This window comes from Amborella trichopoda, chromosome 6 (assembly GCF_054954075.1).
Source record: "Amborella trichopoda isolate Santa Cruz 75 chromosome 6, AtrichopodaSantaCruz75HAP2 v2.0, whole genome shotgun sequence".
Lineage (NCBI taxonomy): Eukaryota > Viridiplantae > Streptophyta > Magnoliopsida > Amborellales > Amborellaceae > Amborella > Amborella trichopoda.
In genome coordinates, this window is record NC_142341.1 from 39361124 (window position 1) to 39422071 (window position 60948).

Consider the following 60948-nt stretch of genomic DNA (forward strand, 5'->3'; position numbering starts at 1 on the left):
GTCATATGCATTTCAATTATTTGGATTATACTTAATTATGCATTTTTTAAAGTGAAACTGTTAGTACATTTATTTTAATAGATCTCCTTTTTGAAAATATTGATATCTTTCAACAATGATTATTTTTAAGATTATGATGATCACTTACTGAGTAGCCAAACTCATCAAATTATGGTAAACATTTTTTTTTTTCAGGATAACTGCGGTTTCATTTTAAGTGCTCATCAGGATCAACTTTGGAAGATATTGTAGTTGTGCTTAAACTTTCTTTTATTACTTTGTAAGAATTCGCGACTATAAATTTCTCCTATTAAGAGATATATATATGTTTTTACTGTCACATCTCAGGAATATCAGTATTGTAAATTCTTGGGGCATGACAATTATGGTATCAGAGCAATAGGTTTAAGATTCTTAGGAAATTTAAAAAGAATGTACTTAAAATCACATTTATTGTGTGTACAGACTGAGTCGAAGTCAAGATCCAGAATAGCTGAAGCTAATATGGAAAGAATTCACAAAGCCTTGGAAATTATGGTTGCTCTAATGCAACATCAAATGGAAAATAACAATCGACCCAGGCAGTCAGTTACGGGAAATGGTGGGAGTAATATCAAAAAATTTAAAAAATTGAACCTACCTTCTTTTAAGGGTGCTGTAAACCTACTGGAAGCCGAGGGATGGATTATGCAATTGGAGAAAATATTCGAGGTAATGGAATGTCCTGATAATAGGAAGGTGGCCTTGGTAGCTTTTATGTTAGAAGGTGAAACACAACATTGGTGGCGAACGATAAAAGGAGTATTGGTCAAAGAAAATAAACCCTTGACTTGGAAAGTATTTCTAGAGGCATTTAATGAAAAGTATGTCCCAGATTTTATTCGAGACAAAAAAGAAATGGAATTTCTGGAATTAATTTAAGAAAACCGGACAGTATCACAGTACGAGGCCAAGTTTACTGAATTGGCCAGGTTTGCACCACATATGATTAACAATGAGGCAAGAAAGGTGAAAAATTTTGAAAGGGGTCTCATACCAGCTATTTGAAGCAGAATATCAGTCTTAAAATTGAGAACTTATGCTGAAATAGTGGATCGAGCTCAAATTGTCGAAAAAGATTTCGAAGATTACCAAAATATGAAAAATCAGAAAAGTCAAGTTAGGCCCACACCATCTAATCGACAACAGTTTGAAAGGGCAAACAAGAAGCCAATGCCCTTACCATTTCAAAGCCCAATAGAACCACATAAAAAATGTGGGAAAAAACATGGATTGAGCCTTTGTTATTGGAATACTGGAGCCTGTTTTAAATGTGCAAAATTGGGGCATCAGATTAGAGAATATCTTAACCTACAGATGCAACAGCATCCAAGCAGGGCGAGATAGCTCAAAAGCTTCAAATGAAGGGAAGAGTATTTGCGATGCTCAGGCCTCAAAATCAGTAATTCAAGGTATTCTTACTATATTCTAAAAAGTAGCTAATGTTTTGATTGATCCTGGAGCTACTCATTCATTTGTGTCACCTCACTTTGCATGCCACTTAAAGATAGAACCAGAACAATTAGAATACATTCTAGAGGTAGCCACACCGATAGGAAATTCAAGTGACATCAACATAGTATACAAATCCCGTGTAATGAAGATAGAAGAAAAGGAACTATTGGTTGATTTAATACTCCTAGAAATTCAAGATTTTGATGTAATCTTAGGCATGGATTGGCTTTCTGCATACCATGCAAGTATTGATTGTTATAAGAAAATGGTTACCTTTAGTATTCCAGATCAACCAGTATTTTACTTCAATGGTATCAAAGAAGACTCCCCATCATATTTAATCTCCTGTATTCGAGCTAATCGCCTCCTTCGAAAAGGGTGTCAAGGCTTTCTTGCCTATATCAAAGAAGATAGGAAGGAATAGATAAATTTGGATACCACTCCGGTTATCCGAGAATTTCTCGACGTTTTCCCTGAAGAATTGCCAGGATTATCGCCTGACAGGGAAATTGAATTCGCTATTGAATTATTGCCAGGGGTAGCCTCAATTTTTAAGGCACCTTACAGAATGGCACCTGCAGAACTTAAGCAACTTAAACAACAATTGGAAGAATTATTAGATAAAGGTTTTATCAGGCCCAGTGTATCACCTTGGGGTGTTCCGGTATTGTTTGTTAAAAAGAAAGATGGGACCATGAGATTGTGTATTGATTATAGACAGCTGAACCAAGTGACAGTGAAAAATAAGTATCCATTACCTATAATTGATGATTTATTTGATCAATTACAAGAATCACAAGTGTTTTAAAAAATTGATCTTAGATCTGGATACCGTCAGCTTAAGATTAAAAGTGAAGATGTTCCCAAGACAGCTTTCAGAACAAGGTATGGCCATTATGAATTTTAGTCATGCCTTTTGGATTAACCAATGCACCGTCTGCACTTATGACTTTGATGAATCGAGTATTTAAGCCCTTTTTGGATAAAATTTATTGTGGTATTCATCGATGATATTTTAATTTATTCCAAGAATCAGAAGGAACACGAGCAGCATGTAAGAATGGTATTACAAATATTAAGAGAAAAGAAATTGTATTCCAAACTTAGTAAATGTGAGTTTTGGCTTGAACAAGTGACATTTTTCGGACTTGTCATATCAAAAGAAGGTCTATCAGTTGATCCTTCAAAGGTTGAAGCCGTTGTTAATTGTAAACAACCAAGTAATGTGACTGAAGTTTGAAGCTTTTTGGGATTGTAGGATATTACAAAAAATTTGTAGAAGGATTTTCTAGAATTGCAACCCCATTGACGCGATTAATACAGAAAAATGTCAAATTTGAGTGGACAAGTGAATGTGAGGAGGGTTTTCAAGAACTAAACGTTCGATTAACTTCAGCACCTATTTTAACAATTCCTGAGGGGAGTGGGGGATTTGTGATTTATAGTGATGCTTCACATAAAGGCTTGGGCTAAGTATTAATGCAATATGGGAAAGTAGTGGTATATGCATCCAGACAATTGAAAGAATATAAAAAAAAATATCCAATTCATGACTTGGAGCTGGCTGCAATAGTATTCGCTTTGAAAATATGGAGGCATTATCTATGTGGTGAACAATTCGAAATATACACTGAACATAGGAGCTTGAAATACCTCTTCTCTCAGAAGGATTTAAATATGCGGCAGATAAGATGGATGTATTTCTTAAAAGATTATGATTGTACAATCCATTATCATTCAGGAAAAGCTAACATTGTGGCCGACGCTCTAAGTAGAAAGTCTACGGGAGTCTTAGCTCATCTAATGATCCAAAAAATGAGATTATTAGAGGAAATAGTAGATTGGCATCCGACTCCGTCTATTAATGGTGTGATAAGTATGATTGCCAACATTAAGGCAGAACCCCAATTGATCCAACAGATTCGATCGGCACAAAGGAAAGACCCTCAGCTTATAACAATTGTGGAAGAGGTGAAGCTGGAAAAGAGAGAAGAATTCTCTATATGTAGTGAGGATTTGCTAAGATTCAAAGGTCGAGTTTGTGTTCCGAATGATGAGAGTGTGAAGAAAGCTATCTTGGAAGAAGTACATCACTCTCGTTATACGATACATCACAGAAGTATTAAAATGTATCAGGAACTGAAGAAAACCTTTTGATGAAATAATATAAAAAAAGAGGTAGCACTATTTGTGTCTAAGTGCCTAACATGCCAGCAAGTAAAAGCTGAGCATCAATGGCTCGTTGGGTTATTGCTGCCTTTACCCGTGCCAGAGTGGAAGTGGGAGCACATCTCTATGGATTTTGTCTCTGGCTTGCCTAAACAAAATTAAGGACATGATAGCATTTGGGTCATTGTGGACTGGCTGATCAAAGCTGCCCATTTTCTGCTGATCCGCAAGACGTACACTTTGAATCGACTGGCCTAGTTGTACATTAAGGAAATAGTACGGTTGCATGGAGTTTCGATTAGTATTGTATCGGACAGGGATACTCGATTTACTTCTAAATTTTGGACTAGGCTACAGTCAGCCATGGGGACGAGATTCACTTTTAGTACTGCCTTTCACCCCCAAACTGATGAACAATCGGAGTGGACCATCCAAACCTTGGAAGATATGTTGAGGGCCTGTGTCATTGACTTTACAAGAAGCTAGGTTGACCATTTACCCCTGATTAAGTTTGCTTATAATAATAGCTTCCAAGCCAGTATTCAGATCACCATATGAAGCTCTGTATGGAAGGAAATGCAGGTCACCCATCTGTTAGGACGAGGTTGGTGAAAGAAAGCTTTTGGGGCCAAAAATTATCCAAGTAACCACAGATAAGATAACATTAATTTGAGAAAGGCTCAGGACAGGTCAGAGTCGGCAAAAGAGTTATTCCGATAACCAAAGGAGAGATCTTGAATTTGAAGAAAGTGATCGAGTTTTCCGAAAAATCTCACCAATAAAAGGCATTATGAGATTCGACAAGAAAGGAAAGCTGAGCCCACGTTACATCGGACCATTTGAAATTCTGAAAGGTATCGGAGGTATCGCTTATAGACTTGCCTTACCACCCGAATTGGCAAACGTCCATAATGTCTTCCATGTATCATCACTACGAACCTTTATAAGAAGGACCTATCCTTCATTGAGCAGCCCATTTTGATACTGGATAGAAGGGTACAAGTGTTGCGCAACAAGGAGATTCCTTTGGTTCGTATATTATGGCAGTACCATTTAAGAGAGGAGTCGACTTGGGAACGAGAAGACGATATCAGAGAAAAATATCCCTTTCTTTTCCAATAATCAGGTACACAAATTTAGAAGACTAAATTTCTTTAAGGGGGGAAGAATGTAACAATCTTAAACTTTAAAATAAATAAATAAATAATTCTTTATAGTGTGATGGTCCATATAAGTATTATGGTCCTTAAGGACCATCACCACTTTTGTTAACTTTTCTTTTCCTTTACCACGTCCTTTAGTGGACGTGGACTTCAAACATTTCATGTGTAATATAATTGTCACACCTCATGTATGAGGTGTAACTTAATAAAATAATATAATAAGGTATCTTAAGAATTAATAGGAGAGGCGAGGACTCCCACCCTAGAAAATTTTCGAGATCTTTCTCTCCCACTTGCAAATACAGTGAGCTCCTCTCTCTAGCCGAATTTTTATCGGAAGCTCCTTCCCAAATATTTTAGGTAAGTGACTTCATTATCTTGAAAAATAATCTGTTCTTTTTAAAAATGAAATGAAATAATCACTTTTGCTTATTATTATGACTTTTAGGCGCGATAAATTTTATGTGCAAGCGACCTCATTATTTTGAAAAATAATCTTTTAATAAAAATGTGATATTTTATCTATGTTAAAAATTTAAATGCTGTAAATTCTTAGAAATAAATTTATTTATTTTTCTTGTCTATTGTTAGAAAATTTTAGATACTGTAAAATTATTAGAAATAAATGTGATATTTCTGCTTTTAGTAAAATTGTGAGATTTCTTTGTACTGTTTTTTAATATTTAGCTATTGTAAAATTCATGTGCAAATGACTGCCTTATTATTTGGAAACTGATATTTTTGCGTTTGATAATAGCATTGTCTGTGAACTGTTTATTTACAAATTGATATCCCATAAATTGTGATAATTTCGTATTCTTGGATTTCTATAAGAGTTTTCTATACATACTAGATTAGCAATTATGCTAGAATGTCCTTACAAACTACTAGCTTTCTAAATTTGAGCTCAAAATATTTGACTGGTTATGTTTGAAATGTTATTGAAAGTGACTGTTATTAATGGTTTCAGTGAAATTCATATTAATAATTTCAGTGATATGTTGAGTACATGATATTGCTGCTTTCGAATGTTTAAAGAGATTTAGAAATATTTTAAGTATGCAAGTGGACTCATCCGGTTCGCCGGTGAGGTATAAGTGGACCTATCCTGTACGTCGATAGGGATTAAGTGGACTCATCCGGTACGCCGGTGAGGTATAAGTGGACCTGCAGGGATTAAGTGGACCTATCTAGGACGCCGATAGGGATTAAGTGGACCCATCAGGACGCTGATGGGGTATATATGTGACCTACTTGGGATGCCAATAGGGTAATTTGTGAAATCCTTTGAATTATGCACTGCCGTTAAAATGTTATATGCATTTCAATTATTCGGATTATACTTAGTTATGTATTTTTGAAAGTGAAATTGTTAATACATTTCTATTAATAGATCTCTTTTTTGAAAATATTGATATCTTTCAACCATGATTATTTTTAGGATTATGATGATCACTTACTGAGTAGCCAAACTCATCAAATTATGGTAAACATTTTGTTTTTCAGAATAACTGCGGTTTCATTTTGAGTGCTCATCGGGATTAACTCTGAAAGATATCATAGTTGTGCTTAAACTTTCTTTTGTTACTTTGTAAGAATTCACCACTGTAAATTTGTCCTATCAAGAGATGTATATATGTTTTGACTGTCACATCTCAGGAATATCAGTATTGTAAATTCTTGGGGCGTGACAAAACTCGTCATTGAGTTTTGAAATGTGCTAAGATGAATTTACCATTAATTCGGAAACATTCTTCAGCTTGAACATTGTTTCTATGATCCTGAGACTCTTATGTTGCTTCACTAATCAAAACATAATGATTGTAATTAGAACTGAGAAACTGTCACACCCCAATAATTCTAACATTCCCGAGGTGCGACAAACTATTCTTATACCAGGAAAAAATTCAAATTCCTACTAATATATATTGTAAAAAAATAAATTTTTCTATTAATTAAAATTGGTACAAAGTTTGCTCCCAACTGGTATTAACATGAAGTCTAGGTATACATCTGTTGATAGAACAAAAACTTACAGTGGTCAAGTTAAACAAAAGTTACAAAGGAGAATTTAATTATGACATGACTGCATTTTCTTCCCAAGCTGGTCCTGATGTGCATTTAACTATGAGACTGCAATTACCCTGAAAAATATTTACCATAGTTTGGTGAGTTTGGCTACTCAGTAAGTGATCATTACGGTCCTAAAATTAATCATGATTGGAAGATATAAACATTTTCTGAAGAATATATGTTAAAAACCACCTAAGGAAGAATTGCGAGCAAAAGCATTTATAGATAACAATTGCATTTTCACAAATCCACAGTTAAACATAATCCAAATGATGGAAATGCATATAAACATTTTAACAGAAATGCATATTTCAAAGGATTTCACCAAATACCCTACTGGCGTCCCAAGTAGGTCACCTATATACCCCACCAGCGTCCTGATGGGTCCAAACAACCCCTGCAGGTCCAAACATACCTCATCGGCGTACCAGATGAGTCCAAATAGCCCCTACCGGATAGGTCTAAACAATCCATACAGATCTAAACATACCTCACCGGCGTCTCGGATGAGTCCAAATAGTCCCTACCGGCGTAACCAGATATGTCCTAACAATCTTTACAGGTTTGATCATACCTCACTGGCGTCCCGGATGAGTCCAAATAGTCCCTACCGACATAACCGGATAGGTCCTAACGATCACTGTAGGTCCACTTATATTCAAATTTTCTCTGAAACTCTTTAAACATTAGAAAGCAACAATATCATATATGCGAAGTATCATTGGAAACATTAACATGAATTCACTTGAAGCAATTTAATAACAATCACTTCCATTGAAATATCTCTAAGTAGTCATTTAAACACTTTGTGTAATAATTTCTGAAAGGTAACAGTTCTAAAGGACATTCTTGAAATCTAACATGATAACCGTCTAGTATTAATAGACGAACTTTTATGAGAATCCAAAATTAAATACGGAATTATCACAATTTATGGAGTTGCCAATTCGTAAATAATCATTTCATAGGCAATACCACAATCAAGTGCAGAAATATCAGTTTCTCAAATAATGCGGCTATCATTTGGATATGAATTTTACAATGTCTAAATATTCAAAACAGTAGGAGGAAATCTCACAATTTTACTAAAAGCGGAAATATCACATTTATTTCTAATAATTTATAGTATAAAAAATTCTGAACAATAGATAGGAAAAATAAATTTATTTCTAAGAATTTACAGCATTTAAAATTCCTAATAATAGATACAATATCATAATTTTACTAAAAAGATTATTTTTCAAGAAAATGAAGTCCCTTATGCAGAAAATTGACCGTGTCTAAAATTCATGATAATAGACAGAAACAATCATTTCATTTTACAAAAAAAAATGGATTATTCTTCAAGACAATGAAGTCACTTACACAAAATGGTGCAATAGAACTAGATAACTATAAACACTTATAGCTAGGGAGGGAGAAATCACTCTTCAGAAAGCTTGAGGTTCCTTGTTCCTTAGTAAGAAAGTGAGAGAGAGCACCCTTAATTTATTTTTATCGAGAGAGAGAAAGCCTTCACTATTTTATTTAGTTAGCAGAAATCTCGTGGGCATTGAACCATAGAGAAATGTTTATAAGAGAGAGAGAACGTTCTTGTATGGAGAGAGAAAGAGTGTGTGAGAACGTATTGTTTTTGCAAGGAGAGAGAGAGTGTAACCCCTTTTTAAAACCCTACCTCTTATCTTTTTTTTTCTACATGATGTGTAAAAAGGACATTCGAAAGCCAACAACAAAAGCCCAAGTCAAATGAACGTGGCACATAATGAAAAGGTGAAGTGATAAAAGGAGTAAAAGTAGTGATGGTCACTAAGGACCATAATGCTTATATAGACCATTTCACTATAAAGAATTGTTTAAATTTTATTATTTATTTATTTGTTTATTTTGGATTGTTACATTCTTTCTCCCTTAAAGAAATTTAGTCTTCTAAATTTTGTACCTAGTTGTTGAAAAAGATAGGAATATTTTTCTCTGATTTCGTCTTCTCGTTCTCAAGTCGACTCCTCCCCTGAATGGTATTGCCATAATATACGGACCAAAGGAATCTCCTTGTTGCGCAACACTTGTATCTTCCTATCCAGTATCAAAATTGGCCGTTCAATGAAGGATAGGTCCTTCCTGATTGGTAAAGGTTCATATTTCAACACATGGGATGAGTCGGGCTGATATTTCATAATGAGGATACATGGAAGACATTATGGACGTTTGTCAATTCGGGTGGTAAGACAAGTCTATTAGCGACACATCCGACTCTTTTCAGGATTTCAAATGGTCCGATGTAACGTGGGCTCAGCTTTCCTCTCTTACCGAATATCATAATGCTTTTTATTGGTGAGATTTTTAGGAAAACTCGATCACCTTCTTCAAATTCAAGATCTCTCCTTCGGTTATCGGCATAACTCTTTTGCCGACTCTGAGCTGTCCTGAGCCTTTCTCGAATTAATGTTATCTTATCTGTGATTACTTGGATAATTTCTGGCCCCAAAAGCTTTCTTTCACCAACCTCGTCCCAACATATGGGTGACCTACATTTCCTTCCATACAGGGCTTCATATGGTGCCATCTGAATACTGGCTTGAAAGCTATTATTATAAGCAAACTCAATCAGAGGTAAATGGTCAACCCAACTTCCTGTAAAGTCAATGACACAGGCCCTCAACATATCTTCCAAGGTTTGGATGGTCCTCTCCTATTGTCCATCAGTTTGGGGGTGAAAGGCAGTGCTAAAGGTGAGTCTCGTCCCCATAGGTTCAAAATTTAGAAGTAAACCGACTATCCCTGTCCGATACAATACTGACCGGAACTCCATGCAACAACACTATTTCGTTAATGTACAACTGGGTTAGTCGATCCAAAGTGTAAGTCGTGCGGATCGGTAGAAAGTGGGCAGCTTTAGTTAGCCGGTCCACAATGACCCAAATGTTGTCATGCCCTGAATTTGTTCTAGGCAAGCCGGGGACAAAATCTATAGAGATGTGCTCCCACTTCCACTCTGACACGAGTAAAGGCTGCAACAACCAAGCGGGCCTTTGATGCTCAACTATTACTTGCTGGCATGTTAGGCACTTAGACACAAATAGTGCTACCTCTTTTTTCATATCATTATACCATAAGGTTTTCTTCAGGTCCTGATATATTTTAATACTTCCGGGATGTATAGTATAGCGGGAGTGATGTGCTTCTTCCAAGATTACTCTTTTTACACTATCATCATTTGGAACACAAATCCGACCTCTGAATATCAACAAATCATCACTGCTTATAGGGAATTCGTCTTTTTTTCCCAACATCCCCTCTTCTACAATTTTTATAAGCTTAGGGTTCTCCTTATGTGCCGACCAAAATGTTGAATTAATTGGGGTTCTGCCTTAATGTTGGCAATCATACTTACCACACCATTAAAGGACGGAGCTGGATGCCAATCCACTATTTCTTCTAACAAATTCATTTCTTGGATCATTAGATGAGCTAAAACTCTTGTAGATTTTCTACTTAGAGCGTCGGCCACAACGTTAGCCTTTCCTGAATGATAATTGATTGTACAATCATAATCTTTTAAGAAATCCATCCATCTTATCTGCCGCATATTTAAATCCTTATGGGAGAAGAGGTATTTCAGGCTCTTATGATCTATGTATATTTCGAATTGCTCACCATATAGATAATGCCTCCAAATTTTCAAAGCGAATACTATTGCAGCTAGCTCCAAGTCATGAATTTGATATTTCTTCTCATATTCGTCCAACTGTCGGGATGCATATGCCACTACTTTCCCATATTTCATTAATACACAGCCCAAACCTTTATGTGAAGCATCACTATAAATTACAAATCCCCCACTCCCCTCAGGAATAGTTAAAATAGGTGCTGAAGTCAATCGAGCTTTTAGTTCTTGAAAACTCTCATCACATTCTTTTGTCCATTCAAATTTAACATTTTTTTGTGTCAATCGAGTTGATGGGGTTGCAATTCGAGAGAATCCTTCTACAAATCTTCTATAATATCTTGCCATGGTTTCAACCTTTGAAGAATCAACTGATAACCCTTCCTTTGGTATCACATGTCCTAAAAATTTCACTTGTTCAAGCCAAAATTCACATTTACATATTTGGCATACAACTTCTTTTTTCTTAGTATTTGCAACGCCAATCTCACATGTTGTTCATGTTCCTCCCGATCTTTGGAATAAATTATAATATCATCGATGAATACCACAATAAACCTGTCCAGAAAAGGCTTAAAGATCCGATTCATCAAATCCATAAATGCAGCTTGTGCATTGGTTAATCCAAAAGGCATGACTAAAAATTCATAACGACCATACCTTGTTCTGAAAGCTGTCTTGAGAACATCATCACTTTTAATTTTGAGCTGATGGTATCCAGATCTAAGATCAATTTTTGAAAATACTTGTGACCCTTGTAATTGATCGAATAAATCATCAATTCTAAGTAGTAAATATTTATTTTTCATTATCATTTGGTTTAGCTGTCTATAATCGATACACAACCTCATGGTCCTATCTTTCTTTTTAACAAACAATACCGAAGCACCCCAAGGTGACACACTGGGTCGGATAAAACCTTTATCTAATAATTCTTCCAATTGTTGTTTGAGTTCTGCCAGTGCCATTGGGTAAGGGGCCTTAGAAATTGGGGATGTTTCGAGAAGTAACTCAATAGAGAATTCAATTTCCTATCAAGTGGTAACCCTGTCAATTCCTCAAGAAATACGTCAGGAAATTCTCGGACGACCAGAATGGTGTCCAAGTTTATCTTTTCCTTTCCATCTACTTTAATATAGGCAAGAAAGCCTTGACATCCTTTTCGAAGGAGTCGATTAGCTCGAATTGAGGAGATTAAAAATGGTGGAGAGGCTTCCTTGATACCTTCGAGGTAAAATATTGGTTGATTCGGAATACAAAAAGTAACCCTTTTCTTGTAACAATCAATAGTTGCATGGTATGTAGAGAGTCAATCCATGCCTAAGATCACATCAAAATCTTGAATTTCTATGAGTATTAAATCCACTAACATTTCCTTTTCTTCTATCTTTATCACACAAGACTTGTATACTAGATTGATATTAATTGAATTCCCCATAGGTGTGGCTACCTCTAGAATGTATTCCAATTGTTCTAGTTCTACCATTAAGTCGCATGCAAAGTGTGGTGACACAAATGAATGAGTAGATCCAGGATCAATCAAAACATGAACTACTTCTTGAAAGATAGTAAGAGTACCTTGGATCACTGATTTTGGGGCCTGATCATCTTGCTGAGTAATTGCAAATACTCTCCCCTTCGTTTGAGGTTTCTGGGCTGCCTTTTCAGGCTTCGAATGTTGCTGCATTTTCAAGGCAGGACAATATTTGATCTTGTGCCCCAACTTCCCACATTGGAAACAAGCTCCGATTTCCCATTAACAGGGTTTCATCTCATGTCACTTCCCACATTTTTTACAAGGCTCTAGTGGGCTTTGAAATGGCGCCGGCCTTGGCCTTTTGTTCGCTCCTTCAGCGTGTTATCCATTATGTGGTGTGGGCCTATACTGATTTCTCTGACTATTCCTCTTTTGGTAACCTTTGCAGTCTTTTTCAACAATTTGGGCTATGTCCACTATTTCGACATAAGTCCTTAGTTTTAAGACTGATATTCTGCTTCTAATGGCTAGTCTGAGGCCCCTTTCAAATTTTTGTACCTTTCTTGCTTCGTTGTTGACCATATGTGGAGCGAACCTCGCCAATTCAGTATACTTGGCCTCGTATCGTGCTACTGTCTTGTTTCCTTGAACTAATTCCAGAAATTCCATTTCTTTTTTGTCTCAAATAAAATCTGGGAAGTACTTTTCATTAAATGTCTCTAGAAGTACCTCTCAAGTCAAAGGTTTATTTTCTTGGACCAATATTCCTTTTGCCATTCGCCACCAATGTTGTGCTTCACCTTCTAACATAAAAACTGCCAAGGTCACCTTCTTATCATCAAGACATTCCATTACCTCAAATATTTCTCCAATTGCATAATCCATGCCCCGGCTTCTAGTGGGTTTACAACACCCTTAAAAGAAGGTGGGTTCAATTTCTTAAATTGTTCGATATTACACCCACCATTTCCCGTAGCTGACTGCCTGGGTGGAATTTTGTTCTCCATCTAATGTTGTATTAAGGAAACCATATTTTCCAAGGCTTTATGAATTCCTTCCATATTAGCTTCAGCCATTCTGGATCTTGATCTCGTACCGGTCTGTATATACAATAAATATGACTTAAAGAATATTCTTTTCAAATTTCCTAAGAATCTTAAACCTATTACTCTGATACCATAATTGTCACGACTATTCTTATATTAGGAAAAACTTCAAATTCCTATTAATATGTATTGTAATAAAACAAAATTTTCTATTAATTAAAATTGGTACAAAGTTTGCTATTAATATATATTGTAATAAAACAAATGAAGTCTAGGTATACATCTGTTGATAGAACAAAAACTTACAGTGGTGAAGTTAAACAAAAGTTACAAAGGAGAATTTATTTATGACATGACCGCATTTTCTTCACAAGCTGGTCCTGATGTGCATTTAACTATGACACTGCAATTACCCTGAAAAATATTTACCATAGTTTGGTGAGTTTGGCTACTCAGTAAGTGATCATCATGGTCCTAAAAATAATCATGGTTGGAAGATATAAACATTTTCTGAAGAATGTCTGTTAAAAAACACTTGAGGAAGAATTGCGAGCAAAAACATTTATAGATAACAATTGCACTTTCACAAATCCACAGTAAATATAATCCAAATGATGGAAATGCATAAGAACATTTTAACAGAAATGCATAATTCAAAAGATTTCACCAAATACCATACTGACGTCCCAAGTAGGTCACCTATATACCCCACCAGCGTCCTGATGGGTCCAAACAATCCTTGCCGGTCCAAACATACCTTACCGGCGTACCGGATGAGTCCAAATAGCCCCTATCGGATAGGTTTAAACAATCCCTGCATGTTCAAACATACCTCATCGACGTCCTGGATGAGTCGAAATAGTCCCTACTGATGTAACCGGATAGGTCCTAACAATCCCTGCAGGTTCGATTATACCCCATCGGCGTCTCGGATGAGTCCAAAAAGTCCCTACCGACATAATCAGATAGGTCCTAACGATCACTGCAGGTCCACTTATATTCAAATTATCTCTAAAACTCTTTAAACATCAGAAAGCAACAATATCATATATACGAAGTATCATTGAAAACATTAGCATGAATTCACTTGAAGTAATTTAATAACAATCACTTCCCTTGAAATATCTCTAAGTAGTCATTTAAACATTTTGTGCAATAATTTCTGAAAGGTAACAGTTCTAAAGGACATTCTTGAAATCTACATGATAACCGTCTAGTATTAATAGACGAACTTTTATGAGAATCCAAAATTAAATACGGAATTATCACAATTTATGGAGTTGCCAATTCGTAAATAATCATTTCATAGGCAATACTACAATCAAGTGCAGAAATATCAGTTTTTCAAATAATGCGGTTGTCATTTGCATATGAATTTTACGATGTCTAAGTATTCAAAACAGTGGGAGGAAATCTCACAATTTTACTAAAAGTGGACATATCACATTTATTTCTAATAATTTATAATATAAAAAATTCTGAACAATAGACACAGGAAAAATAAATTTATTTCTAAGAATTTACAGCATTTAAAATTCCTAAAATCATAATTTTCCTAAAAAGATTGTTTTTCAAGAAAATGAAGTCCCTTACGCATAAAATTTACCGTGCCTAAAATTCATGATAATAGACAGAAACAATCATTTCATTTTATAAAAAAAAAAAACGGATTATTTTTTAAGACAATAAAGTCACTTACACAAAATGGTGCAATAGAACTGGATAACTATAAACACTTATAGCTAGGGAGGGAGAAAGGCTCTGCAAAAAACTCGAGGTTCCCTGTTACTGAGTAAGAAAGTGAGAGAGAGCACCCTTAATTTATTTTTATCGAGAGAGAGACTTCACTGCATTATTTAGTTAGCAGGAATCTCATGGGCATTGAACCATAGAGAAATATTTATAAGAGAGAGAGAGAACGTTCTTGTATGGAGAGAGAAAGAGTGTGTGAGAACGTTTTGTTTTGCAAGGAGAGAGAGACTGCAACCCCTTTTTAAAACCCTACCTCTTACCTTTTTTTTTCTACATGATGTGTAAAAAGGACATTCGCAAGCCAACAACAAAAGCCCATGTCAAATAAACGTGGCACGCAATAAAAAGGCGAAGTGATAAAAGGAGTAAATGTAGTGATGGTTTCTAGGGACCATAATGCTTATATGGACCATTTTACTATAACGAATTATTTAAATTTTATTATTTATTTATTTATTTAGGATTGTTACAGAAACCCTCGAGGAAATGATTATTGTACGTCAATAGAATATTTTTAATCACATAAATTTGTTGAGTTGCATCACTTCAGTCATGTAACCTTGCTGAATTTGCCTAGACTCAGCTCTAAAACATACCACAAGTTCATCTTTGAGATTTGCGACTAAACTAACAACTTCACGTATCAATTCTCCTTTCAATACTTCATCTTTTTCTTCGTTAAATACTATTTCAACCACAAAATTCTTTATCCAAGTATGCATCGAAGATTGATGGAAGATCTCAATCTACATCTTGCTGATTTTCAATACGATCTGTATCAAAATCAAGAATCTCATCCTCTATATCAAAAACCCTAGACTGGTGTTCCTCACATCAAAGTCTTCTATCACTATCCTTATCACTTGACTCCTTACGCATAACACAAAAGTGAAAATGCTTGTACTCAAGATCCTCCAAGGCTAAAAGATCACCATTTTGCCCATTATTGAAGCTCGTGAATTGCTATATCAGCTGCTGAATTTGCCTTTCAACTTTTTCAATTCTATCATCTATGGGATCACAAATTGGATCTACAAAAATCCCCTTCTACGATCCCTTCTCGCTGCAATGGGATTGTCGGAATCACAAATCATAGGCATATGATCAACAAAAACCTGCTGAAATCAAAAAGATATAGGCTTTGCTCTTGATCTAGGGCACGAAAATCGGTGCAATAGTACGACGCTACGGTGTCGTGCTACAATAACTTGCTACAATATTATTACTATGGAATGTGGACTTAATACAAATTTGATGCAAGGAAAATTTTAAGAAACAATAACATCAACAAGAAACAAAGCTAAACACTAGCATAATTCAAAGCAACCTAGGATTTCTTCTCTATATCCCAAGTTAGAGTTCCAAATGACCATCTGTCTCTCAATTTCTAAAAATCATGTGGAATTGACCCTCTCAATTGACCCTCTCAAGGCCCCACACACCTCATATATATATATATATATATATATATATATATATATATATATATATATTGCTCTATATGAGCAATGATCCCCTGCAACCGTTGTATCATAGTATAATGCAACGACACTTTTAGAAAACTATGTTTGTGGTATTTGTATGACCTAAAATTTTGCACACACACTTTCTTCATCTCAATAATCAATCCTCCAAAAAAATAAAGTTCAATTTGAAGTCTAGATAAGGTCAAAATGAGTCCCCTCCAAAAACGAATCTAGACCATTCATTTTTTGAATTTTAAGATCTTAGCTTTTATGATTCAAAATCATTTTTTTCTTTTTTAACATTGTTCATCTAATGATAATAAAGTCATTCAAAAAACTTGGAAATGAAAAAATCCTTCTAAGGCCTAGATCTAAGCATCTCACCAAAATGAACGGCCTATATTAATTGGGCTAAAAAAATACTTTCTAGGTTGTGTTTTCAAATTTTAATTTTTTGTGATTGTTCATTAGAATGAAAAGAGTGTATATTTCAAAATTTTCTAGGTTGTGTTTGCAATTTTTTATTTTTTTGTGAATGTTCATTAGAATGAATTTTTTGTGATTGTTCATTAGAAATAAAAAGAATGTATATTTCAAAATTTGAATCAAACAAATGGCATGGTTTTTTCATTGCTCGATATATATATATATATATATATATATATATATATATATATATATATATATATATATATTCCGATCGGGATCGGATCTCAATAGTGACACCATCGGGATCGGATCTTAATGGTGACACCATTTTATTAATGATCCGGATGGTACAGACATTTATACTTTTTTTTATTTTTTTATTATTTATTAAAAAATTCTATTCTTAACCACCCATCTAGGGTTTTAAAAAGCGGCGAGTCGCAACGGACTCGCCCGAGTCAACACGGAAATCGGGCAGCCTCACCCGAGTCGACACAGGAATCGGGCACCCCATGTCGATTCTTCTACAAAACTGGAAATCGTCCGATCCTAGAGGAAAATCGGCAATTCCAACCGCTTAGTGACGTCAGAGTGGTTATCTGAGGATATTTTGGTAAGTTTTTTCAAAATATCATAACTGGTGTACCCTTTCTCTCTATCACGCTAGCGATGAGGCTTTTGTCAAGGTATTTATACCATCTACACTTTATCCAATTCTTCGATGTGGGACTTGCACAAAGCCATATTATATTGAAAATTCATCCAATATAAATAATTATTGTACAAAACTCTACAATAGCGCATGAGGGGCTGTTGTAGTTAGCAGCAGTGGTTTTTATACGTCGTCCGAAGTTCGAATCCCAGTATTGTGCAAAATTCACTTTTTTTGTCTTCAAATTTTTTTTTTAAAAAATAATATCATAAAAAAAAGAAGAAAATAGATTTTTACTTTTATCTCTAAAAAAAAACTTATCTTCATAAAAAAAAAAAGAAAAGAAAAAGATAATAATATCATAATTTTCTTTTTTAAAAAATAATATCATAAAAGAAGAAGAAGAAGATATGGTTTTACTTTTGTCTTAAAAAAAAAACTAAAATGAAGAAAATAATATGATAAAAGAAATAAAGAAAATAAAAAGTAATACAACAAGCAAAAAAAAAAAAAAGTAATATAACATCTTCTTTTTTTTCTTGTCCAAAAAAAAAAAGTAGTACAACAAATATCATATATTCGCGTAAAAAAAAATACAACAAGTATTTTTTGTCAAAAAAATAAAAGATATTTCTTAATACAAAATTTTTTTTTAATACAAACTAGGAATAACTGATCTAATTATAATTTTTATTTTTATAACATGGTAAGCTTTAACATAAATTTAGGAATATTAATTTTACGATATGATTCATACACATTTGAAATATTTTTGTCTCTAACAATCTCTCCATTAAATTTATTCTAGATTTATAAAAAATTATATTTTTTAAAATTTGAAGTGTTATTTCAAAAATTGATGCGCATTCGAATAATTTATATATTGATAATCAAATATTTTATTTATTTATTTTCATTATAAATCTTGTAATGTATTATTTTTCTTACAGTTGTCAATAATATATTTCAAATAAAATGATATTATAAAATATTTTAAATTTGCTATTATTTATATAATAAAATATAAACCAACAATTTTCGTTGCAATATATAATATTATAGTTAGATAGGTTGTAATAATTTTGGATTATAGTTAGTTAGGTTGTAATAATTTGGTTTTTTTTTTTTTTTTAGTGGATTAGCTTTTTCCGTCAATTCGAGATATTAGTGGTCATTTTTTGTCTATTTAATCCGTTATTTATTGTAGTCTATGTATGATTATATACTTTATCCATGGTAATTCTATGTTTTTTGTTTTTTTTATGTGAAGCAAATTTAATGGTTAACATAAGTTCATACAGGGAAAGAATATCTTAATTATTTACAATTGATTAAAAATGAAAGGTAATAATGTAATACCCGTATTTCTTATTGAATTCTTAAAAAATAAGATTTATAATGAATTTTCATAATTTTTTTAGATTTTTTTTAAGGCTTAATAGGACCGATTCCCAATCCGACCGATTCCCGATCTGGATCGCTGATTCACCGATCCAGATGGGTTTTTGAGGTGCCCGAATCGGGACACCAATCTGTTTCCGGATCGCTGATTCATCGATCCATATGGGTTTTTGAGGTGCCCGATCCGGGGACCGATTCCCGATCTGGATCGCTGATTCACCGATCCAGATGGGTTTTTGAGGTGCCCGATTCGAGACACCAATCTGTTTCCGGATCGCTGATTCATCGATCCATATGGGTTTTTGAGGTGCCCGATCCGGGGCACCAATTTTTAAACCACTGCGCCGATCTAATGAAACTGAATCGAAATGGGTTTTTGAGGTGCCCAATCCAGGGCACCAATCCGTTTTTTAAGGCCGTCACCAATCCGTTTTTTAAGGCCTGTCTTTTATGTCTGGGAAAAGACATGGCAGCGTTGTGCCCTGCCCTTCGCCCCAAGATACCACCGTTGTTATGTGAGAAGAGAACAACTTTTATATGGTAAGCTGCTCCCATATCTTTTCGATGTGGGACAAATTTTTTTTTGTTAGTTGTCTCTACGTCTGATGTTAATAAAGTTTTTTATTAAAATTAAAATTAAGCTATTTTGATATAAAAAATAAATCCTGTATTAGATATTAGGCATTAGGCTATTCGTTAATAAGAGATTAAAAAGAAAAAAATAGTACTAGCTTATAGGATATTAGAACAAAAAGTAATAATATTAATATTAGTTTATTGATCATTAAAAAAATTACTAGTTTATGGGATATTTTAAGAGAAAAAATAACACTAGCCCAAACCACTTTAAAATCTATTTTAAAGTTGCATTGTTAATTATCTCACATTGCAAGTATGATATTTATTTATTTGTCTGATTTTATTATAATGTAATTACAAATTTAAGTTTCTAAATTTTGTACTTTTGTATATTTATTTATTTGTAAGGGTTACACCTTTGTTTTTTGAATCATGTTTATTACAATATTATAATTAATAATTATACATTAATAACAAAATCTTGTATTTTATTTGTTTATTTATTTACATCATAAATTATATAATGTACTATTTTTATTATTGCTATAAATAATTTTTTAAAAAAATTAGATGATATTATATGAAAAATTTTAAATTTATTCTTATTTGTATGGTAAATTATTTTCAATAACATATTATATTAAATATCATACAGACATCTAGACAAAGAAACATTGTCTCAATATTCACATATTTTTGTAAATAATGAAACTACATATTTTTGCAAAAATTTGAAATGGGGGGTCTAAGGGTGATTAAAATTTAAACATAGGTGATTAAATTTTGAGTTAAATATAAGGGTGATTAAATAGTTTGGGTAGAAGAATAAATTTTGAGATAAATATTGAAATATTGTAAATTTGTAAAAATAAATTTTTTTTGAGGTAAAATACAATAATTCATACAAGCACAAATTTATTTATTGACTTTTTATTTCCATTAATATGATTACAACTTCATATTTTGAGCTATAGGAAAACTATCTTTACATTTATTAATTTATTTATATTCAATGCATATTATTATAGTTAATTAGGTTGTAATAGTCTCAAACAAGTAAAAAAAAATATAAATATTTCAAGTGATACTAATTCACTTTATATGGAAAATTATTTTTTAATCTTATAATATAGAATTGTTTTCTAATTATTTAACTTATTTTAATGCAGTGGTTAGCAATAGTTCATACAGGGAAAGAACATCTCAATATTCGCATATTAATGCAAAAAAATGAAAGATATTACTGTAGCACTCCCATTTCTTATTGGATTATTAAAAAGCAACATTTATAATGATCTTTAACAATTTTTTTCGATTTTTTTTAATGTCAAATCCGACCGATTCTGCCGATTTTCGATCCAAAATGTTGATTCACCGATCTGGATAGGTTTTTGGGATGCCCGATCCAGTGTACCGATCCGTTTTTTAAACCACTAATTAGCCACTAGCTCATATGAACATATGAGCTTAACGACCCATGTTGAATTTAGGCCGATCTGACGATCAAGAATGTCTAGTAGTATTGGAATTTTAATTTTTTTTTTCTACAAATCCAAATCACTTGAAATTTTAGGAGTATATTTATCAAAAATATTTTAATCTTCTAAAAATATCAAAAAAATATTTTACATGAAATAAATTGATCAAAATACCCCCTAAAAGCTTCAGGGGTATTTTGGTTATTTTTGTTTTTGCGAATATTTTTTTTTTAAATTTTTAGTAGGTGCGCCTTGATGAGAAGAACACATGCCTAAAATTTCAAGTGATTTGGATTTTAAAAAAAAAATTAAAATTCAAACACGAAATGAGGTTGTGACGGTCAGATCAGCCAAGATTTAATCTGAGCCGTTGGGCTCATATGTCCACATGAGTTAGTGGGCTAATCCCATATTTTTTCATATATATATATATATATATATATATATATATATATATATATATATATATGAAAATACTACGCAACGCTTGTAGGTGAAAATGAACAGTGATTTCGCCTACCCTCATCACTGTCCAAAGTTTATCGCACGGTAGTTGTCTGGTAGTGTTTTATTTTTTAATTTTTTTTTCTACGAATCAGAATGATCTCAAATTTAGAGAGTCTTTTCATCAAAAATAGGAAAATCTAATAAAAATATATAAAAAATAATTATTCGTAAAATATAAATTAATCAAAATACGCCTAAAAATTTATGGGGAAATTTTGATCAACTTATATTTTACGAATTATTTTTTTCATATTTTTATTAAGTGTGTCTCACTAAGATATACACACGCTCCACATTTCAGATCATTCTGATTTATAGAAAAAAATGAAAATTGAAACACTACCGGACAATCGTGATCGTGCAATGAGCATAAGTGAAATCACTGTTCATTTTTGCCTATAGGTGTTGGGAAGACTTATATATATATATATATATATATATATATATATATATATGAGTAATGATCCTATGAGACCCTCCCACACCCATGTGTGTAGAACCCCAAAGGATCACCATTAAATTTAATGATCTCTAGCAAAGTCAAGTCCAACCCCCATGTGATAACTTTTCTAGAGATATGTGTCAAATTTAATGGTGATCCTTTGGGATCCTATACACATGGGTGTGAGAGGGTCTCGTAAGATCATTATTATATATATATATATATATATATATATATATATATATATATATATATATATATTCAAAGACATTACATGTCCATACAATAGTTAAAATGGCCTATATATCCTAACTTAAACTTAAATTTTATAATGATAGTTTTATCTCTATGAGTTGTACCCATGAACAGTACTCATGAATCGCACTTGTGAATAGTACTCAATAATTAAAAATATATAAAACCCTAGAATTTCTTAAAAAAACCAAAAAACTCTAGAAATAAACTTTAAAACTAAAACTATACTGAAGTTGAATAAAAGTAAAAATAAGAATATTTTGCCCTCCATCACAACTACTCCGCCATATGTTGTGTATTAGCTAAGAATATTATTTAGGAAAAAGTTATATAAGGTTGCAATTAGGTTATATAAGTAAGGTGTACCTAAGAAATCTAATAAAAAAAGAGTGTCGACAATTTGGAAAACCTTCTAATTGATCAATCGACCTCAAGATGTATAAATATAAAGAAAAAAAAGAAAAGAATTTTAAGTCCTAAAAAGAGTGCATTTAGTAATATATTATCTAGACTGTCCATTTTCAAGATTCAAGTGTGTATAGATCTGCAACATTTTTGGAAATTTAAATTTCATAATTAGAGTGCCATCGTAGGATTCCCGATGCCAAAAATACATCTCCTGGTAAAATTTAGAGATGCGCATTACTTATAAAGTATAAGGTGGGCACCTTATCGAAACCTCACCGAACAAAAAATCTAGAAAATTTTGTCTACAATGTCTTTACATAATAAAATATCTTAACTATCTAGATTTTTTTTTTATTTTAAGAAGGGATTATGAAAGTTAAGCATGAATTAATTATTATCCAAATATTTTCTACTTTTTTAAAGTACTATATTGGATTGGGATTGTAATAATATGAGACCATTTATCATTGGTACAAAGACGTCACAGTTATTCCTTGTCCTTAGATGCCAAATTGGAATGCTTGAGATGTGTTACAAAGTTCGAGAATATTTTTTTTGAATTTTGAGTCTAACTAATGATACTCTTACAACCACCCAATTTGAATTTTGATGGATACAAGTATTTGTCTTTCTTGAAAGGTAAATGTTCTATTTATATACTTTTTCTATTGAATTGGAGGAGACTTTATTTATATACAAAAGTAAATGGTATGCTTTTGTTAGTTTATGTTGCAGTTATGAGATAGTGTGTTGAGACTCAATTAAGTGCACTCAGACTTGGCCGAGTCCACTTGGATTTAGCCGAGTAACTTAGCTCGCCCATAAGGCGAGTCAAGCTCCCTGAGGTCAAGTGTACCACTTGCCAAGCCCAAATAAATATTTCAAAATATATAAAATATGAAATAAAAAAAAAAAAAATACTAGTATAACAATTAGAAATACTTCTTTAAAATATTTGTTAGTTTCTGAAATCATTCAGGAACTTTCATATTTTTACCTTTAAAGGCCTTATGAGTGTTGTAAAATGAAATAATATAGTAGAACATGAACTCAGTGGGAATGTGGTCCCTTATGGACCGTACTAAGTAAACGATGTTTGCTGATACCGAATTGTGCTTGACGATCTAGGTTAGTCGGTTTGAAAAAACCCATATTGCCTGGGCATGGAGAACAACCGATAAGGGTTCTAATGGGTCATCCCTTGATGAGCTTGGAGCATATGCCAGGATGAGTGAGCCGAGGGACTATGTGACCTTTGTGTGTGATGATGGCCTACAAAGACGGGAGCCAAAGCCTCATCCATGTGCCATCACATGGCATGCATATTGATAGATCATTCGGGAAAGCAAGTAAGCCACATTTCAGGGTGAAACGTATGCATGTGTGAGAGATACCCTATACACTATAAGAGCTGTGGTCGCATTAGGTCTAGGTGATCTTGACTCATCTCTAGGGGAGGACTTGAAATCTACAGACTAGGATTGTGACCCCTTGGCTCATCGGTCAGACTTTGGTGACTCGCTAATGAGCCCCTGCTTGGACTGTGGGTCATGGAAAACACTGGGTCGGTCTGATAAGGTAAGTGTGAGCTGTAGTCTATAGTTGAAGGTGGAGTGCTCCATGATTGTTGATTTAATTCCTAAATCATATGAATCATTTTCTCATCAAATTAATTTAATTGTATTTGTTTTATGATGGAAATTATTTTAGAATTATTATTTGAAATTTTATGAACCCCTAGATATTTTATTTATAATTTTTGGATTTTATAAAATTAAAGATATTAATTTTATAATGGTTTGAATATTCAAATAATATTTTAAAACCCTTTTATTGATTTTAAATATATAAAAATATCATGAGTGCCCATTGTGCATATGGGCCTACTATATTTCTAGACAATGCTGCCCATTGTGCATATGGGCCTATTATATTTCTAGACGGTGCTGCCCATGAATGCCTCCCTTGGGTGGCACGCCTATAGTTAGTAAGTCGGGGACTTTCAATAAATCGGCTTACCTTAAAATCAAGAAAAAATCGTTTTTATTTTAAAAGTCAGATGAAAAAATCGGATAAGAAAGAATACTTCATGTAAAGATATAGCCAATATATCGGACTGGGCTAAAAAAATTGGAGTAAAAAAAATTAGATAAGTTAAAATGTTAGAAATTTTGAAATTCTGAAAAATAAAAATTACGTCAAAGCCACCAATAACTAATTCATTCATAAAAACTTTACTAGATTAATATAATTAAGTCAATTAATTTAGATGACTCATGATTCTCATCTAGTCATCCAATATTCAATACAGAATTAACTAGAAATATTCAAAATTAAGCATAAGGCAGGGTAGAGTCAAAAGAAAAGTTAGGAGTTTGGGAAGGTGTAATCCCAAGTCATGTAGCCATACATCATCATCATCATCTGGAGAGGTGTCCTCATGTTCCACCTCTTCGGAAGCCTCTTCCGGCAATGAACCAAGTTGTTCTAAATTAATTGCATTACAATCTCGAATTTCATTTTCACACGATACAGCCATCATCTTCGAATTCAATCGTATGTAAACCAAGTCGGTTAACATAGTTGGTGCCAATCTATTTCTTTTTTTCACTCCAATTTCTTTCGTACGCTGATGAGGTATATGGTTGGCTCAAAATCAGAATGGCAAACATTCGAACCAGTGGAATGCTTTCTCCGCATACTTCCCACCAAACTCCTGCATAATAGGAAATTTTTAGCCACATACTCAAGTTACAATTAAAAGTAAGATAAAATTTATTATCTTAAAATATAAGAAAATAAATAATACAAGAAGATACAAAAAATTGATAATCAAGAAGATGCTTACAAGGATGAGCTGTTGACAATAATCCCAATGCAGCACCATCAAATATATTTGAATCCCACGTATGGTACTTCAACAACTCTGAAAGAAATACAGTTTTCTGTTATGCCTGGATCATTAAATTTGAAATCAAGGTAAAACTAGCATTCACTTCAGGATTACCAAGTTCAACAAACTCGCTATACATTAAAGTTGGATTAAGAAATGAGCAGCGGCATGAATGGGGTGAATTATATTTTCCTTTCGTCTCTTTCGAATATCTTCACCAATGTAAGATACCTAGATTCATTGCCATTATAATTTATCTTTAGTACTGCCCTTGCCCTTTCCATTGCTTCATATAAATATCCCGTGGTGTACCCTCACTATCACCCAAACGAAATACATTGATAAGAGACGCTAATGTAGTGATTGCATCTGTTGCATCATTCTAAAATTTAGAGCTTTGAATTATTTATGTGATTTTTGTACCATTTTTATTCTTGCTATAATTTATAGCTCTCCACTCAGAGGATACAACCATCACTCTCAAACCCTCTTCTACTTGCAATATAGATTGAATCATCAAAACGTTAGTGGCAAATCTAGTTTTACCATACTTTTTCAATTCCCTTCCATTAATGTGTTTTCTCATTAAATCTAAAGCAATGGTATGCCGATACATAAAATCCGCTATTAGCTTAGCTTCCTTAGTGACATTTTGTACCCAAATAACTTTTTTATCACTGTCTTCTAGAAGAAAATTCAACCCATGGGTAGCACACTGTGCTTTATGAATATGAGATAATCTCGATTCTATTAGATTACCAGTAAATACATAATTTGATCCATTGTCAGTCACAAGATGAATAATATTTTGTGGTCCTAACTCCTCAATGACTTGAATAAGAATCTTTTCAAGAAATAATCCAGTTATGCTATGCTCAGATACCTTAAATGTATTTATAAAAACTGACCCCTTTGGACAAGATGCAACAACATTGAGGAATGACTGATTTTTCATATCCAACTAAAGATCTGACATCAAAGTACATCCTGATTGAACCCATGACTCTTTTATTGAAGATACATATGCATCGACATCCGTCTTAAGTTCTTGTACCAATTTAGTACGAACAGATGAGTAACTTGACAATGTGTAGCTAAGACCAAAATTGATATATGCATTTATCATATTGACAAATGATTGTGCATTAATAACATTAAATGTAATATTATTTATAATAAATACACGAGCAACTTCTTTGTCAACAAAATCTTTATTTCTCTTATTCAACAATGACGGTAAAGAACTTTGTTGCAAACAGGAACTGGTAGTAGAGGTACCTAAGTTTATCGAACATTGACCAACCTTTTGAACATATGATGTAATTTTGTTCTTATTCTTTGGATGCTTAGAAGAACCTCGTGTGTCGTAGAAACAGCTATAGCTTGTACATCATCTTGTACTTGAGGACAAGCTTTTATATCATTCCCTTGTTCTCTTGATAAGTGATATTTGAATCTTGTTATCCGGGCAGAAAATCCTTCATTGCAAAAATTGCAATATAATTTATGTCCTCTTTCTTCACAATAATCCCAAAATGGATCTTTTGACCTAACTATTGTATCTTCTTTCCTGTTTTTTAATTAAAAAAAAAAGAATATATAAGTATACACACATTAGGCGTTCATGGTCTTTATAAAACATAAAATAATAAGTTCATGATAAACACACCATATGAATATCTTCATTAAATGTTTTAACAAACATCATACCTACTTAGTACATACCTCCAAAAAAAAAAAAAAACATGATATAAATTTTCACATTAAATAATTGAACAAAGATCACACCTACATATAAAAAAAACCAAAAAAAGTACACCATATAAATTTTCACATTGAATACTTCAACAAATATCAAATCTACTTGAATATCAACATACTCAAAAAAATGAATTTTTTTTTTTTTACAAATATTAAATCTACTTAAATATCAACATACCCAACATACACCATATAAATTTTCACATTGAATACTTCAACAAATATCAAATCTACTGAAATATCAACATACCCAAAAAAAAAAAGGCGCAATCAAATATCAACAAATATCAAATCTACTTAAATATCAACATACCGAAATCTACTAAAATGCTTTAGCAAATATCAACATACCAAAAACAAGGCACACTTTTTTTTTCCATTAAATACTTTAACCATGGTTTAGTCACGTTATAACTATCGTTAATAATAAGGTTTTATACTTTATATTCTTTGTTTTCATTGAAAACAAGTATCCCTGAAAGCAGGAAGATGCTTGGAGAGTATGGGTAATCGCTGCTTCATTGAAAACAAGGAGAGGCCTGGAGCTGAAAGGGGAGGATGGGCTAGAGCTGAAAGGGGAAGAATGAAATGGCGATTTTATTTGAGAGAGAAAATGAAAGGGGATTTCTATATTAGAGAGAGAAAATAAAAAGGGGGTTTTCTCTATGAGAGAAATTGAAAGGGGTTTTTCTCTGTTAAAGAGAGAAAATGAAATGGAGTTCTTGGAGTTTTTCTTTATAATTGCAGGAGCAAGAAGATTGTGGTTGAATGGAGTTTTTTTCTGAAATTTACAGGAGCATGAAGATTATGATATTTACAGGAGCATGAAATTAGGTTTGCTGATTTTAAGTTTTTTTTTTTCTTTGAAGTTTTTGTATGCATTTAGGGATGCCCTAAATATTGAAGGTTTAATGTATATGTCTGAACAAAAACGTCTGATTATATATTTTTTTTAATGTATATTTCTGTAATTTGGAGGAGCAAAAGCTTTTTTTTGTCTTTTAATGTATATTGCTATTTTTAACACTTAGAAGGTTTAATGTATGCATTTAGGGATGCCCTAAAATTAATGTATCCATTGACATTCTTGAACAAAAGGGGTCCATAAATTTCTAAACAGTCTGATAGATTATTCATCACAGAAATACGGTTTTTCGATCTATATGGTTTTGTTTACTCTGCATCTATATTATTTCTATACACAATAATTTCCTCTGCACAATAATTTACAAGCAAACAATATTTCCTTTGCAAAAGAACTACTGAGAATTTACATGTTTAACTTTATAAGAAAAAAAAAAAAAATCATACCTTCAAACTGTAAATGCGGTTTTGAAGAAGAAGAATGTGATTTTAGCATAAACCCTAAGACAATAAACCCTAACAATACATAAATCAATTGGGGATAAAAATTTCCATTTTAGAATTTTTTTTTTGGATATAACATGTTTTTTCAAAAATTACACATATTAGAAAAAAAAAATTGTTTGTCTTTTAAAAAAAATACAAGTAAAAATACGGTTTTTTGGGGCTGTTTAATTTGTTCTAAAAAAAAACGTATTTTTAACGTTATTATGAAAAAAACGCTTTTTTTTTTACGAACTTTTCAAAAAAACGCCGTTTTTCATGTTTTAAAAAAAAACTCTGATTTTTTTTAAAAATCGACGATTAATCACCGATTTGCTAACTATAGGCATGCCCCACCCTTATTCTTTTTCCTATTTTTGTGGTGATATGGCATGTGGCCATATGGTTGGAAGATATTAACTAAATATTGACTTCGAGTAGACTTGTGCTATTCTATGGTATGCACAATATTTTGATTAGATTTAATTTATTTAATTTATTTAATTTATATTGATGGGAAAATGGTTTAGGAAATGAGAAAATAGTTCATGCACCTGCCATAATGTTGATGACCTATCTATGGAATCGATGGCTCAAATCTCTCACCCCACAAGTCAAATTCTTTCTCATGAAAGCCAAAAAGGGGGGCACCTCCTACTCTCTCATCTTTAATCTCTCTCTCCCATATTGTGAAAGAACTTAAGGGTTTAGATTATATAGTTCTTCTATCTCTTATCTCTCAACTATGGATTTATGGCTAAAGGTTTTAGGGTTTAGCAAAAAGAGAATCCATCTCTCTCAAACTAGGTTGTTAAGTGAATTCACCTAAGGTTTGAGTTTGTGATCAAAGGGGTTCTTGTTCTATTGGTGTGGTTTGTCCTAAACTTGTTTTCTCGGTTGAGATTGAAGGTTGATTATTGATCCCGTGCCATCGGAGGATGGTGGTGACTCGGTGTGGGGTGTAATAAGCCCGGTTGAGGTAATCTCTATACTCTCTTTTTGTTTCTTGTCATATTTAATTATATTGTTTTTATATTCCCAAGCATAAGAATTGTTGATATTTTCTTTGTTTAAATAAAATTGGTTTAATGACATCAAGGTTTTTAAGATTTTAGATTTATTAGTTTCATTTTCTTTGAAGCAAGAATTGTTTTAATAAAACTACTTGTAATTGATTTTTGCCAAAAGAAAAGAAAAAAAAATAAAAAAAAAAAGTAAAAAAAAAAAAATATGTATTCTCTCGTGAGCATTAGTCTTTCTTTCATATGATAGCAAGGAGCCAATAAAACCTATCTAAATAGTTCTTATTCAAGTTGTTTCCACCCAACCCGCCAATGTCACCTTTAGAGTGCCCGGTGATCTTATATAACAAATCAACAATAAATGTGCCCAATAAGGATCCCATACCAAGTGTGCACCAAAATATTGCAGTGGCCAATGACTTCATCCCTTTAGAGGCTTGGCTATTGAAGAGCTCTAACAATCCCACAAAGGTGAAAGCATCAGAGAACCCTACCACAAAGAATTGAAACCCTAAGCAAAACACAGACTTCCACCATGCCATCGTCAATTGCCACCCTCTCTCCTCTTCGTCTCAATCAAAGCAGCCATGCACATGGATAGTGTGATCAAGACATAGCCCGCCCCAACTCATCGCAAGTGGGTGATCCCGGACTCATGTTTCATGAGCCTTCTGGTAAAGGGTACAAAAAATCGGCTATAAACAACTCAGATTGTCATTTGAAAGATTATAGGGATCACAAATAAATTAGCTTGAGAGATGTGCAGTTTCCCCAGCTTTGTGTTCATGGTGTTGCCTTGCTTTGTGTTCATGGTGTTGCCTTGTTGCACTGTGAATGTTAGCAACAGGGGGATGGGGATGTAACCAATAATTGAGCTTATCACATTGGGAATCATTCTAAGGACAATCTTTGTCTCCTCAACTTGAGCTTTTGAACATAGGTTCCACCCACCCTCCTGGCCAGTGATGATTGAAGCTTTATCCAAGAATTTGATTGCATAAGATTAAAGAAAAAGAAGAAGAAAACAAATCAAAATAATAAAGTGAGCTGTGAAATTTATGAATTGACAGCAGTTTCTAAAGGGAATGTATCTGTTACAGGTTCACACAATATATGTAGACATTTCGACGATTGTTGATTGGGTTTGATTGGCAATGTAACACACAAAATCAAGTAATTAACATTGTTTGTGTCTCAAATGCTAATAATCTTGACCTGTATTATGCAGTAGACACGGTCCGTCAAAACCCCAAAGTGATAGGAACCACTATTCATGGATTTGATGCCTTAGTTTTTCTTTGAGATAGTGTAATAACAACCCATGTATAGAGTAAATGGGATGAGCATCCAATAATAGTAGGACAAAAAGGAGGAAGGCAAAGTGAACCATATAATGATGGCATCAACATGTTAAAAGGGATCACGTACAATCCCATCAATAGTGTTGGTCAGTGTTGTATTAGACCAATGTAGACCAATGATCAAACTTACGTATGGTCTAATACCAATAATTTTGTTAGGCGGTTCGAACTGGTTAAAACCAGTTAATCCAACTATCCAAAACTGATCGAATTTTAATTTTGTCGTTTTTTTTATTTATTTATTTCCACTAAACTAACCAAGGCACCAGTTGACGATCCAAGAGTCCGACCTCCTAGTCTAGTCCGGTCTTGATAACTATAATTTTGTTTGGGATGTAAAAGTGCATCACACTAGACATCTACTTGCTTCAATTGCACTCTTCCCCATTAGTTTTTTTTTTTTTAATATTACTCTCTGTCATCACCATCCAATGCGATGATTGGAATTTATTAACCTTCCAGCATTTTGTTACCATGACCCTATTAAAATCTATTGAGATGACCACCTTAGTAATAACCTGAGGTGGTTATGTCATTTTAGCAAAATTACCTTAGAAAAGTGTTAGCATTGGTTCTTTGTTAAAGCTCAAACAAACGGAAAAAAAGAGCCAGTCAAATAAATAATAGAGTGTATAACTTGTTTGACTCACTTGAAACCACCACACCCACCATATCCTCCATGGTGCAATTCCTCCATATTTTTTCTGGTAAATCAAGCTTCCGATTCTTCAATGATACAACTAGAACCTGTACGTACAATTCATAGTTTCAGTGCGAGAGAGAGAGAGAGAGAGGGGTGTGTTCCTTGCCTGCAAGATTCTTGCAAGAGGACTTCCACTTGGTCGCTGGTGACGATAAAAGGGGAACCCACTAGCCACCACGATCACAACATGAACGCTACTAAGGAACATGCCCCAAATCCATAGTCCCATCCCTTACTATTTTGTATCCAATCAATGAAAACTGCTCCAATCCCAGATCCCAAGGAGATGCTGCAGGTGAGCCAGTTGAAGAAGCTAGACCTTTGCTTCGATTCTTCTATATCATTCTCATCAAATTGATCACCTCCAAATGATGCTACATTAGCCCTTAAACAACCTTCCCCCAATGCGACCGTGTACAATCCTACATAGAGAATGGCTGCTTTCCCCGCATCAGCAGGACTACAATGGATCTGATCATTCCCAATGTCACATTGAGGAGGACGAAGCGATGCAATGTGTGCTTGAATCGCAAGCAACCCAAATCCCTACGTGAAGGAATGTGAATTTCATGCAAGTTTAGCTAGTATCATTCCAAAATTTGAATTAGGAAGCTTCAGCAAAGTCCATAGATTGAATAGGCATCCAAAAGGGAGATGAAGTTAAGCAAGATTCATCCTGATTTCCAAACTAAACACAATTCCCCGAATATTCATAAAAGGAAAAGCCAAGAAAATACAAACTAGACACTCCATGGGGCCGAATATGATTATCATCATGAATCATTCGAGATAGGCATCTGAGAGGAACCCTCCAAACAAAGCAAAGAGAGACGTTGCACCAATGAAGTTTGTAACAGTAGCGGATGACTTTGCTAAATCGAAATGCATGATTTCCTTAAGATAAGTGACTAAGTTTAGTACATTTGCCATGAGAGAATGCTCACTGTTGCCTGTAGGACTGTCCTAAACAAAATAAACATGAGCAACTTATTAATGTTGGCTCTTAGAACTATGCTATTTAATATAAAAGATGGAATATTATATAAGGCTTTTACTTCAATAGAGATACAAATTGAATTCAGTTTATGCTTACAGTGCACAAACCATGTACCCCTGGCTCCTTCATGTTTCTTCTTATCAATGTGGTTTCCCTTCCAATCTAAGAGTCCTGGAGAATTCATGGCTTCCTAAGAGATGCTCCAAAGGAGAGAAGCATCAGTTTAAGTAAATCTCGTGGCTATGAATGAAGCCTGAAGGATGAAACGGTTTCTTTTAGGAGAATCAATAACCCAAATTGGAAATGTCAAGATGAGAGAGTAAAGAGATGCAGAGGATAAGCCTCAAAGTAAATCTCATGGCTATGAACGAAGCCTGAAGAATGAAACGGTTTCTCTTAGGAAAATCAATAACTCAAATTGGAAATGTCAAGATGGGAGGGTAAAGAGATGCAGTGCCAGAGGATATGCCTCACATAAAAGATGCAAAAAAGGCCTGGGATGAGGGAAGGGAGAGAAGGAATGAAATGGCACAGTATGATGATGGCCTGTTGAAATGTGCCTAAATCATATCCCTTGGGCTTTCTTTACAGCTTTTTCTACGAGTTGATATTTTTTATGGGTGCAGTTTGGTACACATGAAATGTTTTCGTACGAGTATTTTCACGGGAAAGAACTCCTCCATAGTATTAAACGTGGGAGTTTTTTTTCACACCAATTGGTCTCAATGTATTTTTGGACCTTAATTGGCATAAGAACTCCCGCACCTATATTTTTTTACCCTAATTGGCATAAGAACTCCCGCACCTAATTAGATGGGGAATTCTTCATGTGAAAATACTTTCACAAAAATATTTTCACGTGTACCAAATGTGCAATAGTGTACATCATGGGTTGCTTTTATTTTGTTTTTAATTTTTGGAGTCGACGAACTTGAAATGTGCGTTTTGCTTAATTGACATATTATATTTTGATCTTTTTGTTGTGTTTTGCTTAATTGACACTTTATCTTGGGATCTTTTTGTTGGGTTGTCTGTTACATATTAGACATAAACACAGAAATGACTATGAACTAAGTCTTGGACGTTTAGGCCTAGTTTGGTTACTTGAAAATCTATTACAAGGAAATATGAGATTTATCATGTTTGAGTACATTTTAATTGTTAAAAAATAGAAATAATTTACACAAGATTTCTTTAAAATACGGTGAAATCTATTATGTACAAAATAGCTAAATCCATTACCCAAAAAAATCCTCTATCTCCAGCCATTCTCCTTCTCTCATATGAGCATCCATTCTTGCGCCATTTTCCCTCTCTCTCTCGTAGGCACATCTATTTCTACTTTCCCTCTAAAGTCCATCTATAAGTGTTTGCACACACATCCATCAATTGAAATAAGATACTTCTTTAGTCTCCTCTAATGACTCAAAATTTTCTACTGCAATTATCAAACCTTCTAGTTTACTAATCAAACTTCTTACCATTTTTTAACTACCATAAAGATTTTGAATTTGGTATCATAAATTTATTATTTATTTGAAATTATATAAAGAGACATTTGAAAGACTTCTATAAAAAATAAATAAAAATAAGGCATATAACAATAAAATCATGTTATTCCAATCATATTATTCCAATGGCTTATGATGTTGAAACCAAAGCCTAATCATGTTAGAAGACATGTGACTCCATGTAAGTGCTAAAAGGCATGCAAAATAAGTAGGAACTGATGTCATTATGACTTTAGAATGGTACAAGTTATTATTAGAAAATCGTTTTGGAATGGTGATGATGTTATTATTAGAAAATCTTTTTGGAATGGTGTGATGATGGCTTTAATTCCGTATTTCAGTAAAATTTTGTGACAAAAAAGAAAGAAATGATAATTTATAGACAAGTGCTGGTAAAATATTTAATACATTTCCCATATTTCTTCATGACATAGCCAAACATGTATTTCCCATATTGTATCTAAATACTATCCAAACAGTAATAATCCATTTACAGATAATGTATTTCGCCAGTAATATATTTCACAGACAATATATTTTTTAGGTATCTAGACGACCTCTTAGGGGGAATTTACGATAAGGGCACAAATAGTATGCTCCCGTGGGGGCATACTGTACACTTATTATGTCGGGTAAAAGAAATACTTGGGAGACTTTTTATCTGAAATTTTGGATCCAGCTAAAAATTATCTAATAATAATTTTTAAGAATTAAATTTGTAGTTCAATACTTGCATCTTATTATCTGAGCATCGAACCGTCCTTGTCCAATATTGGGATATTATATTTTCACGTACATATAAAATCCGATTTGATTTTCTTTCTTTCATATTTTTTTTTTTTTGTCATCACGTTCAAGAGGTTACATTTCAAAAAGAAAAAGAATTCTATAAGGAAAATTGTTTCATGCGAGCTGGACCGCATGATTACATATGCGGTCCAAAAAGTGTAATCCATCTTAAAGATGAATGCAAGTAGGTGTTCGATCTAAAACCAATAGAAACTAACGTTTAAAATGTTTTCTTACTAGAATTATTAGTTTTCGATTTTAAACTTTATTTATTTTTTCATATTCATGATCTCCATGTTAAAGATTACATGTCTTTAAAAATTAAGTCCAAAAATCCATCTCAAAAATAAATTTATTAATAGGCCCGCATTTCAACATATGCGGGCTTGGCCCCATGTTAGAAAAACTATACGATCTAACCAGTAAACACCAAGTTCGATCAGAACCGTCCACTGGCCGGGTCTGATTTAGGGTGGTTTTGATGATCGACCGGTATTTTAAAAACAAACTCAAAAAATGTATATAAAATCTCAAAAATAAGGAATATGATTTGTAATCTATTTTTTACATTATGGTAAAGATTATAAATTTTTTTGGTCATTAGTACTCACTTTTATATTTTTCCATCTTTTTTGAAAAATTTAAAAAGTACCCTTAGGCACGTTTAAAATCAATTTTTTTCATCAATTTTCAGCTTTATTTGAAAGTGTTTTATTTTAATCATTATTTATATGTTTTTCATATTTTAGTAGATTTTTTTGTATCTTTTTTTATTTTTACAACAATATTTTGACTGTACCGGGACTTGCCTGGCTAGAATAGTTGAATCAACTAGTTTACCGATTAGGTCGGTTAAATTGCTTCCAACCTCATATCTGGTTAACTGTTCCGATTCGATTTTGCGAACACTAGCTTGGTCTTATAGAAACCGGGTCCTTCATATAAATCTCTCTGATCTGGGTTTTACTTGAGGGAACGGATGGACAGGAGCTCGAACTGACTTTACATTCGAGAATGAGTATCATTGAGCTAGTTGAATTAGAGGGACTGTGCAATGTTGGACTCCTGTTTAATAGAAGTCCCCGTTTACACGTAATTATTGTTCGCATGCTTCCAAACAAGGTGGATTCCACTAAGGGAAAATGGAATTACTAGGCATGTGATTATGGAAAAATGTGCTTTGAGAAATTAATTGACGCAGTTGAAAATTTACGGATAGAGAGAAAAAATAAGAGAAGAAATCAGCAAGAAGACAGCAAAATGTTCAGATCCGAGTCCTCGACTACTCTCCCACAAGCACCAGATGGAAGAAAAAGATAACCCACAAAAGAGCACACTCTCTTTCTCTCTACACGATCTGCAAAAGATCAAACTTTCTTTCACCTCAAGCTTTACCCCTACATGTCTCCTTCATATTTTCAAACTTTTCTTCCTCCAAATGATTACTTTTTAAAAAACTTACCTTTTATTTTCAAACAATAAGCGACACTCTTATCATATAGGACTAAGCTTACACATCCTTATCATAAAAGACCAAACCCAGACTTTCCTAAAGTAAATCATGTAAAGAAAAAAAAAAGGACTTATCCCACCTAAAAAAAAGTACTTCCTAAAATATAGTATTTATCAAACTAAACAAAAAAGACCATACTAATTATATTTCTAAAAACTTAACCCAAATAAAAAAAAAAAAAAAAACAAACTCATAAAAAAAAAAAAATCCACAAAAATTTGTAAAGAATAAAAAATACTGAATCCATTCTGCATCAATAATAAAGAATATTTTCTGTTCCCATTTCTTATTTGTCTCGCATGAACATATGACTCGTCATCTCTCTTGAAGAGGTCTCTCTCACTATCTTTCACTATCAGCCAAGAGCTCTCTCTCTCACCATTATTGTTGTTATTGTAATGTATTGGTATTAATGTTCGACAACCCAGCCGAGTTGAATCGGAACCGGCCCGTTTACTTCAATCAGCCTGGTTACTCGGAACCAACCATTGGCTGTGGCCGGATAAGTTTTTTAAATGTTTCTATTGTTTTGGAAAAGATTGGGAAGTATTTTGATACAAATACTTATTTTTATATTATTATTATTATTTTATTATTTTTAAAATAACGGGCACAAATTGATTTTTCCAAATCCTTTTTTTTAATCTCATTTGGATGTATTTTGTTTAATTATACTTTAAATATATTTTTTATATTTTTTGAGATTTGTTTTATATTTTTCTTATCGCAGACCGATTATGGATAACTCCGACCAGGCCCATGCCTGGGTGACCCGTTTGTGCAATCGAAAACTGATTGGTATTAACAATTCGGTAAAACATAGCCATGCGACTTTTAGAAAGGGATTTTATACAATGAGACCATTTATTTTTCATACATGGAGGTCACAATTACTTACAACCATCTGATGTGAAATCTGATGGCTTGGATGTGTCACAAAGTTCAAGAAAAACTCATTGGACTTTGAGCTTGATCAATAAAATAGCTGCAGCCACCCAATATTATAGCCCGTGGTCAAGATCAATTGTCACCACCTTGTACCAATGGTAAATGGTCTCATTATATACTTTCCCTTTAGAAAAGTACTCCCATTATAATACACTTTTGATAATATATCATGTAAATTGAATTATTTTTAAAAAATTCCTAGCTATGACATTTAATTCAAAATTTTATTTTTAACTTTCAAAACTACATTGGAACGCTTACCTCGAATTGGGCAAAAAGTCAAAATATTTCCATTTTTCCTATCAAACAAAGAGCTTCGGAGCTCTGTTAATCCTAACTGTAATGAAATATAATGGCAATGCGTGGATCCGATAAAAGTGTATGTTGTTATAGTAGTATTTATAACACCAACGTTTTGCAATCTGGATGGGAATCAATCTGGACCGAATCCAATTTCGGGATGGTACTGGTCAAAGTCTCGTTCTCCTAACACCCCTTTTATATATTTTTTCTTAACTTTTCCTCCTTCATCACCCCTCTCTCCCCTATAGGTTGAAAATTCACTCAAACTTCGGTAGAAAAGAGTTATCTCATAGGAAAATTTTCAAACAAATGGTGATTTTTTTACTTACCTTTTACCTATAGTAACCACCTCAACCTTTTATTAAACACTTGGAATATCCCCTACTCAAGACCAAAACTCTGTTTTTTTTTAACCCAAGCCAAAATCTCCCAATGCCCTTCCCTCCCTTATTCAATCGGCTGGCAATTCCACTCAGTACTCAACAACCTGTGAAAGCTCTCTCATGAAAACTGCCTTTCCCACTCCAAACCCACTCACCATGACCATTGTTTTAGCATCAATGGATATTTCTCTTGAATCCCTGAAAAATGCTCAATCCATGTCCAAAACCATCTTGGATACTTCTTCAGGTAACACACACCAGTCTTCAGCTGCCAAAAATTGCCTTGAATTTCTAATGAAGCTTTAGGTGTTTAGTCTACTACATAATCAAGGTATCTCCATATGTTACCATAATTTACCTCTTTCTCCAAAATTCGGTTTTGAGTTCTTTATACAATGGAGTCATGACTCTACGAAGTGCTGCTATCATCTCCAAACCCTTAGGTGAATCCTTTTAGCAATCTAGTTTGAGAGAAATACTTCTCTTTTCTACCACGACCCTAGAGTCTAAAACCTCAATGAGATGAGAGATCATGAGAGGGTTGAGAGAACCACCATGAGAGAAATATCCAAGATGAGAGAGTAGGTGTGCCCCTTTGGGTCTCTTGAGGTGCCAAAATTATGTACAAGCCTTCTCATGCTTTTCAAAAATCCTTTAAAAGCTTTTTCAAGGCAAAATCTTTCTAAAACACTTCAAAGCTTTCTCTTCAAGCCAAAGCTTGAACTAACACAAGGAAAGTTTCATTAGGCTGGGATGTGTCACCCTAGGTGGTACTTCACGGGCCCCACCCACATGCAATGGTGCGTCTATTAACATATTGGGCCTCCCATGCAATATTAAAATTATTAAAATTAATTATATGATTTTTAAAAATCCCTAAAATCAAATTTGAATATTTAAATCAATCTAAAATCAATATATTTGCTTTTATAAATCCAAATTTGATAAATAAAATATCTAGAGATCTAGAAAACTTCAAATAATAATTCTAAAAATCATGTATCATTAAAACAAACATAATGAAATTCATTAGATGGGAAAATGACTCATATGGTTTAGGAATTAAATAAATAAACAATGGGGCACTCCACCGTCAACTTTGGACTACGATCCACACTTATTGTATCAAACCGACCTAGCGTTTCCCATTATCCATAGTCCATGCAGGGGTTCATTAGTGGGTCACCAAAGTCTAGCCATATGAGCTAAGAGGTCGTAATTCCAATTTGTGGATTTCAGGTTTTTCCCTAAAGACGTATCAAGGTCACATAGACTTGATGCAACTATAGATCATATGATGCGTAGGGGTATCTCTCACACATGCATAAGCTTCACCCTAAAAGGTGGTTCGCTTTCCCGAAACGGCTTTCATTATGTATGCCGTGTAATGGCTCGCGGATGAAGCTTTGGCCCCCGTTTATGAAGGCCACCATCACACACTAAGGTCACACTGTCCCTCGGCTCACTCATCCAGGCATACTCCGACCTCATCAAGGGATAACCTATTAGAACCCTTATCAGATAGTTTTCTATGCCCATATAATATAGGTTTATTCCAACCGACTGGTTAAGCTCAGTATGGTATCAACAAACATCGTTTGCTTAGCATGGTTCACGAGGGACCACACTCTCACTGAGTTCATGTTCCACTATATCACTTCATTTTACAAATACTCATAAAGCTTTTAATGGTCACACTCTCTGAACATCTCCTGCTTGGCCTTTGGAGCCCTTGCATTCTCTCTTCCTCACTTTCTCTCATCCCCATCGCTCTCTCCCAATTACAATCTATCTCTCAAGTATTTTTCATTTATTCACTCTCAATACATTAATCATGGCTTTCGTCATCAACCTTTTTACAAAATGACTTATAGAAGCAGCTCAAAGGAGTTCTTCAAACAAGCAGCTCTCATCTATAGCCATACAACCAACACCACACATCTGGTTCTATGGGTGAACAACATTATAGTCTGTTGCTCCATCTGGCCTGTCAAATATTAGCAGGTGCTTCCACTAGAATATTTAGTTTATCTTGATCTTTCTCAATCTCACATCATTCCTCAGATGACAAAAGCATGATTTTATATGTCTAGAGTTCTTATGGAATCGTGGCTCCATTGACATACATATCAACGTCGTGTTGTCATATAAAATCATTACTGTCTCACAACGTATAAGGTGAAAATCAAGTTGATTAAGAGATTTCTTAATCCATACAACCTCATTGGCAACCAAATAGTATGCCACATATTCTGCCTTCATGGTAGATAATTCTACTAAATCCTGTTTCTTTGATTTCCAAGAAATTATACCCTCTCCAAGTATAAACATATATCCAGATGTAGACTTCGCATCATTTGAATTCGTCAGATAGCTTGCATCTATATATCTTAATTTCCAAGCAGCTAAAAGAAATGTGGGATTGTAGCAGCTCCCACTCAATTATTACATGTATGACATATACATTCTCAATATTCTTATGTAATAAGTAATTCAATACTCGTTCATTTCACAATATGCAAAACTTTCATGAACTACAAAGGTTCAACCATACTAGTCATCTTAGTAGTAAATCCATACAAACCAAGTTATCTAATCAACACAACATGTGTCAAGGAAGCTTAGCAAAATGACCTTCCTACAACATTCCCTATGGTTCAAGGTCTCAGGTAATCGAGGATTTTAAATAACTAGAAACATGGGTCAATGCATATTGGTAATTAAAAACCAGTGCATGACAATTTTTCACCCATTTTTATAACTACCTTCAAGACACAATGCTTTTCTCTTTAATAAAAAAAAAAAACTATTGACTTGGTGTGTGTGTGTGTGTGTGTGTGTGTGTGTGTATATATATATATATATATATGCATTCACAAGCAATATTTAGATAATAGTATTGCGGTTTATAATAATTTTCATAAAGACCTAGTAGATCTTGCAAGACTATGTGGTTTTCTCAAAACCATATTCATCGAATTAAGTTTTTATCAAATCATCCAATTTAATTTTAAAATACATGCTTAGTTTTTATAAATCATTTTATCGCATTCACCTTTAATTTCCTACCAAATCAAGTTCATGGCCACAAAAACAAATCATATATATCATCTTATAATTTTATCTAAAATAAAGCATTACTAAAGGATGATTATTAAAGCCTTGATAATGTATTTCCTTTTTGAGAAATATGGAGAATTTATCAAGAAATCATCATCACAAATTATAGACATTATTGGGAGGATGGTCACTAAGATCGAGTTTCATCAGAACACTCAATTCATGCTTACATATTTGAATGAATCATATCTATCTCTCATATTTCATCCTTAGGGCTCAAAGCCCTTAATCAAATCACATCTCCATGTGTATTACTACCTTAAGTAGTTCATACTCTAGCATAATGAGACACTAAAATACTTGATATTCATAAATCGGCTCTTTCAAATTTGTTAGCACTCATCACTTAATGTCTATACACTCCATACATATTCATAAAATAATTAGCCAAAATATAATCAAAGCATATCAAACGTAAAATTAAAAAGTTATTGAATCATCTTTCCGTATATGACCTTACTATATAATGTGAGATAGATTTCATACCTCAAAACTATGTAATGTGGTACTTGGGCTTTCTTAATTCATTGCTTTTGCTTGTTTAACAAGCTTTTGTGATCTTGGAAGAGCACACAACTGATGGATAATATATTGGTCATTGGTTTCACATGTCACGAAGTGTCCATCTCTTCGGCACTTGGATTCTCCCTATCTCACATCGTGAAGAAATTCTCTTCTTCATTCAATCATTTCAAATATCACAAATTTGATTCTCCCACTGATCTTTAGCATTTTTTTGCTACCACCAAGTCTCTCTATGTATCCCTTCATCTTGAAGAAACCAAATATTTTTATAGGTATTGTGTTTATTCTGCTTTATAATGTTCGTAGATCGAAAACTCTTCATATAGAGTGTCATATATAGCTAACTTTGTATTACATCTCTCTAAAGTTTACTATAATAAACCATATTCATCGCACACTATAAATTTTTTTAAAATGGGCCCTAAAAAGGTTTCTATAATTAGGAATCCAAAGATGTGTCTTATCATGACAACTCTTTTAATTTACTGCATAATAGAACGTGAGAATCCCATGATAAAAATATGTTATCTCTCAACTCATAAAGAGTTTATCTCCGAATCCTTTAAAGTATTGAAATAGACTCAAAAACATCAAATAGTGATCAGTTCCATCCCTAAATCATACCATTTAGTGAGTCATCATTTTAGTAACATTTACATCATAATACAATTTTTTCAGTAGAAAATCAGGTTGAGCATCTCTCAATAAAAAATTTGTTTATCTCAATCCTCAAAGAATTTTTTCATAAAATATTTTGTGTTGAAAAGTAGAATCAAAATAAATCATAACTTCATAATGTGAATCCCTAATAATACATTTCTTTAGAGAAATAAATAAGTGATATTCATATTATAAAATAAATCATACTGCAGAATTCTAGGTTGAATACTATCTAATAAAATTATCTTTTGTCTCTACCCTCATGTAGTTTCCCTTTCAAACAAATTTTGTTTTAAAGTAGATACATAATAGTAACACAGATGTTTCCACAAGCATCATATCCCTCTGTTAAGTAGGCTTGATAAATATAGATATTCATGTCTCAATGAACACCATACCAAATTGCAGAAAATTTAAGATGACTTCCCTTCAATCCAAAATTTTTATTCCTCGCTTCCCGTAGATATTTCTCTCTCAAATAAATTTTATTAGAAAATATACTCAAATGCAAGTTTAAAAACTTAGCGTGGACCATAAAACATTTTGTTAAGAAAGGAAATAAAATCATGACTTCTAAGTTATGTAAATAGTTTTTGTTGCAGAAAATAGCACTTGCTCACCATTCAATAAATAAATCATATCTTTCAAACCACAAGGAATTCTTGATGAAACTATTTTTGTTTAAATTTAGACTCAATTTTATGATTTATAGTAAAAGTTTAGCTAGAAATAAAGTCATATGATATGTAAGAAAAATTACGAAACTCAAAGGACAGTTCTTAGATTTTGGAAGGTCAGAACTGACACCTTTCATTGATGAGGCCATAACTCTCAATTCCCTAAGGATCTCCTACTAAAGTTTTGTAGATAGATCCTACTCGCAAAGATACATAATATCAATGAAGTATGCAATAGAAAAATGCATCATTATCTTCTTTATATCACTCCTCCAAAATAGCCCAGAATACTCATTCTGCATAGTACTTTTTTTTCGTTGTTTAAATATTCCAATAATTCTTAACCATGGGTGTATTATGTGATCACAAAAGTCATTAACTTTCTTATATCTCATTTTTAAGTTTGATCTAGACTCAATAAAGAGAAAGACAACTAATGACATTAAGTATCAATAGCTCTAATACCAATGAAAGAAAGACTAATGCAACCCTCTTAAAACATCTTAGAAATGGATTTTTAATCTAAAATTTTAGGGATTCATGATCTAGGTTAAGATGATTATTAACATGAAAAATAAAATAAATTTTTTGATATCTAAAATGTGATTTTTTTTAGAAAAAAATTAAAACCATGTGAATTTTTTTACAACGTCCATCTTAAAGATGGATGTTAGTGAGTCAGCAGGGTCTTGCACCCGCTGACTCATGAAGGACTTTTCCAAGTAGAAATCAATAAAGTATATTTTTGTCGACCAAATATTCAAAATGTTCTTATCTAATAAAATTCTGAAATATGACTAGATAATCAAACTGGCCAAAAAAATGAATAGCAGAATAATACATAATTCAAATAAATGAAAAGCCAACAATGCTCTTATTCAATTTTTTTAAATCTGAATATTAAAATTTTATTTTGTCAAACAGACCCTTAAGGAAGATGATTAGGTTAGAAGGTGCAGTGCTAGAGCATGGTTGGGACCAAATATAATAAGGAGAGAATGATGAGGACTTGAGACTTTTCTGCCTGGCACTTGGAAACGTGTTGTATTTATGCCTAATGCAACTTGGTCCTCAAGATAATGGGTTTTTAAAGTTTGGTAGATTATTTATTCGCCACATAAAAAGAGACGACTTTCGTCTTGAAATCTTATGATTAATCTAAATAAATATTAATAAGAGCATCTTAGGGTTGAGCAATTTACATCGTATCTAGTACATTTCGTATTAGAAGGGGTGTCACTTACGGTAAAAAGCTTGGGTAGCTAGCGCAAAAGCGTCATTTTGAGTTATGAGAGCAGCCAGTTTGTGCATAAGTCAAAGGCCAGCCCACTCCTCCTCTGACCTTGCTTAGGCGAAACTAGCACCGGGTTACGACCCTTCTATAGTTCATTTCGTGTTAGATATTAAAAATGAGCACATAAGCATGCTCCTGAAATTTTATAATTTTAATGTTTTCAAAGTAGGTATGCCATTCCCAAAGGTTCATGAAGGCTCACAAAGGTTCACTATGAAATAACATACAGTGCTAGAAGAATATGAAATGTTCATGGAGATGTTATTTCATAATAATCAAGGGTATTTTAGTTATTTTATTTTATTGAAAAAAAAATTTGTAAATATTTTTTGTTAGTGCAAGTTTAATAGAGGAATGGACGTCCAAAATTTGATGTCAAAATAGTTTATAGAAAAAAAATTAAAAATAAAATAGTGTAGAGATGTGACATTGTGATTGGGACAATCTTAACCCTCCATTCAGAATGGATGGTTGGATAAAGGGGAGGATATACCTTTTATGCTGTAAGGGAAGCATAGAAAGCTTGCCCCTCATATAATCAACTACCATAATTATAAAGCTGCAAAAAGTTTTCGTGCCCCTTAGGGAGCATATGTCAATTTACTACCTAGGGTATAACTCATCTAATAGTATTTTTAGGACCAAAATTTTTGGGGATGTGATCTTTTCTACCTTGCAACCAATATAAGGGATTGTATTCTATAAGACCATTTATCTTTCCTACAAGGATGTCACAATCACTGATAGCCATTAAATGTCAAATTAGATAGCTTGAGGTGTTTCATGAAGATCGAGAATTTTTATTTTTTTTATTTTTTTTTACTTTTTTAACTTTTAGTCGAGTCAATGACATGCTCACAACCACCTAATTTAAAATCCTAAGGACAATAATGATTGTGACCTCCTTGTGCTAAAAATAAATTGTCTCTTTGCATACTTTTCGATAAAATAAAATTCAGATCACATATTGTACGTGCATGAAAGAGAAAACCATCACAAGATTGAACATCCATTTTTTGACAATGCGAGGAATGTTTGGGAACTCATAATCCAATTTTCTTTTGAAAATAATCATACGTCACCTGTGTCAAATGGTGTCTGTAAAAGAAATCGACAAGCAAGTTCTTTTTCAATCATTTTATGACATATTTGGGTGTAGATCACCGCACCCATTGTTTGGGTTCTTGTTAATCATTAGATGGTTTTAGTTTAATATAAGAAGTCATAGAATTACCTTTATTTGTATCATATGCTGCTTTGGGTTTCATCATAAATATCATAGGGTAGGTGCTAAACTATGGATATTTACAAATTAAAATATCTTATTGGTTCTTGAGTGTCCAATTCGCTTTTCTTCTTATTTTCCTTCTTTCTTTTTTTTCTTTTGATTGCAAGGATAAATTCAGGCATGTATTAATTAGTATGGAAGTAGTCTCACAACCATTAGCATTATTTGACTTGATGACAATACTCCATTAAGGGAGTGGTAAAAGAAATAAAAATGGAAATTGCATAAATTCATGTGCTCTTATTGAATCCTAAATTGCCATATTCAAAGAAGACTGAGAATATTTGAGAAGAAGAGTAAAAAGAACATTAGAAAAAAAACATAATGCAAAGCATCATACCAACTTAAACCCTGGTATAAAATTGTCTAGATGAGTATTGCAAAGCCCACCAAAGATAATTGATAAAGCTAATGAAGCCTATCAGAGCAAGGAGCCAATAAAACCTATCTAAATGATTCTTGTTTAAGTTGTTACCCCCTAACCACCCCTCACCTTGGGAATGCCTAGTGAACTGATTGACCAAATGAACAAGAAATGAACCCAACAAAGATCCCAAACCAAGAATGCACCAGAAGATTGCAGTGCCTAATGACTTCATCCCCTTGGAGACTTCACTGTTGAAGAACTCCAACAGCCCCACAAAGCTAGTTGCATCAAAAATCCCCAATACAAAGAATTGGAACCCTAGCCACAACACAGACATGGGGATCCCAGTAGTGGCCTCCACCATACCATGCTCAATGGCCACTTGCTTCCTCTTCTTCTCAATCATCGCAGCCAGACACATTGAAATTGTAGTTGTGAAGTAGCCCAACCCAACGCGTTTCAAGCTTGTGATGCCAGACCCATCTTTTATGAGCCTTCGGCCAAAAGGCATAATGAAACGGTCGTAAAGAAATAAGATTAACATTTGAAAGGTTATAGGGATAAAGAAGAGGGATGCTGGAGAGATATGTATCCTCCCTACCTTCTTGTTCATTGTGTTTCCTTGTTGAACTGTTAGTGTTAGCAACAGAGTGACAGGAACATAGCAGATTATCGAGCTTAAAGCGATGGGGACCAGTCGAAAGATGATCTTTGTCTCCTCAACTTGAGTTACCGAGCACGGGCTCAACTTGCCCTTCTTGCTAGTTAAAATTGAGGCTTTATCCAAAAATCTAATAGTATGTGATCCAAGAAAGAGTCATGAGATAAAAATAGCCAAAGGAGATAAAAATAACCAGACATATACATCTTTCACAATTTTCTATTTTTAAAGATAGTGCATGTGGTGTCATTCGTAGGGCCCACACAATTGATTGGGTATGGGTAAAGTGGCATCATCCATCGTGCATGATCAATTATGTTAGTAGAACAAAATATATTGACACCATAAATAGTGCAGTGATGTATGCAGCTGAGGCATCCTAACAAACTGAGAGATTTGAACCTTATTCCTAATTAACCCGATCAATTCGATGAGTCACCCGCTATCTATTTTCATTGTTCAATTGTTTGTGTGTGACAACATGAAAAAACCGAAGGCTCTGCCCTACCTCTCGATCTATCTATCTAAGGGATGGAAGGGCAGAGGGAGGTTCTCTTTGGTGTCCCTTCCCGTCCAGAATTGGGGCCTCACAATCAACAATCCCTAGTCAATATAAGAGAGAGAGAGGACGGGGGAGAGAGAAACACCTTCTCTTTTATCGATATGAGAAATCTCAAAAACCAGAAGGAAAGAAGAAAGAGTAAAATGAAAACGATCCCTGAAATTGTTTTTTGTATCACAATGACTATAGGTTTGTCCATTTGACCCCAAATTTGTAGATGGCCTTATCATCAGCAGATTAACTTGATTTTGATTCTTAAAAGCCTTGATATTAGTGTTCAGAAAATACATAGACTATATTCATAACTAGAGATGTACTTGTTTTCACTTATTTTATGGTGCAAGGAATATTTTTCTTTTTGAGATTGATTATTATTAGGATGAAGAGACTGCTGTATGTAAAATTAAGGATCATCCTTAACATGTTTTAGAGGTGTGGTTTTATTACAATGACGTCATTGCATGAAACCACTCCCCCACTCGCCACCCCACTCGTTTCCTTTTTTTTTTTGGTTTATAAAACTTGTAAATTATAGAACATATTATTAGTAGGTCATGCTTCCATGGGAGAAAACTGTAAACATGCTTTGTCGAGCAAAACATCTATTTAGGAGCCGTGTTTGGAAAATCACAAAGCTATCTCAGAATCTCCTAAGTTAGCTCAGAGCCAAGGGGTTCCTAGTTTAGATGCTCCTGATATGGGAATTTCCCAGTTTGTACAAATCCAGGTTCTAGTGAACTACCTGTTCACTATAAGGGCTTGGCATTTACCTAGTTCTGAGAGATTCTATTTGTTTATGAGTTTTTCCTTTTTCTCAACATTTGGTCCAATTCACTCAGAATTTGCAAGGTGATTTGGATAAGTGAATGCTCGAGTCTACATTCGATTCTTGTTTCCTAACACTCCTTTGGTCTTGTTTAATCAAAGATCTTTGGAAACATTTGATCATTGGAAACACCATACAATCACCATATAAATAATTTTTAAAAAAAGCAGAAAATAAAAAAAGAAAGAACTAAAAGGCTTAAACACTTATTCCTAATAATTCAAAAACTCAACGCCTCTATTCAATCCTGAGACATGATTTTTCTCAAGCATTTCTATGGTGCATAATCTTTTTTATTGTTTTAGGTTGGTGGCCAGGATGATGAGTGAGTTACACAAAATTTTGGGTCCAAAAAATTTACTCCTAAGTAGGTTTTCCCCAGGGAAGCAAGTGGTCAGTGGTCAATTTGCTCCCCCATGAGCATGTAAATCTTTTGGAGATATTGTGGGGTATTGACATTACCTACATCCCAAATGGAAGAACATTGAGAAAGAGAAGAAGAAATCTAATTTGTTGATTTCACATCTAATTCTTTAATAAAAAGTACAATATACGAGTTCACAGGAATTCAAAACAATTAATATCAAATTTAACTTGTGAGTATGATAACATTGTTTACTTTAAGGTATGGGATTGTCTATAAAGAGACCATTTATCTTTTGTATAAAGAGCTCATAATTATTTCCACCTATTAAATGTCAAATTGGATGGGTTGAATTACGAAGTTCGAGATTTTTTTTTAGAACTTTGTATCTATTCAATGACACTTTTAAAATAATCATTTTGAAGATATTCCAGCTTAGGATCAACCTTTTTCTTAATTACATATTATTTTTATTGTGTAAGGTTGATGCCTTATATAATTCCTCTTTGTTTTTGGGGGCATAGTTATAGAACTTTAGAAGTGATATTTTAAAGGAAAACGTTTATATAAGTGTGGAGCTCCAAACGATCAAATTAGGGTGCACCTCATAAATTTGATTAGAAGAGGTTGTTTTGATGTCTAAATATCCTCAATTGATCATCTCGACCTCAAGATGTATGGATATGAGAAAAAAATGGATTTTAAATTTTGGAAATAATGCATCTTGTTATGCAGTTTTGAGCCGTCCATTTTCAAGATTTTCATTGATGTGCCCAGTCTACACTATTTTTGAAGTTTTAAATTTTATAATTAGATATGAAAATACATTTTAAGGATATCACAAAGATTTCCAATATTGAAACACATTTCGCAATAGTATTTGAAGGTGCACTTTACTTTGATTGCTTAGAGCCTCGATTTTATACAAACGGCACCCTATTTAATGAGGAAAAAGTTTATATAAAGCATCAACTTTATATTATAGAAGTATAGCACACCTCAAAAGCCCATAGAAAATATTGTCTTGAGTCTAGAAAACCCTCTACTTGATCATCGTGAGGTCTTTCAAGGCTTAAAGGTTGTAATATTTATTTAAACGGTCAGTTTTCAACTTTTTAAGTATTTATGAATATGCTTGACCTATACTAATTTTAAAACTATAGATTTTATAATTAAAGGTCAAATTAGATTTTAGGCCATCATAACGATTTCGTTCATGAATGTTACATCTTTAGACAGGATTTGAAAGCGTTCCTTACCTTGATTATTTAAAGCGGAAATTTTATAAAAGCCACACCTTTTGAATAAACCACATACACATGTTAATGCCGCACAGTCAAAAAGCAGGTTATCCACCTTCCGATCATTAGACAGATGGTGGAGATGACCATCATGTTGTATGATAGTTCAACTCTACCATCCATGCCGAGAACTAACGGTGGATGAAAGCATAGTTTGACTCCTTTGTTCTCATCTTCAACAAGCATTGGGAATTGCGATAGAAAAAAAACTTAAAAGGCTGTGGTTTCTATGAGGTTGCAACCTTAAACCATCCAATGAAGGCGTACTTTTAAATTTTATCATAACATATACCTTGGTATAAAAGTTTTTTAAGATTATACGAAAATTTATTTCCATATCTAACTATAAAATTTTAAACTTAAAAAAAAGAGATTTATAAACATATGAAAAGCTTGAAAATGCACGGTCTAGATAATGTGTTGCAAGATGCACCACTTTTGGTACTTAAAATCTTTTTTTTTTTCGCATATTCATAAATCTTGATATCGAAATGATCAATTAGATAGTTTTTCAACATTAAAACAATCTTTTTTGATGGATTTTTGAGACGCATATGTAATTCTACGTTTTAAGTTTGCAACCTTGTATAAACCTTTTCCAAACTTAAATAAATATAGCCATGGTCCATAAAAAAAATAAAATATTTGGCAATTTGTCTGACTTACTTGAAATCATTGGTGTTAGTCAGACCTTCCATATCCACCGTATCCTCCACAATCTTTCCATGATTTAATTCCTCAGCATTTGCAGGTAGATCAAGCTTCCTATTCTTTATGGCTACAACTATTACCTAAATTAAAAAACGTATTTAATTATAAGAGAGAGAGAGTGGAAGAGTGTGTAACACGTGATAAATTAGCCAGTTCAACCAGCTTAATTGGACATATCCTGACTGGTTCAAAAAATGTTAAAAAATTAAAAAAAAATACCAAAAATTTTAAAAAAAATGAAAAGTATATTTAAAGCCTAACTTACAAGGGACATCCAAATAAAGGTGAAAATTAGTGAAAAATGGATTTTCAAAAATACATTTGTGCCAGGGGTATTTTAAAAAAAATTAAAAAAAGATGGAAAACTGTAAAAAATAAGTATTCATGGTCGAAACACTTTCCAATCTTTCCCAAGATGATAAAAAATTATTCAAAGGTACTTTACAAATAAATCTCTTATTTTTTGGGGTTTTATATATTTTTTATTTTTTTTAAAATACCCAGGTTCTGGTTTGATCAGCCGATTCCAAGTTGGACGGGCTGAGTTTGAAACGAAAGGTTCCAATAGAAAAAGGGTATGTGTTTGTGTGTGTCACACATGTGTCCTTGTGAATGTGTTAGAGAGAAGATAGAGGACCGTGTGTGTTTCTTGAGAGAACGATACATTGTCGCACTTGGGTTCCTTTCAGAAAAGATGTATGTCACACATGTACATGCGCGTGCACGCACACACACAGACGCAGACAGAGAGAGGTGGTCCTTGCCTGCATGATTCTTGACAGAGGACTACCACTCGGGCGTTGGTGGCGATACAAGGGGAACCCACTCGCGGCCACGATCCAGCCTACTAAAATAAATAAGGAACATGTAGCAAATCCATAGGCCCAACCTTCACTACTTTGTAGCCAAATTATCAGAACCAAACCAATCGCACCACCCAGTGAAATGCTGAAAGTGTACCAGTTGAAGAAGCTAGACCTTTGCTTAGATTCTTCAATATCATTCTCATCAAATTGATCACCTCCAAATGGAGGGATATTAGCCCTTAAACAACCTTCACCAAGGGCCAGTGTGTATAGTGCAATATAAAGCATTGCAGCTTTCCCCCCTTCAGCAGGACTGCAATTGCTTTCATCATTTGCAGTGTCACACGGAGGTGGACGAAGCAATCCGAAATGTGCCTGAGCTGCAAGCATCCCATATCCCTATGATTACCATGAACAACTAATCAATCTTCAAATCCTCCAAAACCATAGAATATAAATTGATGTTTGTTACTGTCTTATAGCCCATCTCAAACTGTTAGAGACACCAATATGAAAGAGTCTTGTTTAACATAAGAATTTTCAACATAATACCTATGCTCTGGTATATTAAATTGGGATTTAATTGCTGATATGAATTTTCTATTCAATATTATCCTATAAATGAATCAGAACCTAAAAGCTATTGAAGTAGGAATTGGTATGTCAGATATAAACTGGTATTCTTTCATGTTCAATAGTTTTGCAGATTCTTTATGTTTCATACCTATCCAGAATTTAGCGAATTGAGCACATTTTCCTGGTAACAAATAAAATGACCAGTAATTTTTCAAGAAAACTGGTTCTCATTGGTGGTATCATCCTTATTTACTCTGTTTCTGCAAACGAAGATTTTTTCATAATATCCAAATTTTAAGGTTAAAAGGACTTGATGTGCATAACTTGATTTAATTAAATTCTCTAGGGGATATAGCGAGAAAATAACAAAATTCAAAATAATAACATACTAGAAACTGCATTGGACCGAAGATGAGTATCATCTTGAATCTCTTGATGTATGAATCTGAGAGGAACCCCTCGAACAAAGCAAAGAGTGAAGTTGCACCAATGAAGTTCGTCATGGTAGTAGAGGCCTTTGCAAGATCGAAATGCATGGTTTCGTGCAGCTAAGTAACTGTGTTCATTATCATCGGTAGCATCGCAATATTCACTGACAGCACTAAGACTGCAATGAAACAAAACCAATTAAGCAACTACATTAACAGTGATTCTTAGAATTATGATTTGCAATGTACAAATACAGGTGCTTTTGGCTTTTGCTTGGCTCAACAGATAAGAAATTGAGTTGGGGACATCTTACTGTGCAATAGGCATGTGGCCCTATGTCCTCCATGTTTTTGCTTGTTGATGGGATTCTCCTTCCAATCTATGAAGCTGTTTTGATTCATGTCTGAAAATAAAGATTAAAGGAAGCAAATGATCAGGCTAAGAGGATCTGATGGCTTTAATGAAGCCTTAACAATGCGAGGCGATAGTTGGAATGCACTTTTCAAGCACTTGTACTCATTTGTCGACCCTACATTGCCACAGATAGACGAGGGTATGCGAGGCAATAGTTGGAATGCACTTTTCAAGCACTTGTACTCATTTGTCGACCCTACATTACCACAGATAGACGAGGGTACATGCTAGGTAGACAGCAGTGTAAAACTTTGCCAAATCTTCTCGTGAATCTTGAACTCAAAATTCTAAATCCCAAAAGAACTCTTAGATCAGATTTTATTTGAGGGAGCACAGAATCTTTTGATGGAGAAAAAAAAAAAAGGTTTTATGATTTAATAAGAAGAAAACGATGAGGGTCAAGGGACTTTTCTATGCCTTGACAGATGGAAATGTGCTGTATTTATGGCCTTATGTATGCAGGTTGGTCCTAGGTATAATGGGTTCCTCAATTAGAGTAATTATTTAAAATGAAACAATTATGACTTTCTTCCTAAGATCTCATATTTAATCTAAAGGAGAAAATTTAAATCAAGAAGGTCATCTTATGGTTGAGCTACTTACATCATAATAATACCACTGTTCTTGGAGTCAAATTAGTTAAATATTTTGGAAAATTTGTTGTCCGGAGTTAATTGAGGCCAAAATATTTCATACCCTTAACACTAAAAAAAAAAAAAAAAATTCATTCCTAGGGGTGCATTCTGCCCATTTACTCCCTTGGTAAAACTCAATGTAAGAGTAACATTTGGAGATGTATCCTTTTCGACTTATAGAACGACCTGAATAAAACAAATTTCTAAATAGCACTTCATTTGAAAAAAAAAAAAAATCTCAAAATTGAATGGAGACTGTCGAATTTCTTGACATTGAGATCTAAGTCTTTGAAAACTTAAAATTTTAAAAACTTATCTAGATCTATTGATTTTAAGGTGTATCCCAAATTTTCAGATTGAAAAATCCTCCAAAGTAGGTCATCTAGCCGAGGGAGTAGCCGTATAGTATGCTCCCAAGGGAGCACAAGCGTTATATATTAAAAATTAGCGCGTCTAGCATGCTGGGAGCATACTCCACATTTACATACTCTAGAAAAAAGAGTTACTTGGGCGTTTTCTTTTTTGTTCTCCTAAATCTTGTGGGATCTGCCTAAGAACCACTCGATGGTTATTAGAAAAAGAAAAAAGAAAAACTAGAGATTGAGTTTTTCAACGCTTAGATCTTGCCCTCCAAAAATTGGGCGGCCCCTATTTAATTTTGAGATGGTTTATCATTCTTGAATCACATAATGTTTTCCTTTTTCGAGGTTAGTTTGTGTGCTTAGAAGTTAGCCTCTCAAAAACTTGGTGTCGTAAATATACTCCTAGCTTAGTTTTACTAGACGGAGTAAATGGACAGGGTGGTCCTACACTGGAGCAATACATCTTGCTATAGATACCCCTAACTTGGATTTTCTGGGCAACGTCTCCCCAACCAATCGTTTTGTCGCAACTTTTACCCCAAAACAAATTTTTCTAGTAAATATCCCCAAGTCAAAAAGTCATCTTTTTTTTTACAAAATTACCCTTGTCCGTACATGATGACATCACATCTCCGTAAGACGCTCAATGACTAGAAAGAATATCAGACGGAGTCCACAATATGCAGGACCGAGGGCACATTGTCACACAATAATTGCCGGACCGAATGAAGACCTTACCGAACCATGCTTTTGGGCTTATTGCCAAATCACATGGGCCTATTGCAGGACCGCTCTTTGGTAGTGCTAGACAGTATGGGCCCGGACTGCTCTTTGGCAGTGCCGAACCGATTTGGGAGAGTGCCGGACCGTTTGTTTACATTGTTGGACAGCCTTTTTGTATGTTTTATGGGAAAAGTTAAGTCGTGGGTGTTAGAAGAGAGAGAGAGAGGGCATTTTGATACTAAAAGCTACAAATTTTTGAGAGGGGGATTATTTGCTAGAAAAGTTTTGATAAAAAAAATTGGTTGGGAGAGGTGATAAAAAGAGTTAAGGAGGGCTTTTGTAATTTTTCCTACTATAAATTTTTGAGTGGGGGATTATTTGCTAGAAAAGTTTTGATAAAAAAAATTGGTTGGGAGAGGTGATAAAAAGAGTTAAGGAGGGCTTTTGTAATTTTTCCTTAAAATTACTATATCTAAGACAATTTTTTACTTTGATTTTCTTTTGGAATAGAGTGTGGTTTCCATAAGGTTGCAACCTTAAACAATCCATTTAAGACATGCCTTCAAATTTTATCATAACATATAATTTTGATGTAAAATATTCTTAAGATTATCTCAAAATCTATTTTCAAATCTAATTATAAAATTTTAAAATCCAAAAATGATTAAAATCAAGTAGATGAAACTCTTGAAAATGGACGGTCTAGATAATATGTTGTAAGATGCACCATTTCTGGGAGTCAAAATCCTTTTTTTTTCATGGTCATACATCTCGATGTCGAGATGATCAATTAGAGGGTTTTTAAACATTAAGACAACCTTTAGTGATGGATTTTTTAGGTGCATCTATAGTTCTATATTTTAAGGTTGCAACCTTAAATAAACTTTTCCCTTTGGAAGGATTATCGTAGTGAAAATAGAAAAGATTATATGAACAATAGGAAAATGGCAAACATTAAGGTCACAGTACGGAAATTTCTTTAAATATGACCAAAATTAACTCCATAACATGCATCTTTTAAGGAAAAGGTTTACATAAGGTATCAACCTTATATTATACGAGTAAGGTGCACCTAAAATCCCACAAGGAAAGGTTGTTTCGGTGCTGGAAAACCCTCAAATCAATCATCCTGGAGATTTATAGACATGCAAAAGGGGGATTTCTAGTCCTAACAATAGTTCATCTTCTAACACATTATCTGGACCGTCCATTTTTAAGATTTTTAAGTTTTTATATATTTGTTTGATCGTCACCATTTTTGAAACTTTAAATTTCATAATTGGATGCAACAATATGATTTCATATCATCACAAAGCTGCGCAGCACCAAAACTGCATTTCAGCATATTTTTAAGGTGCACCTTACTTCAATAGTATAAGCTTCACACCTCATACAAACCTCACCCATCTTTTAATCACCTACCCTATAAGAAATTCAAGATTTGCAAACATGTGAAACATGTGGATAGGAACTTGGCTTGGGTTCCCTATAAGCAAGCATCTTTGCTAAAAGGAAAGGATACCTAACGAATAGATCCCCAAATACAGTTGTGAAAAGCATATTAATTTGATTATGTTTATTATGTGCGACATTCACGAAGGCCCACATCATAGACTATCCTATTGGAAGGTGATTATATGTAAAAGAGCAATTATTCTTTTATGTACTTCTGGAATTAGGAGGATATAAACAATTGCCACTCAGGCCAGTCCATATCACTATGAAATGAAATACAACTCAAGAAGAATATAAAACGGCTTTATTTATTTCGCGAGTCTTACATCAATATATCAACTTGTTTACATGCGAAATCCTGGGCAAAACAGGCTACCTAAAGTCCATCTGGTCATGATTAATGTGCAAACTTGTTAAATCACAGTGTCGGTGGAGAGAGGGTCCCATAAAATTCGAATTTGTGGGGAATCTACCTCAAAGGGACTTCTTCAAATCTGGATAAAACCAAGAAATTGATGAAAATGTGGCCTATCAAGCCATTTTCTCCCATAAATTTTTTTTTTTTCAATAATGGTACAAAAGCTATATTGAAGTATATGTGAAATCCCATGTGGTTAACATGAAGCAATGTCATATACTTGAGTCCATTTTTTAGCTTTAATAAGATTTACACTGGAGGGAAAACCCAGTGTTATAAATATCTTTTATCAAATTATAAAAATGCTTGGATGACATCCTATTATGTGAGTCATTAGTGGACTAATGACAGGTTTAACTTATTACATAGGATTAAATAAAAGAAACTGCCTTGAGTTTCCTTTAAGGACCACGGCTAATATTAGGTAGTGTTTCAAAATAATTGGTAAGCTCCAATTAGAAAAATCTTTTTTTCGTAAGTCCTTTATTTCCTTAAATTAAAAATTTTGTTAACATTCTATTTTATCTAAATAGCATGAAATCAATACACTTTGAATATGAAAAGTATTTGGAAGGTTTCAATTACAAAGTTTTTATGGTAAGTTCTTTATTGCCTTAAATTAGAAATTTGTTCACATTCTATTTTATCTAAATATTTTGAAATCAATGCACTTTGAATATGAAAAGTATTTGGAAGGTTTTAATTACAAATATTTTATGGTAAATTTTTTATTGCCTTAAATTAGAACATTCTATTTTATCTTAATAGCATGAAACCAATGCAAATCAGTGTGTGGTCCGATTTCAAAACGTAAGTCTCTCTCTTTTTCAAAATTTAAGTTTGTCTCTCTACCTAAAGATAAGTAAGTCTCTCTCTTCAATGAACATGAAAGACGCATTCATTAGCTTGTCATTTACACTATGGGCTATGAACCACATGAACACCATCATCCCCATATCCATGACCATAGACATCATTCGAAAGTTGCACTGATGTTAATATTGTGAGACATTATTTTATATTTTAGCTAAACCTCTTACTGCACAAAAGGCAGCTTGTGTAATTTTAGGCAGAGCTCAATATTCATTCATCTAATCAATTGTATGAAAACATATGGAGAGGAAAAGAGAGATACACTATCTCATTTGTTGTGTACGAAAGAGAAATTTGGTATTCACTATTTACTTTTTTATTTCTAATATAGCCCTCTAGCAATTATACATATTATGACAAGACAACTATTTATGTAAACAAATACTTCACTTGAAATATTTCATGGTGATCAATGCTTATGAATATTCCAAGTTCAAGAATATATATATATATATATATATATATATTGGTGATAATATTCTTTTTTCTCCCTTACTTTTTTACAAGATTGTACATTACAACATCCTTGGAAAGTGTAAGCCTTTTGGCCATTTTTTGTAAGAATATTTTGTTTGAATTAATAATGTTGTTCATTATTTTTAACCTAGTTGTGGCTTATTTTTATTTATTTTAGTTACTATTCTTCCTTATATTTAGAAAACTAAATTTGTACCCATGAAGATGTGATGCTAAGCAATTATTTTTCATTGAGATGTAGTAATCATTGGCACCTTATAATGCTTTATGTATATCCACGTAACATTAAAAATATTTAATGATGTATCATGTTAGATTGAATTATCATATTGTTGATATCTATTCATTGGATAGTGGGAGTAAATCATCATTTACCAAATTAGAATTGAATTTGTTATCCCGATGGTGATCAATACACATTAAGAAAGTTATTGAATTGCTCATTCAATAAGCATTCTCAATGCCTTGAAGAGGATTCGAACCTCCACCACCTAAAGCTTTATCAAATTATTATTGTTCTTATTATTTTGACCTATGATTTGAATCAGTGTTTTGGACTTAAAAATCAATGGTGGATGACATGTTTGAGAAACATGCGGAAGCAATGGGCCATTTTTTCTTTTGGCTAAAAGATAGATGTAAATAAAATCCAATGTGTTGGTGAATAATTTGTAAGGTATATGAGAAATCTCATGCGGGTAATATGAGACAATACCATATACAAAACCAATGAGGCCAATAAATCCAAATGTGGTGTATGACCACAATGGCAGGATATATGTGGAATCTCATGCAAGTAACATGAGACAATGCCATATACAAGGTTGTTGAGGTCAGGAAATTCAAGTGTGGTGTATGACCGCTTTGACAAGGTATATGTGAAATTACATGCAAGTAGCATGAAGCAATGTCATATAGAAGATTGTTGAGGCCAAAAAATCTAAGTGTGGTGTATGACCACATTGGCATGGTATATGTGAAATCACATGCAAATAGCATGAGGCAATGCCATATAAAAGGTTGTTGAGGCTAGGAAATTTAATCTAAGTGCGGTGTATAACCATATTGGCAGGGTATATATGAAATCCCATGAAAATTGCATGGGCAATGCCATATATATGACTTTGGAGGCTAAGAAATCTAAGTGTGGTATTTGACTACACTGGTTGGGTATATAAAAATCCCATATGAAAAGCATGAAGCAATGCCATGTACAAGATGTCAAATGGCCTTCAGGCCAAATGGGAGTTGTTGGAAATATGGCCTATCGGGTCTTTTTCTCCCAAATTTTTTTTTTTTCAATAATGGTACAAAAACCATATTGAAGTATATGTGAAATCCTATATGGTTAACATGAGACAATACCATATACTTGGATCCATTTTTTAGCTTTAATAGGACGTTGCATTAGATGGAAAACCTAGGGTCACTAGAGGTAAAACCCAATGGTGTGTTTGGAATTGGATTCCTTGTAAAAATATGTTTTTATATTATAGATATACAAAGTTTATTTAATTTATAAATATCTTTTATCAAATTGTGAGAATGCTTGGATGACATCCTATTATGTAAGTCATTAGTGGACTAATGACATGTTTAGCTCATTACATAGCATTAACAGTTTGGTGACAACTTGTTAATCTTAATTAGCTACACTTAAAGGAATTAAGTTAGGAGTTACACTTGAATCTCAACTCCTATAGACCATGAATGTGAGAGTTACAAAATAAATGTGTTCTCTATAAAAAAATGTTAACCCATCCAGAAAAGATAGAAAAAAGTATAGAAAAATAGAGATGGAAGGTGAATGAGATTCATCAAAGGTGACTCTCAAGGTTGCATGTCACCGCATGGCTTGGTCTATAGAATTTTGTATAGAACCTTAAGTCCCTCATGTGATTTAAGGATAGATCCGAGTAAGTTTTTTTTAAAAAAAAAAATTTATTTATTTATTATTATTTTTATTGGGACTTACTGAAACTTTAGAAATGAGTAAGAATATGAAGGACGAGATTTTGGAATGCCTTTTAGAAATAGCAAAACAAAATAAAGAAGAAAACAAAAACAAATAAACAAGATAAAGAAGAATACAAAAACAAAATACTCGGAGGCCTGACCCTAGGAGTTGCGAACCAGATCACCTGAAGTTGGGACTCGACACCTAGAGTTGTTGATTTGGAAGTCTTCTCAATCTAAATTTTGAAAAAGAGAGAGAAACTTATCTTTAGGTAGAGAAATAAACTTAAATTTTGAAAAAGAGAGAGACTTACGTTTTGAAATAGGACCACACACTGATTTGCATTGGTTTCATGCTATTAAGATAAAATAGAATGTTCTAATTTAAGGCAATAAAAAATTTACCATAAAATATTTGCAATTAAAACCTTCCAAATACTTTTCATATTCGAAGTGCATTGATTTCAAAATATTTAGATAAAATAGAATGTGAACAAATTTCTAATTTAAGGCAATAAAGAACTTATCATAAAAACTTTATAATTGAAACGTTCCAAATACTTTTCATATTCAAAGTGTATTGATTTCATGCTATTTAGATAAAATAGAATGTTAACAAAATTTTTAATTTAAGGCAATGAAGGACTTACGAAAAAAAAGATCTTTCTAATTGGAGCTTACCAATTATTTTGAAACACTACCTAATATTAGCCGTGGTCCTTAAAGGAAACTCAAGGCAGTTTCTTTTATTTAATCCTATGTAATGAGCTAAACCTGTCATTAGTCCACTAATGACTCACATAATAGGATGTCATCCAAGCATTTCTATAATTTGATAAAAGATATTTATAACACTGGGTTTTCCCTCTAGTAACAATGTTTAGTGACAACTTGTTAATCCTAATTAGCTGTATTTAAGGGAATTAAGGCAGGAGTTACACTTGGATTTCGATTCTTGTAGATCATGAATGTGAGAGTTATTAAATAAAGGTGCTCTCTATAAAATGAGGTTAACCCCTCTAGAAAACAGGGAGAAGGATAGAAAAGAGGTGAATGAGATTTACCGAAGAGGGCTCTCAAGGTTGTTTGTCACCGGATGGCTTGGTCTATAAGATTTAGTGTGGAACTTTAGGTCCCTCGTGTGATTTAAGGACAGATCCGAGTAAGTTCTTTATCAATTTCAATTTTATTTATTTATTTTTTTTTTTAATGGGACTAACAATGGTATCAAAGCTAGGTTTGTAGATTTATGTTTGCAAAAGAGGATATCCTTATAGAAAACAGGTCTACATTAATAATGTGGGATGTATCATAACAACAGTTAGATTATGTTTTATCAATACAAGCCACTGGATGCATTCCTATCCAATGCATTATCTATGGTTTTTCATATTTATTTTTGACTTACTTTAACAAAACCATGATTGAACGACTGTTAGAGACATCATACAATATTCATATAGATTTATTTTTTATGTGATT

General features: G+C 33.3%; 1 protein-coding gene and 2 long non-coding RNA genes across 4 annotated transcripts; 1 reads left to right on the forward strand and 2 right to left on the reverse strand.

Annotated features, from left to right (window-relative positions):
• The first annotated feature begins 27444 nt into the window (after positions 1–27444).
• LOC148781750 (uncharacterized) lies at positions 27445–52883 on the forward strand. 2 transcript variants are annotated; one of them, XR_016058461.1, is made up of 2 exons: positions 27445–29435; positions 52410–52883. It is a non-coding gene; the product is annotated as an uncharacterized LOC148781750 (long non-coding RNA). The 2 variants fall into 2 exon arrangements; XR_016058462.1 differs by lacking the exon at positions 52410–52883 and adding an exon at positions 32638–33531.
• On the reverse strand, positions 27581–33076 carry LOC110006886 (uncharacterized). Its single transcript, XR_016058460.1, has 2 exons — positions 32636–33076; positions 27581–32500 (listed from the first exon to the last, which is right to left on the reverse strand). It is a non-coding gene; the product is annotated as an uncharacterized LOC110006886 (long non-coding RNA).
• LOC110006891 (protein NRT1/ PTR FAMILY 4.3-like) lies at positions 45771–52555 on the reverse strand. The gene is made up of 5 exons (XM_020664727.2): positions 52467–52555; positions 52114–52331; positions 51107–51547; positions 50298–50422; positions 45771–46708 (listed from the first exon to the last, which is right to left on the reverse strand). Exons 2-5 carry the CDS (start codon positions 52258–52260, stop codon positions 45895–45897), a joined length of 1527 nt encoding a protein of 508 aa, XP_020520386.2. The 5' UTR covers positions 52261–52331; positions 52467–52555; the 3' UTR covers positions 45771–45894.
• Positions 52884–60948: the final 8065 nt, after the last annotated feature.

Coding starts and splice junctions, on each gene's coding strand:
- LOC110006891 (XM_020664727.2), bottom strand. CDS start 52,260: ATGCATTTCGATCTTGCAAAGGCCTCTACTACCATGACGAACTTCATT. Junction 50,423..51,106: donor CTCTGTCAAGAATCATGCAG/GCAAGGACCACC, acceptor TTTTTAATTTAG/GTAATAGTTGTAGCCATAAA. Junction 46,709..50,297: donor ACTAACACCAATGATTTCAA/GTAAGTCAGACA, acceptor ACATACTATTAG/ATTTTTGGATAAAGCCTCAA.